Raw genomic sequence first — 61,781 nt, forward strand, 5'->3', positions numbered from 1 at the left:
AAACCCTGCGACTTTCCTGAGAGCATTATAAAAAAACAAAAAAAAAAAAAAACTTTAATCAGGGCGCACGTTCGTCATCTGACATCTCAGACATTATGTTACCACAATGTATTTATAATTTTCTATTTTCTATTTGCATGTATAACATACCATGCGTCGTATCTTCCAGAACTGTGCACGACTTGGACATCATAACAATAAAAAGGACAATGGCGACTGCAGTGAAGACACCCCAATGTAGAGTGTGTCACACCTCGTACAAGTATGGTGGGCCTGATCCACACCTCCTACCTTGTCTCCACTCGGTGTGTCAGACATGCCTAGACACTGACACCGCTGATACACTGACGTGTGACATCTGCCAGGAAACATTTGATATAGCACAAACGGATTTCCCTCCCGATGTCGTTGTCATCAACGATATCTTCCACCAAACTGCTGAAAACGATGGTTCCGCCGTGCTTTGTACCAACAGAGATGACGGCAACCAAGCCATGTCCTGGTGTGATGAATGTGAAGCCTTCTTGTGTGAGCACTGTCAGGCCAGCCATGAGGATATGAAGATAACAAGGTCACATGCAGTTGTGACATTGGAAAACCTGAAGTCATCTGACGGAGAACCTACTCCTAAGACTGTCTACTGCACAGAACATGCTGATCACCCTCTCCTGCTCTATGACGAAACATATGAAGAGCGAATATGTTTCAGATGTAAAGAGAATCATAGCGACTGCAATGTGAATGACATAGCCACAGCATTTCAACATCTGAAGAAGAGGGTACTGGAGGAAGGACAAAAAGACCTCTTTCAGAAGATAGAAACAATCAGAGCCATCAGGGACCAGGTACATGAAGTTGTCAAGATGTCAGAGGTGAAAGAAGAGGAAGGGGAGGAGTTCTTAAAGCATACATTTTCTGAGCTGAGAAATACTTTAAATCAGCGAGAAGAAGGGGTTTCGCTACAACTGGATGAAAGTTTCAGAGCTGTATATGATATAAATAATTCACGGCTATCCAAGTTGGAAAAGGAGGAAGCCAAATGTGACACAGCACTTGGGTATTGTCAGAAATTCGCTGCTATGTCTAGTGTTGACGCACTCTTCAGGGCCAGAAAGACAGTAGTATCCAGAACCAATGAGTGTATTACAACTGAGCTTCCCCAAGTGAGACATACAGAGGCTGCAGTCACTCTATCTAGACAGGACTTTACTGACCTGAAGCAATTAATTTCTTCCTTTGGAGGGTACTACGTACCCATGGACCCTCAGTCCGAATCTACCCCAGGTAGGATTTGATTATTTCTTGGATGATGAAACAATTAATTGATATTGTAACGAGCTAAAGAAAGGCTAAGTGTTAAGTATCCTGTCCATCGAGCTGTTCCATTACACTACATACAGTTTATTAGGAATGTTGGGTTAAATACGAATAATGCCAGTGTCCTTGAGTGAGTGAATGTGATTTTACGCTGCTTTTAGCAATACATGTATTCCAGTGATATCATGGCGGGGTACAACAGAAATGGTGCTTCACACAATGTACCGATGTAGGGAATCGAACCCGGGTCTTTGGCGTGACCTGCCGATGCTTTAACCACAAGGCTACCCCACTCAGTGTCCATGAGCATTGGCCATCATGATAGAGCTTGTTGCTAGTTGCCTCTGTTCCCTGGAGATGATATACTCGTAATCTAGGAAACCAAGTCTGCTGGGAGAAACTGCAGACATACATATCAGTATCACTATAGCTAGTTTTACATAAAGCTTACCATTTTCAGTCATATTCTATGTATTATTTGTGGAAAGAATGTTTGATACCGGACACCTTCCGCCATATTCTGTTATGCGCGAACTACTTCCTTGGCAACAAAGGCATTCTCCATTTTCCTGCCGCTTCAGTTAATTTCCTTAGCCCTTGGGTTCTTTATACTGACACATTTTATCCTTGGGCCTCCGTTATAACTGAATTAGGGTTAGTAGTAGTTGTTGGGTTTAGGGTTTTCAATAAACATATCAGTAAGTACTTAACATCAAGAGCGAAGTCGTCCAAACTGTCATTTTTATCAATAGTAGCGCGTGTAGGGCTGGGTCTGACAATATCATTATCTTTTCCATGGGGATTGTTTGCTCGCTTAATGAGAGGTAAGAAGGCAGTGATCTTGTCCGAGACGTCTAAATTTTTTTACAAAATTCTTCGACATAGGTGTACATGTCTTCGTGGAAGTGAAGTTTTTTTGGTTTATTGCAAATAGCGACGTTTCGATGTTTCGATTCTGGAGTGACAACAACCAAGTGAATGAGAGGTATAGGTATAGGACCTATAAGCAGCAGATTAACACTGAGAACAGGTAACAAATAATAAGTAGCACACATGTAATTGGGTGGAGCCAAATGTACAGTAAGAATAACAAATAGCACATGGTAATAAGACACACGGGTAATAAAGCCAAATGTACAGATAGCATAAGAATAAAAAGGATTAAACATTGATGACAAGCTGATTGGATGTTAATTAATTAGTCTATTAATAACGGTGAGTTGTGCGATCTTCCGATCGCTTCATACACGATTTCGCCGAAATTAATTAAAACAATATTAAAAGGAATTTTGAATAAAATTAATTAAATATGTTACAAACATAAGTCCAGATATACAAAGAACACTTTTTTGTAGCCGGATAGTGTAATTTTATGATTAATTTGCGAACTTCAGTATCGATTTGTTGACATGGTATTTCCGGTGTTACGTGCTCACAGTATGTCTTTCCCTGGGGAAAAAAACATCAAAACTCATTAATTCGTGTATAATGCGCACCCCCTTCTATACAGCTGGAAAAAAGTGCGCACTTTACTCTAAAATAAAAAAGGTAGCTGTATGCAATACTTGAAGTGCCTGACTGTGCACATCATATATTGATAGGGTTCACAGTAGTTCGTCCAGTCACCCCAAGATTTGTCAAATCCACACTCGTTGATGTACATGTCCTTATGCTGTTAGGGTCCACGGGTGGCCCAGTCGTCCAAGGCGCCGCGATTCGCTGTTCAGAATTGCGTCCCTTGGGCACGCTAGAAACCTATGATTGTGGGTTCGAATCCCGGTTCGCCCCGATTATGTTTCTAGGTTTGACAGCACAATACCCGTGCTCGTGGGTTTCTCCGAAGTGGTAAACGTCTGAGACCTGCATCACTTCGGGCTTTCCCCCAACATTAAGTTGACATGCCGCGATATAACAGGAATACTGTTAAAAGCGGCATTAAACCCAACGCACTCACTCACTCACTCACCCTAATGTCGTTGTTTACTTGTGCTATAGTGTGTGCACACAAAATTTCACTCATTAACATATTATTACCAATTATTCAGCAAATATAAACCAGTTCAATATGCCAAATCGAATTACTATATACACATTTATTGTGAGTACCTAGATGTCTGACCGTGACCCCTACTTCAAATATATTACATTTATTATTAGCACACCTGCAGTTTCTAATTAATCATTACTCTAGATGTATCAAGACAATCTTTATTCAACGACAATAGCTATGTGATATAGAAGTTCGGTTTACATGCTAATATTTGAGTGAATGAGCTGGTTGTAACGATGCTTTGACGCGTATTCCAGTCATAACATGGCGGGATAACTATAAAAATGCCGTGGAATGAAAACTTTCTAAATTGAAAAAAACAAACTCAAAACTTATGAATTCTCGAGTCAAAGCCGTTAGTTTCAGATATTATCAATTAAAGAAAACATCGTATCAGTCTTTTCGGATAATTTGAACTGTGTGTTTAAAAGGGCAAATCAGGAAATTAGGTAAGACATGATGATGCGGCAGAGATACAATGTATTTGTGTTGGAAAGTTTACTTTATTAATATTTTGCAGGTATACATCTGAAGTACGACAAGGACAGAGTCAATCCCGCCAAAGTCCACATCAACACAGGAGGAGACCTGGTCAACAGGAAGTCGGGCACAAGACCAGCAGGGGAGGGGAGACTGAAGAAGTACATTGATCGGCACATCTAGCACTGCCCCCCTCCCCCGGGCTGGCTGTCCCCAGTACTGGGAGATGGAATCAAGGGTCAGTCTGGACAAACCACTCACAGGGGAACTCCAGGGGAGTTGGGTGTGTGTGGGGAGGAGGAGAGGGACGTATCTCATTGTATAGGTAGTCAACCCAGGTCCTGCAGCATGGCCGTCACCCACTATCCTACACACGGCGGGATATGCAGGAGGACATGGAAGGAGGGGACGTATGTGTCGTGTCTGCCTGACACTGTCCCCAACACAGCAGGGACATCACACACACTACATTACGGTGTTGTCTATGATGACGCCAGGAAGAAGATTGTCTTCATTGATGTGAAGGAGAATAAAGTGATGTCGACGTTAGACAATGTAGACTCTAGTCAGCCACTGTGGCCGATGTTCGGGGTGTATAACCCAAATTATGTCACTGTCAGCATGACACTTGTAGTGGGCAGCGACATCAACATGACAGAGGAGAAGAAGGGAATGATTCTCAGAGCCTTATCGTGAGAGAGAGAGAGAAAGAGAGAGAGAGAATTTCAAAGAGAGAGAGATAGAGAGAGAGAGAGAGAGAGAGAGAGAGATTTGTTAGTTATGTTACACAGTTATTGCATTGTGTTTTAATTGTGAGATTTGATGAAGCTATTGCATTTCGGGGATAGTAGCCGATCAGGACCCAAACGTTGATTAAATTGGAACATAGTATAAAAGCTTGTCAATCTTAGGTTTTTCCCTTTGTCATGTTATGTTTAATCCTTCATTTAATCTGTGGTGGGGAACTGACAGATGAATGACAGTGAGGGTATGTTCCCAATGACTGTGCCGAACCAGGGACAGAGTGACTAAGCGAGGGGTGAGTGAGTTGGGTTTAACGCCGCTTTGAACAATATTTCAGTCATATCACAGCATATCAGCTTTATGTTTACCGCCAAAGGGACGTACCTCTGCACAGCGAATCGCGGTGCCATAAACGACTGGGCCACCCGTGCCCCGATTAGGCGAGGAAATGGATAGCTGTATGCAATATCTATCTATATCAGGACGGCCGGCATGTACTCCAGTCTAGGTCAGGCAAACAGACTGTGCTACATGTATCCCATGACACCCAATCATTAGATGTAACCACCCGATCCTCATAATAACCAACTCGCGCTTAAGACAGTTTACTGAGGACATGTTCTGCCCTTGAAATCCTACTGCGTAACAACTTCGTCATGATCAGTTGTTTGGATGTCTTAACTGTTTTAATCAGGTATTCAAGTCAGGTAACCAATTTCAGTTTTGAGGGTAACTTCACTGTATTTCCGTCACACAATTTCTGTGACTCCATTAAGGGTCTCATAAAGAACATTTGCTGACACCCTTTTTCAATATATACTGGCCTTCACAACAACACAACATAAATACTGTAAACACACACGTTTCACGTAAATAAATCACATTAAAGAAATAAAGTCAATTTCGACTATGATTTTAAGAACCCTTACCACTTCGGTCAAACCAACGAGCACGGGTATGGTGCTGACAAACCTAGAAAAATAATCGGGGTTTCTGGTGAAATGATAGTTGTATGCAATATTCTATCTATATGAAGACGGCCGACATATCTCCAGTCTACCACTGAAACCCACGAGCACGGGTATGGTGCTGACAAACCTTGAAACATAATGGGGGCCAACCGGGATTCGAACCCACAATCATAGGTTTCTGGCGTGCCCAAGAGACCCAACTCTGCACAGCGAATCGCGGCGCCTTAGACACCAGATAAGAATTGACTTTCTTTGATGAAAGTAATATTATATGCTAATATTTAAAATACATGCTTCCCTTGCATTATGACATTATTGCATATGTATATGTATATATATTAATATTTCCCGATAATAAAACACAGATGACCTCTGTCACATGACTGTAACGCAGCTTAACATTCCTGATCAAGCCACAGTAAGCTTATCGGCCTGACGCACTTTTATACATTGTTTATTGTGCACAACAGACTTCTATTGAGACCTTCAGCTCTAGTACTTGTGTGACATTGTTTGTAGTATTCCCTACGCTTGTTGACAACACAGCCCCGCAATACAAGCGTAGCTAACATTAGATAATGTGTGGTCTTACACTGTGAGCATGGATACCTATGCAATACACAGAATGCATACTATAAGTTTAGTTAGGGATCTGGAATGGGTGACATTGCGTGAGGCCGTGGAATAGGAACGTATTATTTGGTGTTGTGTGCATTGTGAGAGTGTACCTGACATTACATATAACAATATTGCTGCAGATGTGTAGCATCTTTAAAAGGATGATTTTGTACATATGAATATATTTATCTTGAAACCTTCTTATTCCGGATTTCAATTGTCCAGAAACCCCTCTTTCCTGTGGTTCTTGTGATAATGCAATATATAATTAAAGGGACATTACCCTAAAACGTTTATTCAGGAATGTGGAAATCTGGAAACATTATCGTCGGATTAACGTATCCTCACTGTATATAGGTATAATGCCAGGATTATATCAAGACATACACTAGATATATACGGTTTTCAAATATATGCTGCATCCATGTATATGTTTCACCTCTCATCGTTTCAAGTATACACAGACAGAATATATATTTACAACTCACACATAGCTGCCACTCTGGGACTGAACATCTGTGTACGTGTGTTGTCACACTGCTGTCGATCTACGGAGTTACCTCCCCTGACACGGTAGCGGCTACCCCTGTGGAGAGCGATCTGTGTCCCCGTGTGACAGACTACAGCCAAAGTGTGGCATATCTAAAAGCAAGGTATGTCGCGTGTTGTGACGGAACATCTATGGGTAAATATAAACATCCACATTAAAAGTATGATAACATAGAGGGACAGACAATTTGAGAAATAGAATGTTCCTAGTAACCACATGTACATGTAGGTTGTACTTTCGGTTTCGCCTTGAGGCATGTATTGCCAGCCATCTTTGGGTTGTACATGTAGTAGATCCAGAGCGATCTATTGAAACTGATCACCAACCTTCGCTTACCCCTCCCCTGTCCCATACAAGCCCTCTCCGCCTATTTACAAACCACAAACTACCTTCACAAACCGCCCCTGCCGCATGGCTTCCTTCAGCACACACATGAACACTCATATTTGTCTGTCAGTCTACCGTAACAAGGATATGCCATCCTGTTATCTATTCACGATTTAACAAAACATTTTCTGTCTGACAATTAAAAGTCCCATTGATCAGGTTTATATCAACCATTGCAATGTCACTGAAGCGGTGTGTGGTCTAAGGGACGCAACTCGTGTTTTACATTATGTTTCCCATGCAGTCGGATCTTTGAGTTTATTTTCCTGCTCGATCCACCAAACAACGCGAGGGAATATGTCATATCATGTCAAGTTTCTGGATTCTTTTATTTTCGGTTTTGCCTGGGAAGGTTGTTTGATAAGTCCATATGTAATTATATCTTCCATTTATTTTCGGTTCAGCCTTGATTGGTTTTGGATTGTCACATGTACAATACCTGATCACCACATCCCCGTGTTACTGGATTCTAAATACAAGGGACAACTTAATGTCATTTGGTAGCCATTGATCAAAAATGACAAAAAAGTAGAATACAAGCATGCTCTCCAAAGTGCGTCAGTGTATTATTCAACGGATTACAAGCAGCATGGATGAACTAAATCAATTTCATTGATTTCTTTCCCTTCAATGGAATGGTATATGTGTAGACATGTTTATAAACACGCACGTGGTATAAAAAAATATCTCATAGTCGTCATATATATTTCCAACGTATGTATATATAACAAGTTATTTCAGATGTATAAACATTAAAACACATTCAACAACGTATATGGGAAATATCGTTAAGCATATCTAAATAACTTTATGTATAAGTATAGGCTACAGAAAGCATACTGCGGTTACTTCAATATTCCATGGGTGTGTGACAAGACATATTGTGCAGAAAAAAACATAAAATCAATAAAGAGAATGTATTTAAAGTTTTAAGGACAACGGCGAGCTTGATGCTTTGCGTTTTTCTATGTACGACTGTGGCGTCATATCTTTTGCGTCACAATGACCGGTATGACGTCATGATAGTGACTTGCGGTGTAGAGCAAAACCTATGCAAGGTTTTCTTACTTTTCTTTAGGAGTGCCCAACCCAAGCTCTCTTTCGATGTTGCCGTGTTACTTGCTTTATAGTATGGTGTAAACAAACTGCTTAAGCATGTAGAGCGCCATATTTGGTTTAAATGCTGCTGTTGGTGATTCCGTACACATTTTTCGACAACCCACTGGAATCAGTGGACTTAACCAATGCCGCGTCACTCACTTTATGGAGATAAACGTTTAGTGTTCCGTTCCAAAGTCAATTTAGCAATCTGCAGGTAACCAACCTCTACACAAAACACAGTATATGTGTCCCCTAAAAATAGTTGTGCTTGTCAATACTCCTATATTCACACAAGATCTTTTGCGACTGAAAGGCTGTCAAGATAACATAACACTGGCGACTCACGACAGCAGTGGAAGTCCTACATGGAGTTCAATGTATATAAGTACACTCCCTCCATAATCTATGGGTCATGGGGCTGATTTATTGAGGAATTAACTTCCATATTTTTTGCGTATCTTCACAAACGCAAAAGACTACTCACATGAATTCCTCTAAATGAATATGTTAACAATAATAACTGCCTATCTATCGATTAACACACAAAACAAAAGGCAGTGACATCGTTCAGCCCAATAATGAAACAGAAGCTAACATTCTGTTATCAGCCAATCAGTAAAAATCAGTAAACAGTACTCTGTTGGTGGGCGCGGCCTCATTTTTTCGGTTTTTGGAAGCATACCCGAAAGTAAAGTGCTTCGTTAGCCAATTAAATGCCAAGGAATCACTTTCAATTAATTCATTGATGAATCATGTACATAACTTTAATTAAAGTATTGTTCAATGTATATGTTCATGTGCTCAGTGATTTGAAGAAATTTATTTCACTGTGACCACAAAAAGAAATATACGTCCTCGTCTCACCCTGTATTGTGTGCTTGGCTGTCATTCTGGGAACTTTGCTCCTGATATATTCACCGACAAAAGAAACGCGAATACCATACATGCTGGTTAATATATGAAGAATTACTCCTATCCATTCCCAAACCAACATACTGTTCGTTGTGTAAACCGACGCTCGTGAACGCATCACGTCAGAGATCCATGACTGGAGATGCGCCATTTGTTTCGTGAAGGATTAGCGTGTAAAGTCTGGATATCACGTGCAGAATATCGTGATAAGGAGGAAGACAATCCGTGGTAACACTTGACTGATTGTTAGGTTTATTATTACGTGGTACACATTGGACACACCTCTTCTTATTGTATATACCTCACTAAATGTTTCTATGGATTCGCGTTTCTTTTGGCGGTGATTATATATTTGTACAGATTGTTGATCAGAAAAAACCTTTGTGTTTCATTATCTGTATGGATCCAAGCTACTTATAAATTTTATCTTATTATTGTTTCAAATCACAAAGAAAAATCTATTATTACAAATTAGAATTATGTGAATGAGCAACTTCTCTTTCTTGATGTATAAAATACACAATCTTGTAATCTTTATATCATAAGTATTAAAGATGATATACTCGCCAAAGGTAAATATAATGATTTATATGTACCATGGTGTCATTTCTTTGCCCTATTGTATGAAGTCCCCCCGCCCGACACTAAAATGAACCTCACAAAATCGTTTACGGTCTTAAGTAATCGTGTATTATTATAGTTTTATAGTTTTTTAAAAATATTTGCTCAGGTAGCTAGACATAGAAGGAAGATATGTAGTTTACGATTGTGAAAAGGAACATCTATATATATATATATCTTATGTGCCATGTTGTTTTTAGTTTTACATGTTGGTTAATATATGAAGAATTACTCCTATTCACGAGTCATTAGATTAGTTGATGCACAAACCAACATACTGTTCACTGAGAAACCGACGCTCGTGAACGCATCACGTCAGAGATCCATGACTCGAGGTGCACCATTTGTTTCGTGCAGGATTAGCTTGTAAAGTAATCGAGTATCATTATATTTTTTTACTTTTAAAAAAAATATTTGTCTCGGGTAGCTAGACATGGAAGGAAGACATGTAGTTTAAGATTATGAAAAAACATCTTTATAAACACAAGAATGCAAAATAAATTTTGCTCTCTTTATTTTTTTACGTATTCTAATATATTGAATGAGCCAAAATGTTTTTAGTTTTACTATATACATGTATAATCAGATGGCATGGTAGTATTCAACAATGCAATTTGAAATTGATTAGAAATACAAAACAATATTTTGTTGTCATTAGATATTGCACGGTAAGAATATAATAAAATCACAATAAAATGTCCAAAGTGGTACCTTAACATGACATTGCATTGCATATCTTAAGCATATCTTAACTTATCTTAATCGTAAAACACTCGTCTAAAGTCCTCACATTAGTGTCAGTCCTACTTTTGTTTTGAAGCGCCGACATGTTCTAGGACACGACACACTTCCCTGACCTATGTGGTCTGTGGTTACAATCTATCCTTTTCTATGCCGTTATACATGAGTATGATGACGTCCTCGCGCGTATCGTCCTTGTACCGACAGATATTATACCTCCCGTGCAGCATGAACAGCCCATTGTTATCGGATCGATCGAATACACGGATCGTGCAGCATTAAAAAACTTGAAAGGCCATTTATTGACATGTACATGTAACACGAAATGTGTCAGGTGATTATACAGGGGTGTTTTTGATATTAGTTTGACTAACCATTATTATTTTTTTATTTGAAACGAATAGTCAAATTGAGCAATATATTTGTAACTAACGGGCGATTTGGACGCGGAGTAGCTGCGTGTGCAGTTACGTTGATTTGGGGAAAGTGCAAATTTGATATATCTTGTTATGCATGTCTTATCGGTGATGGCCTGATGCACATTATTTATGTAATATTAAATCTTATTATTTTGTGTTTTTTTCTCTAATTTGCATTTATGTTATTTTAGCAGGCTGCAGTTGCTATGTAAACGTCACCCTTTAAATGCATCAAATAGTATTATGTCAACAGACATGAGAAAAACAAAATTAAAACATAAAAATAGCATGTAACAAATGAAACATGAAAACTTCTGATGTCAGTACATGTGAAATGTATGTTGTGGTTAAGATAATGATGTTGTACAATTGTATGTATTTGTTGCACTGTCGTATATAATGTGTTGGCATCTGAAGGACATAGTATTTTTTATTTTGTAAGGCTTATACTAATTATATGTGGGGCGAGGTGGAACAGGGTTTAACGTCGTGTTCAAGATTATTTCACTTATATAGCGACGTGCATGCAAGTGTGCTTGTGGCTACTGTGGGTCCGGACTAATGTCCATTTTATAGTGCTAGCTCACTGAAATACCAAGCCTCAGGTTAACATGAATACCCCACTCAGGCACACTATACTCCGAGCCGACCAGTCCTTGTTTTAGCCCCTGAATTCCGGGCGACAGGCAGGGTAACAACAAGTCTCCTCTTTTTCATTTATTGGTATAACGCGGCCGGGGATCGAACTCCCGATTTTCCGCTCCTCGGGTAGATGTTCAACTACTAGACAACGGAGGCGATCTACTAATTATTAATAATTTTACTTCGAATATGCCATGCATTAATCTATGTAAATGTCATACCCTGAACCAAGACCTCAGATATACTATACAAGTACACGTATTGTCCGCTGATGTGGCAATGCTGTTCAACATCAAGATTAAGCTGTCGACAATATAAGCCATTATAAAATATTGTTTCCGACATGGATGAGATACATTGTATTTCTAAGTCATATTAAAAAAAAAATAACGTTTAATCAGGGCGCACGTTCGTCATCTGATATCTCAGACATTATGTTATCTCAGTGTTTATTTCTCTATTTTCTATTTGCATGTATAATATACCATACTTCGTATCTTCCAGAACTGTACACAGCTTGGACATCATAACACTAAACAGGACAATGGCGACTGTAGTGAAGCTACCCCAGTGTAGAGTGTGTCACACCTCGTACAAGTATGGTGGGCCTGATCCACACCTCCTACCATGTCTCCACTCGGTGTGTCAGACATGCCTAGACACCGCTGATACACTGACGTGTGACATCTGCCAGGAAACATTTGATAAAAAACAAACTGATTTTCCTCCCGATGTCGTTGTCCTCAAAGATATCTTCCATCAAACTGCTGAAAACGATGGTTCCTCCGTGCTTTGTACCAACAAAGATGACGGCAACCAAGCCATGTCCTGGTGTGATGAATGTGAAGCCTTCTTGTGTGAGCACTGTCAGGCAAGCCATGAGGATATGAAGATAACAAGGTCACATGCAGTTGTGCCATTGGAAAACTTGACGTCTTCTGGCGGAGAACCTACTCCTAAGACTGTGTACTGCACAGAACATGCTGATCATCCTCTCCAGCTCTATGACGAAACATGTGAGCAAAGAATATGTTTCAAATGTAAGGAGAATCACAGCGACTGCAAGGTGAATGACATAGCCACAGTATGTCAACATCTGAAGGAGACGGTACTGGAGGAAGGACAGAAAGGCCTCTCTCAGAAGATAGAAACAATCAGAGCCATCAGGGACCAGGTACATGAAGTTGTCAAGATGTCAGAGGTAAAAGAGGAGGAAGGGAAGGAGTTCTTAAAGCATACATTTTCTGAGCTGAGAAATACTTTAAATCAGCGAGAAGAAGGGGTTTCGCTACAACTGGATCAAAGTTTCAGAGCTGTATATGATATGAATAACTCACGGCTATCCAAGTTGGAAATGGAGGAAGCCAAATGTGTCACAGCACTTGGTTATTGTCAGAAATTCGCTGCTATGTCTAGTGTAGACGCACTCTTCAGGGCCAGAAAGACAGTAGTATCCAGAACCAATGAGTGTATTACAACTGAGCTTCCCCATGTGAGAGATACAGAGGCTGCAGTCACTCTATCTAGACAGGACTTTACAGACCTGAAGCAATCGATTTCTTCCTTTGGAGGGTACTACATACCCATGGACCCTCAGTCCGAAAGTAACCCAGGTAGGATTTGATTATTTCTTGGATGATTAAACAATAAATTGATATTGTAACGAGCTAAAGAAAAGCTAAGTGTTTAGTATTCTGTACATGGAGTTGTTCCATTATGCTACATACAGTTTATTAGGAATGTTGAGTTAAATACGAATAATGTCATTGTCCTTGAGTGAGTGAATGTGTTTTTACGCTGCTTTTAGCAATATTCCAGTTATATCATGGCGGGGTACAACAGAAAATGTGCTTCACACAATGTACCCATGTAGGGAATCGAACCCGGGTCTGTTGCGTGACCTGCCGATGCTTTAACCACAAGGCTACCCCACTCAGTGTCCATGAGCATTGGCCATCATAATAGAACTCGTTGCTAGTTGCCTCTGTTCCCTGGAGATGATATACTTGTCATCTAGGTAACCAAGTCTACTGGGAGAAACTGCAGACATACACATCAGCATCACTATAGCTAGTTTTACATAAAGCTTACCATTTTCAGACATATTCTGTGTATTATTTTTGGAAAGAATGTTTGATACCGGACACCTTCCGCCATATTCTGTTATGCGCGAACTACTTCCTTGGCAAACAAGGCATTCGCCATTTTCCTGCCGCTTCAGTTAATTTCCTTAGCCCTTGGGCTCTTTATACCGACATATTTAACCCTTGGGCCTCCGTTATAACTGAATTAGGGTTAGTAGTAGTTGTTTGGTTTAGGGTTTGCAATAAACATTTCAGTAAGTACTTACAATCAAAGAGTCGTCCAATTTGTATCAATAGTAGCGAGTGGAGGGTTGGGTCTGACAATATCATTATCTTTTCCATGGGGATTGTTGTCTCGCACAATAAGAGGTAAGAAGGCAGTGAACTTGTCCGCGACGTCTGAACATTTTTACAAAATTTCTCCGAATAGGTGTACATGTCTTTTGTTAACGTTGTCTCCCGTCGTGGAAGTGAACGTTTTTTTGTTTATTGCACGTTTCGACGTTTCGATGTTGATTCTGGAGCGACAACAACCAAGTGAATGAGAGGTATAAGCAGCAGATGAACATTGAGAACAGGTAACAAATAATAAGTAGCACACATGTAATTGGGTGGAGCCAAATGTACAGTAAGAATAACAAATAACACAAGGTAATAAAGCACACGGGTAATAAAGCCAAATGTACAGTAAGTGGTGTCCTCCCATTAGTTAGACAGCCAGTTGTTAGACACCTTAAAATAACAACTTTTCTGGTTGAGTGCACAACAAAGTGCAATGCTGTTACCTTGATTGAAAATGGAATGACCCATAACTAAACATCAAGATATAACAAAACAAAAAGACGTCTTAAGTCAGATGTACTGATATTATAAACGTTCATCTCAGATTTGAACTGAACTGGAGTCTTCTGACCGAGGCATAGATGGTCTTTCAATCTGATGATCCGGTGGTCGATCTCGCGATACACTCGCTTGAGGCTGGGTGGTGCTGCTCCAAAGTTGACCTGGACGAGTTTGCTTCTTTCCGCATGTTCAATACATCTGATGACCTCTGAAGGAAGGCAGAAGGGGTATCTCGTTGTCATCTTCTTGTGCTAGCTGGTCATTGTAGAGGGAGTGCATCTTGGTTGTTTCTTCACGGGCGCGTTTCGAAGTGTGCTGAGGAACTTGGGTTTATTGACATGTTCTGGTGGACGGTTGTGCTCAGTCTGGTTCCAGAGGAAGTCGTCAACTTGTTGTGCATCTATCAGTGCAGGTCTTGATAACACACCTCCAGTAGGTGCTGGTCTGTCTTTCTCGATTTCGGTTGTAGAGTTATTCATCCAGAAGAATCTGAGGTGTGCATCTCTGTGACATAATAAATTCCTTAACTAGGCCATTCTGATAATGCTACCATGATCTGCCAGTAATAATATTTATATCACAGTTGGTTAAACTGAGTAGACTCTGGCAAATTGATAGTAAAATATTAATTGTTTTATATTAAGAATGTTATTATAGCAGGCAGCTAAGTGCAAGTGTAACTTGAGTCGTAGTCTAGTTGAGAAGTTCTTCGTTTTTCAAAAGTTTTAAAGATCAAACACTACACATTGGATTAACATAATAACTTATAATCAGAGTACAACATGCAACTGGAGAAGCAATCTAGTAAATAACTGTAACAATAAAGTAGAAAAGAAGTAGAGAAAGATCAAACAATGAACCTTAAAACATGCCTAATTTGTTCACTGAGTAGGACTGTACCATTTTTAGGGGTACTACCCTAATTAATCCCCTACTTCAGTGTCTGACAACTGGCTGTCTAACAACTGTCTGTCTAACTAATGGGAGATAACCCAGTCAGTATAAGGATAAAAAGGATTAAACAGATATGACAAGCTGATTGGATGTTAATTAATTAGTCTATTGCTTGATTAGATCTTCAAAGGCAGACGAGATGTAATGCTCCTGATCTCTGTTGATCAAAGTTTTGTGACGTCACGCAGAAATGGACAAATCAGGAACCACATACCTTTCAGATTTCTCTCACGCTCCGATGTTCCACACCTCATAAATCAATAGGCAGAAAAAATAACGAGCCATTACAAGTTTAGTTTTATTCGATTTGAACAAAAATAAAGTACTAAGTCTAGTTTTACAAGACAGGAAGTGATGCATAGAACTCACATTTAACGTTATTTTCTATCTAAATGTCCCCGTTGTCGTTTCCATCACGCACGAGTCTTGTGTTATATGAACGTCACGTGACCTATATGGTAGGTAGGTGTCCGGTGTAATGCATGTTTACCTCATTTTTATGCTCGTTGCAATTGTTAAATATTCCATTTACTCATTTGTTACATGTGTTTGTTATTACAGAGGGATCTACTATGAATGCTATAAGAACGAAGATAAACAAGCTTGAAGCTGATAACATGTTACATCTGCAGGTAAGTTTGTTGACACCTGCTATATAACTTTGAAATGTTCAATATAAATGTAATTCACCTTACTCAATCCGTTCCAAAACCAGGAAACCTCAAGTTCAAAGTATATATCTATTTTGAGATCTGTAAATTATTATACAATATGGTGGAATTAAGAGGATTAGACCTCTCGTTTTTGGTGTGATTAGGTAACCTGTTACCCAAAAGGCTACCTTACCAAGCCTTCCTCATTACATGCGAGTGATCTACATTGTATACATTATTCTTATTAATTATGATTTAAGGTTATAAAGAATCGCGATCAACAGATCGAACAGCTGTCGTCAACAATGAATTCTTTAGGTGAGCATCATTTCAATATTGATTAGATGGCATACGCGAATATGAGCTAGTATGATACATATAGTTGTAAAAATGAAGGAGATGGGAGCAAATAACATATTTTGCCAAACAAGCTCGTGTTCTGTAATTCACTGTGCACTCTTCAGAGTTTGGCACCCAGTTGTGAAAGGGTATGCCCATAAGGGGATCGAATTTCAAAGTATGATTTGATTATACACATTATTGTTGCCTGTGCATAGTGGCAAACGTCCACAATCTACCCCACTTTCCTCTCCTTTACTTCACTCAACTTTAAGCTGACACACCAGGATGTAAGTGAAATGATGTTGAAGTCGGCGTGAACAGTTCATTATACCACAATACCATATAGCAATAGTATATATATGACATTTTGTTTTGTAGAGTACGTGTCCAGTGTAGCTGTCCACTTTCTGCCTGCCTCAGAAGCCCCTTTTCCTGTTCCTCTTCTCTGTAAGTATGTTTGCACCAGGGAGAGTGTTATGACAACGTTGACAAATTCAATTGATAGACTCTACAAACTCCATACTTGTCTGATGTGACGAGTAGAATGAGATTAGCTATATGCAATGTGTGAAGTGCCAGACTGTGCAGATCATATACTGATAGTGTTCACAGTAGTTCGTCCAGTCACCCCAAGATTTGTCAAATCCACACTCGTTGATGTACATGTCCTACTGCTATAAGGGGGCACGGCTGGGCCAGTCGCCTAAGGCGCCGCGATTCGTTGTGCAGAATTGCGTCCCTTCGGCACGCCAGAAACCTGTGATTGTGGGTTCAAATATCAGTTCGCCCCGATTATGTTTCTAGGTTTGTCAGCACCATACCCGTGCTCGTGAGTTTCACCGAAGTGGTAAACGTCTGAGACCTGCATCACTTCGGGCTTTCCTCCAACATTAAGTTGACACGCCGAGATATAACTTGAATACTGTTAAAAGCCATGTTAAACCAAACTCACTCACTCACCCTAATGTTGTTGTTTACTTGTGCTATAGTGTGTGCACACAAAATTTCACTCATTAACATATTATTACAGGCTTTGATGAATTTGCAGTTGCATTACACTCACATGTCCCTCGTATTTGATAACACCAACAGTAACATTGCTTATACTCTATGGGGTTTGAACTACAGTGTTTGTTGGACTCATTCAGCATTACGTTACATACCCAATACTGAAAACTCTAATTTCCAATTATTCAGCACATATAAACCAGTTCAACCTGCCCAATCGTCTTACTATATACACATTTATTTTGAGTACCTATATGTCTGACCGTGACCCCTACTACAAATATATTACATTTATTGTTAGCACACCTACAGTTTCTAATTAATCATTACTCTAGATGTATCAAGACAATCTTTATTCAACGACTATAGCAATGTGATATAGAAGTTCGGTTTACATACTAATATTTCAGTTAATGAGCTGGTTGTCACGAAGTTTTGACGCGTATTTCAGTCATAACATGGCGGGTTAACTATAAAAAAACGTGGAATGAAAACTTTCTAAATTGAAAAACTTATGTATTCTCGAGTCAAAGCCGATAGTTTCAGATATTACCAATTACAGAAAACATCGTATCAGTCTTTTCGGATAATTTGAACTGTGTGTTTAAAAGGGCAAATCAGGAAATTAGGTAAGACATGATGATGCGGCAGAGATACAATGTATTTGTGTTGGAAAGTTTACTTTATTCATATTTTGTAGGTATACATCTAAAATATGACAAAGACAGAGTCAATCTCGACTCCGTCCACATCAACACAGAAGGAGACCTGGTCAACAGGAAGTCGGGCACTAGACCTGCAGGGGAGGGGAGACTGAAGAAGTATGATGGCACATGTAGCACTGCCCCCCTCCCCCGGGCTGGCTGTCCCCAGTACTGGGAGATGAAATCCAGGGTCAGTCTGCACAAACCACTCACACCGGACCTCCTCATCCTGGAGGTCGGTGTGTGCAGGAAGGAGCAGCGGGACGTGTATCATTGTATCAGTGGAGAACCCAGCTCCTGGTGCATGACCATCGTCCAGTGTCATACACACGGCGGGATATGCAGGAGGACATATAAGGAGGGGAAGCGTGTGCTGCATCTGCCTGACACTCTCCCCAACACGGCAGGGGCATCACGCACACTACATTACGGTGTTGTCTATGATGACACCAGGAAAAAGATTGTCTTCATTGATGTGAAGGAGAAGAAAGTGATGTCGACGTTAGACAATGTAGACTCTCGTCAGTCACTGTGGCCGATGTTCGGGGTGTATAACCCAGCTGACCTCACTGTCAGCATGACACTTGTAGTGGGCAGCGACATCAACATGACAGAGGAGAAGAAAGCAATGATTGTCAAGGCTTTGTCTTAAACGTTAGAGAGAGAGAGAGGGAGAGAGAGAGAGAGAGCGAGAGAGAGAGAGAGAGAGAGAGAGAGAGAGAGAGAGAGAGAGAGAGAGCAGTGTGTGTTCATCTAAACTATGGTGAGGAATTTACATATGAATGATAGTAAGGCTGTATTCCCTATGACTCTACCGAAATGGTGAGGAAATGTATACCTGTCTGCAATATTCTGTCCATATCAAGATCAGTTTAGGTCAGGCTATGCTACATGTATCGGGGAGCGATGACACCCAATCATTCAATGTAATCACCTGATCCTCATAATTCGCCTCGAGTTTAAGATAGAGTATTGAGGAAACGTTCTGCCCTGGAAGTCCTCTGAGTAACTGCTTCGTCATGATCAGTTGTTGGAATATATCAACTGTTTTAATCAATTATTCATGTCAGGTAACCAATTTCAATTTTGAGGTTAACTTCACTGTATTTTCGTGACTCCATTAAGGGTTTCATCAGGAACATTTGATCTCAACGTTTGGCGACAGATTTGTTTTTTGTCTGTCAAGATCAATAATATGTATCAAAATACATGTTTTACTTGCAGTATTAACATGGTTTATTTGGATTTAAATTTTGTATCAAAGGGATCGCCAACATGTACATTTTGACATTAAATAATCGGCACAATCATCAAAATGAACAATCAGTTAAATCAATTTCCTATTCTTAATGAATACATTAGAATGAAACGAGGGCCAATGTTGGGCATGCCAGAAACCTATGATTGTGGGTTCGAATCCCGGTTCGCCCCGATTATGTTTCTAAGTTTGTCAGCACCATACCCGTGCTCTTGGGATTCACCGAAGTGGTAAACGTCTGAGACCTGCATCACTTCGGGCTTTCCTCCCACATTAAGCTGACACGCCGTGATATAACTGGAATACTGTTAAAAGCGGCGTTAAACCCAACTCACTCACGCACACTCACTCAAAATGTATTGTAGGTGTGTACCTTCACATGCCATTGTGTCATTTATTGTATCAAGGTTTAGCCTTGACCTTTATCCTAATGTTTTGATTTTGGATTGTCACATGTACACTTCCTGATCACCACATCCCCCGTGTCATTCTCTTCCCTACCGCATCACACACCACTCCGTTACTTGACATGTCTGTTTCTCCCACCATACACATGGACGTAAGCATCGGTCATGTCTGTATTTGATGGAAGGAATCTCAGATCACGTGTACCATCTTCAAAACATATATATCCAATGAAACAATATTCAAAATGACATTCTTCAGTGTTGAATTAAAAAAAATGTAATACATTTACTTCTGAAGCTTTCACGAAATGGCTAAATCATTGGAGGCAATTCCTGCTTTACCGTGATTAATTTAGTTTTGTGCTTAACCAACAAGTGTATTGATGACAAATTTCCTTTATTTTCATGATAACATGGACTTGATTAATTTCAAATATAGGGACAGCAGCAACATGGAAATGTCATCTATTCTTTTGATTTCGATTCTCTGAATTGCAAAACATAAGGCGTCGGATAATGTCATGTGTTAGATCACATTCGCCAGCTCACTGTTGTCAACGTTGCTGCGGAAAAGTGTGTGGTTCAGGGGACGCAACGCGTGTTTTACTATATATATTTCATGAACTCGAATCCTATGGATTGCTTTCTCGTTCGAGCCTGAAACTAGCACAGACGTAAATGTCCTAATCTGTCAAGCTGCATAGTTTTGTATGGGGTGTATAGGGTTTTTTACTTGGGATTCAGCTGATTTGACGACCACATTACCTTGGAACAAATATTGTTAGAATATCTCAGATCTTCTTAACCATTGTTGATAGGCATTTTGGGGTGATGACATGGGACATTTACATGTATGCCTGCTAATCTACCATCAGAATGATAGAAAGAATGGAATGAAATGATGTGATGTGTTACCTGTGAGCAACTGTGTGTATTATAAGGGAAGGTGAATTGGTACATGGCACCTTACCTTGATTCCTGTAAAGGTCTATTTTTAGTAAGACTTTCTACCTCAGTGCTCAATGGAAACGTATTTGTGTAAACATGTTATTGATACCTGGTGTATTTTATTTGTAATCCATGTACTTGACGTAATCAGGTGTTCATTAACACATTGTCATGTGCCGTCTGCTGTAGCAAAAATAAATTGGGTTCCACAACATATATCTCAGTCTGCTTTCCTATTGTGAAAATGTTGTAATTATTATACACTTTTATGGATTAATAATATACAGCTTACTGCGGACGTTGGTAAATTTAGAATGAATTGATCATTTAAACTGTGAATCAACCATGGTTGATTGTATGACTGGATAATTTGTCACATCAGTACAATCTGAATGGTGTGTCTATGTTATCTCTACTCTACTGTATTAATTTTATAACGTTTCATGTTTTAGTATTTAACTTGTATTAGGTATAGTATGTTAATTGCTACCTCATTCACAATGCTTTTAAGAAAGGGCGTATATCGTAGGCAGTTTGGCAGGGTATAGGTTTTAAGAGGGAGCATATATGTCTTATATATTCCCTGAGTTAAATAAGTTAAATATATATATAGATAAATATTCACAGCGCTGCCCAATACATATTATAACAGCAGCTGGGTATTATTACTATGGCCAACAGCACGGAGTCATGTGCAGGTCAGTGACTCCTAATTAGCGCTAGAGAATGGCCGGTTGGCCACTGAAGCTTGACATTGTGGATGAGGTGCGGGGGGGATACTGCAGGCTGACCAGAGAGGTATCGTATTCGATACGTGGCAGCTGGTCAGTGGTTTCACAAGTTAAAATTAGAATACTTTCTGTTACTCGAGGCTTGATCCTCGGACAGCGGCTAGGCAGGTTGGCCCTCTGATGCCTCTGATATGCTCCCGGCCATGTATGTCCCATTATCACGTGCACAATCGTGATGATAGAGGTGCTGTAATTATTATATCACAAATAAAGTGCTATTGACCCACGGATGGACTCCTGTGTTTGAAGAAGAACATATATCCATAACATAACAGCCCGGGATACAAGTCGAAATGAGACCAACCGGAGTCCGAGCAAGCATCGAGCAGGCGCCGAGCGGGTGTCATTCGTCGGACACTGGGAATGTTGGCGTGCCTGTTTCGGAGTGTATATTATGGGCTGAATTGGATGAGCAGCATAGAATGTCTTCAGGATGCCTGTCCCTCTACACACACTGAGACTGGCCTGGCTCCGTATGCAGTACGCGAGAGCCCGACACCGTCACAACGTGATCCTGGCAGCGCTGGTACAAAAACACGGTACAAGAACGGCGAACACGAACTATGATCGGTCGGGCACTGAGCGGGCTCCTTTTATAGCGAGCAACCATTTTTTTCCAAAATCCTTCGGGTATCTTCCGATCATCTTTGGTTTCATGACCACTGCACCTATGTGTCACAGATGTGGGCAAAAATCTGTGTCACGCCGGGGCATCGGTGAAACTCAACGATGCCCCCACATCGTCCGGAGACCGTTGTATATATGTGACTGAGGCACAGGCATTAGAGAGTTTTGGGGACAGCGGTAAGAGTGAAGTTTTTTAACCTATTGTGTAGCCTACTGCGATGTCATAGCATTTACGTCACAATGAGCACTTCGGTGTCATCATAAAGACGTTCTGCTTGGAAATAAACCTTCAAAGTTTTGCTTCGTTTTATTAAGGGGTGGTTACTGTATGTATGCAAGGGTTTGTTTATTTGCTGGTGTCCTGGTTGTCTTAATTCAGGTCGAATACTCTCTCAAAACACTGCACTCAACCATGCTGCTTTACTCATTAGCGTCTATAAGACTAATGCGTTTGCGTTCAGGTTTGTCATGGAAGAATGTAGCTTTTATAATATCTATTATGCAGTAGCACTATGAACGGTATTAAAGTGCAGGGCTTTTGATTGTCTGGCATCTACGTCAGCCGAACAGTGACAGGTCAAAACGTCATAGGCCGCTTGCAGGCAGGTGAATAGCGAGCCACCGTAGCCATGGTTTTCAATGTAGCGCCCAGCACAATCACAGGGATATGGGTTCTTTTTCAGCAGCATGGGTCAACACGTTAAAGGATAGCAGGTCTACTAGCAAGGACTGCATTGGAGTCGTCAACACAGGGTATGGCCTCAACAGCGATGGAGAGATGTCTGATTCCGCGACGAATCAAGATTTCTCCTCCATCGAGGGGATGGAAGAGCTCGGGTCTACAGACGTCGGGGAGAACGTAACGCTGGAAACTGCGTACAGGTTTGGCGGAGGTAGCGTTATGATGTGGGCGGGTATTTCTCATCATGGCAGGGCAGGTTTTGTCCATATCCAGGGCAATCTTACGGCTCAAATGATAAATCAACGAAATTCTCCTATTGCAGCCAAGTCCTCTCAATTGCAGCCAACGACAAACGTGTATTCCAGCAGGACAACGCTCGACCGCATACAGCACGGTTCACAAGAGCCTTTCTACACAATAACAATGTTGATGGTCTCCCCTGGCCTCCAGATCCCCGGACTTGAGCCCGATAAAGCACCAGCGGGATGAATCGGATAGACAGCTACGCTGACGTCAACCACAACCCCAGACGTTGCAGACGTTGGCTTTTGCGTTGCAGGCTGAGTGGGCTACCATTCCCCAGGATGTGATTCGCATACATTTCCATGGGTAGGAGATGTCAGACCGCTATCGATTCCAACGGGGGACAAACGCGTTATTGATGGTAGCTGACCTTCACCTTGGACGTTTCCTATCTACCGATAACTGAGATGACTACAATCACCAAGTGTTCTCTCCACCACATTTTGGTATTTTCTCACATCACTCAAATCTGGCGTTGCGTTTCTTTCTTTAAAGAGTATACATATATATCCAATATCATAAATCTTCCGTTTGTAACAAGAGTTAGATGAAGACACGAATTCACCACAAAGACATTGATTATTTAATGATAAGTAAATAATGAAGTGATTAATATGCGTTTACTTTAAATTGCTTTAAGCTTATAGTAGGTGAGTGAGTAAGCGAGAGTGGTTATACGCTAATCTGGCAATATTCCACCAAGATGAAACTGGGGCAAGTCAGAAATGGGTTTCCCACACTGTACCCAATGAAACTAATACGAGGCCGCATATGTCCCACACACATAGCTGTAAATACGTACATGTAACCACGATATATTACAAGTGTCAGGGCTCGTCTCTGCACCATTACTGGAATAAGTTGGAAATGTTATAAACAATTGATGATCCTCAAATTAACGGTATGCCTTCAAAATAACTTCCTCCATGGTCGGTTGGTTTCCATTTTTATCAAATATTCCGTAATCAAGTTGAAACTCTCTGCATGGATATGTTTATGCATGGTTTTCCTTTATAACCTTTTCCAGACATTGCATCATCCAATTGGACAGGTTTCCGGAAAACCGATTGTCGTATATACACAAATGAGCAAAAAGGATAGACCAATAACGCAAGTCAGTTTGAAATTTGCATGTCTTTTATTGTCAAGCAAGGTTAAACTATGTGGCAGAATGTGTTTGCACGAAGAGAGTATCCGTTGTGCCAATCGTTTACGTATATATATATGCCACACGTGATGAGAACAGTGTTTTACTTTCGCCATTTGTTCACATCTAGAGTTGGCAAGTCGCAACAGGATAGTAGGGGATTTCTGAAAATGAATACAAGGTGATGATAATAATGAAAGGTTCAGTCTCGCTTTTAATAATATTGAAACATTACTAAGTTACGGAATACCAAGAATAGCCTAACACATTCTACCTTAGAAAATCGAACCGGAGTCTTCAACTTGACGAGCGTACAATTTAACCATGGAACAACAAGCTTACGTTACCAGAAATACGTAAAGAATGTTTTGTCAGTAGATTGTCAGAGTGTTGTGAACTAATTATTACAAAGATTATCGCATATGTAGTACAGGAAGGAGGTGTTTGTATGACCTCTAAAACACATGATATTAATGAGTCATATAATTTTAATTTAAATGTTCAGATAGATCTGAATTTTACCTTTTCTTGGATTCCACATTGAATGCGTCCATCTGTATTTTGTTAATTCCGGAGTTTAAGCACAGAATCTTCGACAGCTTAACCCGTTTTATCTCCACTAGTTGTTCTGAAAAGAAGTAAGGAGGATGCAATACCATCTATAGTTTATCATTTCCCAAATGTCTACCTTTTCTTATGTCAGAGAAGTGCTGTGAGATGAAATGGGCTTTGCAACGTAACGTAAATACATCCCACTCAGCCTATTAGGCAGGGTAACAAGTACCTTGTTTGACATTGTTTCGTTTAACGCTGTCTTGGATCGGACCTCAGACCTTCTGCTCTCCGAACAGACGCCCTATCTTCAGGACCACGGAGGCGGTCACATGTCAGACAAGTGAGTTGATGTTAATGGGTGTGTGTGTGGGGGGGGGGGGGGGGGGGGGGGGGGGGGGAGTGCAGTGTCTGCACATCGGCCTAGTGTTCTGATCCTTTTCTCAATGAAGATACGTACAAAAAAGATGGGTGGCAACGATGAAGCCTACATATTATTATGGTATGAAGTTAAATATTAAAAACAAATAAGCCTAATTTTGAATATCTTTCCGATGCACTATGTGTGCATAGACGGAAACAAGTCGTGTCATTTACCTGGAGTGAAGCCCTTGTTAGTGTTGGCAGTTTCATACCAAAAGGAATCACCAAACTTTATGTCGTGAAACTGTTGACCAATCAGACAAGCCAGCAGAGGTCCCATTGACCCGCCCTTCACTGGAATCTCTGACACGGCGCCGCTGAACACGTCAACATCACGCGGGTGACTAGAAAATAATGGACACACATCATGTAACATCATCATGAGAAAAACGCTAAAATTACTTACATTTGTGAAAGTTGTTTGTGGAGATTTGTCTATAATCCATAGACACAAGGGCAGTGACATGTTTATACAATAAAACAATATCATGAACCGTTCATGTTTATAAATGCAGCAAAGAGATTTAAATGTTGTACACATGCTGAACATATAATATATTCGACTTAAGGATTTTTGCAAAATTCCTACCTGTAGGTTCTCGTTAAAGCTGATGTAGCATTTCCAAAAACGGCAGTTTCGAAAGTGTCCAACTGTTTGAGGTTGCAAGCATGACGGAAGTCGTTGTAGGAAGGAAGACCATGATCACGACCCCTCTGGATGTTTAGTGATACGACGTCATGGCTGTTCTTGCCTGATGTTTCAAACAGATGGTCTGTCATCATGTCTGTGACAAAGCGGTCCACATTCTGTCTCTTCTTCTCCAGGATAGCCTCCAGGACTGCATCCAGGTCCCGTATCACTTCCGTCGGACTGTTAAACAACTTGGATATGGGCATCCGCCGACCATCTATGGTCAGGAAGGTTGGGATTGTGGAGTGTCCGTATCTGAATGCAGCTGTCGCGAAGACATTAGCGATGGTCGGGTTTTTGGTGATGTCGTAGCTGTATGTGTCAGGTGTCAGTTTGAAGGTCTCCATTGCCTCAGATCCTAGGATGATTGGCAGCCATTCGGTATATGTGATGTGTTGTAACATGGCAGATACTATTTTCTTGGCCTCTTGAAACAGGATCTCATCAGGTGTGCCAGTCGGAAGAATAGAGGACAATTCTCTGACGAGTCGATTGTGTTCCCTCATGAATATAGTGTGGAGGACGGTCAGGCCAGGAAACACATTGACGCGATCGTCACCTAACATTAGAAATATAAACATATATCATCTATATGTCATCACATTTCATCCAATAAATAATATTGTTATCAGTCCAAATCGTTTGTAATATACTTCTAACCGCGACCTGAATAAGTAAAACTATGAAACATATTGGTGTTTTTTCCAGATGACAGTTCCCATGAAAGTAAATCATATATCAATCAACATTATCGCCATACAAAAATCATAATATCTAAACTTAGTTGTTGTTAAAAAAAACAGCAGTAAGTATTTACCTGCAGCAAAACACCAGTCAGTGGAATGTTCAAGACGGCAAATAGTTTCATTTGATTCGGGAAGAAGATCATCTCCCTTGGTCTTGAGGAAAGCTGTTTATATGAAGAGAGGTTACAGTCAATAAATCTGATTAAGAAAGAGTTCTGACAAGAAAGATCTTTCTCAAACTCGGAGAAGGCAATTTTTTTATATTTTATGGTCAGAGTCACTTTATCTGCAATTGTCACTGAAATGTTACTGTCACTGTGGTGAAATACCCGAGCAGGAATATGACGCTGACAACCTTTAACAAATTCTGGCATTGGAACCCACGATCCTATGTTTCTGGCACGGCAAGAGGATAATACAATTTTCCATCTATTCGGACACAATGCCTTATCAGTGTCTATCCATCTAATCGCGTTCATAAGTATAGGTTTCCGTGTAGGTTTCCAAAATTTAATTAATGTTTACTTAGTAAAGGGATGCTATTGATGAAGGTCCACTTACGGCCATGTCTGAGGTGGTTCAGATGTTCAGTATTTAATCCATACACATTGGAAGCATCCAGAAAAGCTGTCAGTAGGTTGATCTGTTCCCGAGGATCTGTAAAACATATATAAAAGCAACGTTATATAGGATATAATAATACGCTTCACGAATACCCGTTGTCGCGATGACATTGTACAATGTGTTTTTGTTGTTGTTTTTCTGCATGTTCTGACTTATTCACTCACAAAGATATCCTCAAGTGGGAATCGAACTCCACATACTGTTCCCATATGGGCAATCAAAGCTAGATCTTTCGTGTGACGGGCGAACGCTTTAACCATCGGGATACACGCCGCCCCAATATTTTTGATTAAGACACGCAGGTACTATTAAAGATGGGCTTTCCCAATTAAAGTGATTCTGTAATAATAATGTTGTGTTTGATCAAAGAGCACACAAGCAACATTCAAACAGCACACTTCCGCATCGTTAAGGGGTAATATCACTCACTGATTCCTGGGGCGGCTGCTGATCTGATGAACTCCATGCAGCTCTTGTTGAAGTGACGGTCATTATTAGGGATTCTAATAGGAAAGCAGGGGCCGCTGAAAGGAGTACATGTAAGTTTAATAACTAATGTCGCGATAGATTGTTTTGATGAGGCGTTTTATGTACTCATTTTGAGTGTGTGTGAGAGTTGGGTTTAACGATTTGATATTATCCACTGATGCAAACTGGATACATATATCGAACATTGAATTTTAGATTGTTCTTGTTACATTCATTATGACTTATAAATTGAATAGTTTGTGTGTGACAAGTGTGACTAATTAACGATATATGCGTCGTAACTTGTATATAAAGGAGTTGGTCATTCACAATATGTTGTCATCAGTTATAATACGTTTCTACGATCTACAGATTTTGTAAATATGTTCTTTTCTTGCCTAAGATTTCACAGTATAATTTGCACCATATAAATGAAACCCGTGAATATCCGGGGTAGAATAGGTCTTCAGCAATCCGTGCTTGCCGTAAAAAGGCGATTATACTTGTCGTAGGAGGGGACTAACGGGATCGCGTGGTCAGGCATGCTGACTTGGTTGATGCATGTCATCGTATCCCAATTACGTGGATCGATGCACATGGTGTCAATCAATAGACTGAGTGGTCCAGACTCGATAATTTACAGACCGCCGCCATATAGCTGGGATATTGCTGAGTGCGGCTTTAAACAACAACGACAAAAAAACACATATAAATGACACCATTTGTAAATTGTTCTACAGATTCTACACAGTTCCATTTCAATGTACTCACCCAGTTTCCACATCAGGGTGTTGAACACCTGGTTCCAGACCTTCACAGCACTTTGTGGCCAGGTCATCTGGCGGGACAAAGAGAAGGCAACACTTAAACAGCACTCGTCTCCATATATAAATTATGATGCAATGTAGTTGAATCAGCACGATGAACTCAATACATGTACTATTAATTTAAAGTTCATTTGCGATAAGTGAAAATACATAAGTATAGCATCTTACCTGAATGGACGGGAGTTCCGGTCAAGTCGTGGTCAATAAACTGACCCCATTGCATCACTAACAGTGTGTTGTCACTTGACTTTCGGCTGATGCTCCTGTGGACCCTTGTGCTGATCAGGCGAGGACTGGGGAGACGCTTGCCTTCTGAGTCAGTTAGTCGTGGTACAAAGGTTCCTGGGGGGCGAGAATTATAGTTTAGACTGATCAGTTATGGAGCTACTAAATCAACATCGGATATAACGACATCAAAGGGATATTCAGACGCTATATAGACATGTTCACATGTATACCAGTATTTATAGTTTACCACATCTTGTCTGTTTATCATTTATGTCATCGCAATCGGCGTTAGCTCAGTGTTGACAAAGTAGTCATAATACCTAACATAGATTGTCCACGTCAACAGGGGACACCAATACTGTAATGAAACATTGGGGTCTACAGTGTGACGAGCCAGCACAATAACCACTCGGCTTACCCACCGCTAACCGTCAGTCTGAGCATCGTTTGGAGGCTTTCCTGTTTGAGACTATTTCTGTGGGTTGATTTGGGTTGAGGAGTTACCCTACCATATTTGAAGACACTGTGTTTTAACCAGTTTACACATACCATCTTCATAGGCAGAATGAAGGATTCTCTTAAAGGGCTGTTCCGTTGAACCCCATTGAGGCTCCCGTTCGTTGTTACACATTCCATCAATTTGGCGGTAACGAGAGTTGTGTTCGCAGAGAGTGGAACGTCGTCTGCCAAAGATAAATAAAAAGATATTAGAATGAACAATATCATTAATAATATTAATTAGGAGAAACGCATACTGTGTTTTCCATGTAGAGCAAGGTTACCAGTAAATTTCACCGCGCTAATTGAATTTGGACCCGAACGCGCCACCATGACTGAATTAAACCCGAACCCTTTAGTGTTAGCAAACATATTGAGTGAAGCGGCATGGATTGAGTCTAGTGTTTTGAGTGGGTTGTCGAACTGGATTACGGAATCACTGACGACAGATACAAATCATGGCGCTCTATGTGCTCAAGTAGTTTGTTTTCTATATGCTCAAGTAGTTTGTTTACACAGTAATATTTCCATCGAATATTTGACAGGCATTGAAGCCATATGACTACGGTAATTTAACATGAAGTGGGCACCACCAAATGAAAACTAAGCAAATCTTGTAAAGCTTTTGCCCATTGTGACGCAAAAGATATGACGTCACAGTCGTATGGTGGTGGTGAGGGAAGCGCTAATTTCAAGCTCTCTCTTGTCTGCAAAACTTAAAATGCATTCTCTTTGCAGATGTCTGTCGTGTTTTATGCACGATATGTATTCCACACATCCTTTGAATGTTGTTGTGATCGCAACTTTGCAGTTTGTAACCTATGATGTATTTATTTAGATATGCCTACCAACAAAGACTGAAAAAAGTACTTTTCTGTGAATCACAGGGGGTTTATACTGATTTGACAACCTCTGATTGACCAATCAGAATCGATTATTTTCCAAATTCAGGGTAGAATAATATTTATGTGCATGTTTTTGCGTTAATCAATATGTCTACAGTTTGTCTTATCAGTCTTCCATTTTGCTATTTCTTGTTTTACTTAAAATCGTATACTACCACAATATCTTAGATATACGAAATATACAACAGTGTGGAATTTGTTGATCGAATATTCCACTGGAGTGAGTGGATGCCTAGACTGCCAGACGGAAGCTGGAAGAGATATATGTTTGGAAAATATCTGTGTGGATACTCTATGCTCCTAAAGGAAAGCAGGTGGTCGGTACCCACCTTCTAGTCGGTCCATTGTTTTTCTTCTTTGACTTTTTGTTGACGCTGATCTGACCTGTTTCACTCGAGTCAGCAAGCGTGCACGTTACAAGGTCTGTTGTGTCGTGATCTAGAAAAGGAAGGATAACAAATTACGCTAATAAAATAGAGCTCCACACAGGTATGGTTGATACATACTTTCCATTTCTTCCGAATAATAATAAAACAAATAAGAAACTAGTTCAACCGTGATATGGGCGGCGGGGCGGTCTAATGAGTTAATTGTCTGTTTCCCCCGACCATGATCTTTACACGGGAATAAATGTGTGATCCATACTGTGTGTGTTGGTGTTGCTGAAGTATTGGCGAAAATGGCGTAGAACGTTACGTGAGTTTCATGCTCTATACAGAAACGTGGCCAATATTACAGCATTACTCCAATATGAATATTGCTATCCGAATGGTTGCAACATGTTTTTCGATGAAATTGAATTGGAAATCTTCTGGATTTTTCATTGCGTTTAAATCTGTTTTCTGTATAAGTATTTTTATAAGTACGCTGTACACTGTTTACCTGCTGTCCCCCTGACAGTCTTGGCCTCAGTACCTCGTATCTGTGCCGGCAGCTCTGTCACAACATTACCCCCTCTCTTCTCATCCATCCTCCTTTCCTCCGGGGCTTCACCCGAAGAGGCTGCACTCACTGCAATAGAAACAACACAATAGGATTCATCATGATCAATGCTGGTGACAAAGGCGACGTCAATCCCACAAGGTTAATGTGTATGAAGTTGGAAATCTTAAAAATGTATTCCCCCCCCCCCCCCCCCCCCCCCCCCAAAAAAAAAAAAAAAAAGGTTACCAAAGTGAAGATACATCTGCCCCTCTGTTTTTTTTTATATAGATATATAGTGTCGCAATGGAACTAACATCCCCGTGTACAGGAAAAACATATGCGAATATAAGAGTCCATGGTAAATACTTACGTTCATTCAGCAAGCGCTCAAATAAAGATACCTGTAAAATGATAGAAACAAAGTGAATTATATAACACATAAACTACTTTCTGCTGCCAGCATTTTCCATCAATTTTGTGTATTGCCTGTACGAGCAATATGGTAGCGAGTAACTTTGGACTTATGAAGTGTTTTTTTTAATATTTTTAATAGCATTGAAAGTGACATTATATACAACGTGTAATGCTAGATCAATCATCAACTCGGGCAATTCCACCCAGGTATACATAAACTCTATATACGGGTTGGGCAGTCGGGTTGCCTTGTGGTTAAAGTGTTCGCTCGTCACGCCGAAAACCCGGGCTCGAATCCCGACATGGTTACAATGTGTGAAACCCATTTCTGGTGTCCCCCACCGTGATATTGCTTGAATATTGCTAAAAGCGGCGTAAAACCAAACTCACTCATTATATACGGATAGAGAAAACTATCAATGGTGCTGATCTCAGTATGGAATAATTGAGTATATTCAGAAAAAAACAAGAACGTCAAAATGCCCATGGCATTATTATATACCTACTAAATCATCAAACAGTGATGCGTTATTACTGTTTCAAGCTCCCTATATTCATACCTGTAGTTGACAATATGTCCTGGTTGCATTGTATGCATACCTGGAATATGTAAACATCGATATGTAAAATAACCATGTATACAAGAAACATGCGTGTTACCTTCCCATGATCGTATCCGCCATACGTTAAAGAACAGAAACAAGCAATAAGCAGCCAAGTCCCTTTCATGGTGTATGTTCAACTTCCACTCGTTGTTACCCAAATTCGGTGACGGAATGGTGTTCGAAGAAAATGCATCGGCCTTTATATCTACATCGACGATAATCCTTTAATCAGTGAATAATAAGATAAGCCATTTAGTCTTAAATATCCGAAATTAAATGGTTCAATCTAATTAAGTCATGGACTCTGTTTAAGTTAAACCGAGTTACTAAGGAACAAACTTAAGCGTGAGGATTTGTGCGAGTGGGTATACAATAGCGGCCCAATTAGGTACTTGCATCTATATGAGTGTTCAAAGGGTGTTCATTATGGTAATTTCAATCTGTTTTGTAGGTGATCATTTAATCCCCCGAAATCAGCATTAAACGCTTATTCTCTCAGCGTATGCGTCTCATTTATTTCTATGTAGCTGCATTTCCTAAAACAATGTCTTTGTTGATTGCATTTTTCAGATGCAAGCTGTTTATTTCTCCAAGTTAAAATGTGTGAGCTTAGCTTACAAATGTAGCAAGTAGATTATAACGACACTGAATGAATTTGAAATATGCTGAAAACCGTACTATGTTTTTCTTCTTTTATTTATTTTACAAAAGCCGTAGACAAACATTGCTTATTGAAACATTTAAAATACTATTTAATTTGCTATTCCAGTTGTGCTATTTGAGACAAAGGGCAGTGGGATAATATGCATATGCTATGAAATAGAGGAGGATTGTTTGTTTTAAATATATAAAGTATTTAAGTGTATTCGACAATTGTGTAAAATGTTTATATTGCGTTTTCCGTGAATGTATTTATTCCTGAAGCATGGACACCGATTATCTATGTCAATAATACATATCATGTGTCGAAAACATGTTTTGAGAAATATTGTGAGATTTTGTTACCAACCTACGTCGGAACAGAGAAGCTAAAATATTGCATTTTATTGCTGACGAATGGGTCGATGAACAAAGAGGTAGATTTAACCTCGGATCTGAATAGACACTACCACTGTTATCCTGAAAAGTGTTTTGAATATCAGTATGCATATTGACTCAAAGCCGTGTATGCCTTCCATGTTTTAACTTTAATCATCAGCTCAGCTTAGTATGCGCATAGCCTTACACGAGTTTGAATCTTTTCTACATTCGGAGTCATCGATAATGATAGTATCTGAAGAAGCTTATATGTGTGTAGTATTTTGTCAGGTAACAAGACAGGTCTGTGGTATTGATTCCTTACATAACGTCATAGATACTGTGAATGCCTTTTGAAAATAAATACACGTCTTCATAATTGGTCATGGTACGATCTATGATATATTCTGCGAATTATCTTTGAAAAAGGTATCAGAGCAAAAGTGCAGGATAAAACAGGTGGTCATGAATATGTTTTACGATCGTAACATAAATTTACTCAAACCCGAAGTAAGTGTGATCATATATGTTCAGTGGCATTTGATCATTATTATCATGATGTGTCGACCATATCGTGCACATTGATATTTCTACCAACTGTCAACTCAACTAACGACGGACCAGTATATCAGGAATCTATTTTAATTCGTACGCACAATTAATAATGAATTAACACAAACCTTAGCTGAACCAAAAATGAAACATATAGAAAAAATATCCTTTTTAGAAACCAATACCGCCAGTCCTATTACTAACTCACAATAACAAGCCAGAATGTTATTATATGGATCGGGTGGTTTGTGTCAACTTTAAATCTGCAACATATGTAAACTCTTCTGTAGAGAAGTTCGCTTTATATACTTGACTCGAATAATCACCCTGTTTACACCCGGTCCCTTAAACATACAGACATGGCGGGATAACACGTTATCAGGATATGACATCTCAAAGCTCAGGATACTATGTTTATTATACAAAATACAAACACACTTTGACAACCATTATGAATATGAGCACGTGCTAGGCGGGGTCCCAGCACGAGTGGAATCGCTCAATAAACCTCTTCAGCACGCACTGTTTAAACGATCTTTCGACAACGATGGGTTCGTCCCTGAACGGTTTGAAAAATGCATTATCAGAATAAATAGTATTTTTTGTTGACAAACACGGGTTGGTAAATCCTACCATCAAGAATGTTGTTTTTGTGCGGGTACATTCCGCTTCGTGTTATGTTGTTTGATATAAATCTCATGGCGGCTTTTAAACTGGCTAGATCGATGCCGTGTTAGCAAATAGCAGCGTTGGTTAAGTGCAGCTTGATGCGTTTTCTGTTACCCGGAGTTGTCATGAACATGGTTGCTGTGGATACTTACTTTATTCCTACGCATGTGTGTTTCTGTATGTATAATCTGTGTGTGTGTGTGGGTGCGTGCGTGCATACATTCATGCGCGCGCGTGTATGTGTGCATACGCGTGTGTATCTGTGATGGGGGTTATCTGTGCGTTAGGTACATGGTTGGGGATCAACTGGATTTTCTTCTTCTTGTCATGACCAAGACGAAAACAAATTTTGTTCCGAATATAATTTTAATATTTAATACATCACACCAACAGGATAAATATTTTAATAACAGCGACAAAACCCTTTCCATATTCAGTCCATTGTACGATTCCGATTGCACCATGATTATGTGATTATTAGTCACTATCAAATAGTGATGACACCAGGACATCTCACTTCATATTGAACGGGATTGTGCACCAAATGTGTTGCTGTCCCAGCTGTAAATATGTTTATCATAAATATCTGGTCGAACCTCGTTGTGGCGAAATTGGATGTGTGTGATTCCCGGTTGTCTCGAAGTCACATTCGGGTCCCCTGATACCTCGAATAGTTCAAAATATAAACTAAGGTCCACAAACCCACACTCACCAAACTTTCCACTACGTCCGACCTGAAACCCAGTGTTGTGTCCGGACCTAATAATATATCTTAACATTCGTTTTGTTTTCGAAAATTCACTTTTTTGGTTGGCTCGAACCACGGATAACACGAAGCTTTTTCCAGGTCCATACGAGTTCGACACTACGAGGTTCATCTGTATAGGCTTCGTGTTCAGTCTGTTGAATATTATGTTTATTATTACACTGATATGGATGATCTTTCACTCACAATCATGTAAATAATTCCGTAAATAGTTTACCTCTACGTCTGAACATGTGCGACTTTAAGTTTTAACCCGTCAACAAGGAATACAATCTGGAATATAAAGTCACTCGGAATCATTAATAACAACAACCAAAACTCAGATAGCCTATGCAGTAAGTGTCAATCTCGTCTTTACTTTTTGCGGAAAGGGAGATCTTTTAATATTGACTCTACACTAATGTTGTTGTCGGGTAGCCTAGTGGTTAAAGCGTTCGCTCGTCACGCAGAAGACCCGGGTTCGATACACGACATGGGTACAATGTGTGAAGCCCATTTCTGGTGTCCCCGCCGTGCTTGAATATTGCTAAAAGCGGGGTAAAACAACACTCACTCACTTCCTCTGTGGGTATGGTGGGTATGATGCCCCATCCCCCCCCCCCCCCCCCGTCAAAACAAGAACAGACTGAAGAAAATTATAAGATAAGGAGAAATGATTGCCGGATGTGTATTTGACAAGCTTGACGTTAATACGAAAAGAATGTTGTTAATTTTGCCTCAAGAATTTTAGACGATCCATCTCACTAAACAGTGATTAAGATGATTACATATACACGAGTATGAGCGTCAGACTTGATATATTCAGTTTTTAAATGAAAGAGGAACTTCAATCCCTACCATTCCTTACCGTGTACTTATGCTATCAGAAGAACTTGGATTCCTTGTCCTCATTCGGCAATTATCGCGAAACGCTATGACGTAATCAGTTGTATCGTAACGGCATAGGATTCCAGCGTGACGTCATAGCCTAACTGATTCAAATCTGTCAAAGTTCACATAAAGAGCCGGTCCTACTGAAAATTATAAACTTTCGTATTCTAAAATGCCGATAACAATTATGTTTTCAGATTTTCAGGTGTTCTAAAGTATTCGATGCCCGAAAATCTTATCATTAAAAAACGCCGTGTGTTCTACATCACATACCCTGACATCGAATACTCAGTAACATTCGTGAATATGAAAACCCATACATTTTAACACGTATAAGCCAACTACCTCCCGTATAGTCCATGGTGACATCACATATGTTGCAAACATTTGGGAAATACACGTATCTAAAAGTAGATGGAACATGTGTATTGCCTCGGAGGTAATTGCACTGTTGGAAGGATACGTATGGTACACTTACTGCGATGACAAATCTGAAAATAACGTTATTCATGATAAGCTGTGCGATTTGTTGAAAATCATAAACAAGGGCTTTCTGTGTGTGCATATCCTCAACTGACCCCTTTTATGCTGTCTGATCAATAATTAACCCCAGCAATGTGTACACATAGTATTCACAGTTGCTCACACCCGAATCAGGGAAACACTCCTCAGTGTGCAAAATTCAGCTTGAAAAGCTGGAAACGTCACGGGAAAAGGGCACATGCTATGCTTAATACACACATTTCAGACGGAACTTGTTTTTCTATATTTGTCTCTGGCACAGAGTAATTGACGGTGCTATACAATAAAACAGTGTTGTGTTGTGCGTATGAACAGGGCTTATGAGCCAATCAATTTGACTCACGGGAGGAACTGACACGGAGCGCCGTGCTACACGCTATTTGCAAATTAGCAAGAAGGAAATGTCCCCACATGCTGACACTGGCGTATTTACTCATAAATTCGGATCAGAACATACCATCGACAGCTCAACATGGCCACGAAATTACGTGCAATTGTGTCAGGCAATATGACCCGACATCGAAAGGCAAGCGACATCGAAGTCACAATCACTTCTCCAAAGGACAAAGTTCGCTGCATTTTAAAATCCCTGGAAACCTATCTCCGGGTGTTTGGGCTTTACTGCGAAGCATGTAACTTCAAGAAAACGGAATCACGAAAACGACTATTGAGGGTAGCAATATCAGTTTCCAACATCAACAGCTTTGTGTTCTTTGTGTGTGCCTGGAGTAATGAAATACGTTTGGTTCCAATGCTTCTAGAGGACTGGGAACATGGTTATAAGATGATGTTGATACTACTGATGATTCTCACCTACGTGTGTTCTTCATGGGCATTCACCTGCCTCATGCTGCTTAACCATAAACATTATCCGGCAATCTCACGGAGCCTTGAGCTCATTACCACTGTGCCAACATTTCCACTGGTGCTGCAACAGTTTGCACTGTTCGTGAACCTCTGTATAGCAATTTCAGTAGTATTCCCTATATATTCCCTCCTGTCCGTGTTTCAGGAGGACGGACATGAACCAACTTTGATGACCAGGATTAGACTTGCTCCTTCAGAACAGCGTACAACACTGCGGGAGGTTTTGAAATACGTGTATGCCTACTTTACTATTTTGGCTTTCATACATGCTGTACTTTATTCAGTGTTTCTAGGTGTTGTGTGTTATATATTGAAAAGAGAGTTTGAGGATATATGCGAGAGACTGCAGATTCTAGCTGCGGATGGAGACGACTCCTGGAAGGATGGCGAGGTGGAGAGACTACGCTTACAACACGACAAGGTGTGCCAGGCTACAAGACTAGCAGATCGTGTCATCTCGTATCTTGTGTTTGGAATATTCCTGGCGGCAACGCTTCTGGTGTGTTTCTGTATTTCCTGCTTAATTCATGGTTTTTATCCAAGTGAAGGGATTCCTATTCTCATTGCTTTCTCAGTCTCGACATTTGGCCAGGCTGTCATCACGACAGTGTACGGAGTTATGCTGAATCATCAGGTGAGAGTTCGAATGGTGGAATGTTCATAAATTATTTAATTAATATCGTAACGGGATCGGATGGTTGATGCATGTCATCGATCCCAATTGCGTGAATCGATGCTTATAATGTCAATCACTCGATTGTCTTTCAGACCGGCACCATATAGCTGGAATATTGCAGAGTGCTGCGTTAAGCAACAAACAAAGTCTATTATTCAGATAAAACCTGACTGTGACGACTTAAGACTTGATATAAATTAGAATTGTGTAAAACACAGGTCATCCCCTCAAACAGTGATGAAATCTGCAATCAAGTTTTAAACTTTGTTTCTTTCAATGGTAGTTGTAAACGTACACTGTTTCATCTTTCCTTGCTCTGCTGTTCCATTTGTGGGAGAAACCAGCTCTCCTTTTTGTTTTGCAGACCATTCAATTGTATTCAAACTTCCGTATATGTGATAAAGCAAGAAGTCACCTATCAATCATATAACTTATTTCTTACAAAGACTCGATTATTTACAGACCGCCGTCATATAGCTGTAATGTTGCTGAGTGCGGCGTTAAACAAGAAACCAACCAACCAACCCAATACTGTCCTGAAGACATTTGAGATGTGTTGCTGATACTCAAGATCCGAATTATATTTCTCGTTAGTATGTCCTTGGCGTTGGTATATCCACAGGGATATTAACTTTTATATCTATAAAGTATTACTATGTTCATCCGTAACATTAAGCAGGAAAATCGGGGTCTACCTATATGCAGTGTTTTTTGTCCATTGTTCATCTGGGTAGTAGAAAACGCTTTGGCTTTTCACGACGAAAGATTCAGTTCTTAAGAACTTAATATCCGACGGACAGTCGATCCCAGGACTAGCAGTCCCGTGCAACGACACCAAGTGTCCAACGTCTGAGAACATTCAGTCGCAGGTAACAAAGGCCTTTGACGTCCAGCCCTGAGGATTAACGTCAAAGGCTAGGACGTCATATCAGTTTTATTTTTCGTTTTCCGTTCCAGTACGTTCACCTTTTTGCGAACACATGGTACAATCACTATTTGATAGTGATTCATAAACACATGGTTGTGATGCAGCTGGAATCGTACATTAGATTCTCATTTAAAGTAGAGATTTCTTATGGATATCGAAAGGGCGTTGTCGAATTTAAATCTGGGGTACCCTTTTGAATTAAACGTGGATTCCAAGCGATCCATATTTGTGATCGATCACAATGCAAAGCCCATCTTCAATTTCTCAATGCAATATTGTCTAAAACAATATTATGCAAGGACGGCATGAAGCCTCACATTCGCACACAGAAGTAGAAACGGCCTTCATGCCCGCTCATGTAACAGCCAATTATCGACCAGAGCCAAAAAATAAACAAAGTTTTCTGAAATGACAATAGGACATATCGATTGTAACACTACTTCACAAGGGAAGTCTGCCTAGACACCCGATCGATACCTATCAAATATTTGAACCTCTTACAATCGAGAAATTTTATCACATTGTCAAATAGAAACATGCATTTGCCACATAACAACTAATGTGCTCTCGAATGTTTACATGTTTGCAAAACTTCTTACATGTATGTACACAACTATGTTTACATAATTATGTGCGACGTCCAATTGATCTAATGTGCCGTTTTTCGCTGTTTCGAGAAACACTGTGAGCCAGAATACAGTGGTCGCTTGTTCCACGACTACTCAGAATATGACTGTCCATGAACTGTCAACATCATCTGGTTCCTAGGCTCCATCAGTGCCTAAGACCACATGCCAACACCCCTTGGTATGGCTGACATATTGTTGACTACGTTCTTAACCATTCTCACTCACAATAACGTCATAACTTTCTGTAAATGGTACTACAGTTAAAACGTGTAATCAGTTTGTTTGTATAATACCTGAAGTTTTAAGATGCCATGTGTAATACCTTATCAAGTCGTAACACGTTCCTCAGATTTTGAACAAATTAACTGAAAGGGAACAGCATAACAAGGTGATGAGAAAGTATTTGTAAGAAATAAGTTATATGATTGAAAGGTGACTTCTCGCTTTATCACACATACGGAAGTTTGAATATAATTAAATGGTCTGCAAAACAAAAAAGATAGTTGGTTTTTCCCACAAATGGTACAGCAGATCAATGAACGATGAAACAGTGTACGTTTACAACTACCATTGAAAGAAACAAAGTTTAAAACATGATTGCAGATTTCAGTACTGTTTGAGAGAATGACCTGTGTTTTACCCAATTCTAATTTATTATCAAGTCTTAAGTCGTCACAGGTTTTAATTGAATAATAAACTTTGTTTGTTGCTTAACGCAGCACTCTGCAATATTCCAGCTATATGACGGCGGTCTGAAAGACAATCGAGTGATTGACATTATAAGCATCGATTCACGCAATTGGGATACGATGACATGCATCAGCCAAGTCAACGAGCCTGACCACCCGATCCCGTTAGTCGCCTCTTACGACAATCATTGTCGCCTTTTACGGCACGAATGGGTTGCTGAAGACCTATTCTACCCCAATCTTCACGGGCCCAATAGACTTTGACTTGAAATGACGATACCTAGCTTGGAAAAGAAATATGACCAGTAGAATATCAATTCAGAGGAAGTGCAGTCAATAAAAAGACATATGCCTAAAAATATGCGACACGTGAATTTGTCATAGGTCTGGAAATAAATCCGGTTTTTTTATAACAGTACCGTTGCTTCACTAGCGTAAATTTTAAATATGTTTTGGGGTTTCAGGCTCATCGCCCCCATGATATTCTACCGAGGATCGGTGTGGCCAAACTGACACAAGAGGACTATCGCAGCGTGAGTAGAAGCATTTTCTTACTTACCTTTCATGCATAAATGAAGAACATTTCATCTGTGATAACAGGAATTAAATACACTACCGATTTCATTATTTTGGGTATTTCTGATTACTTGAGTGAGTTTGGCTTAACGCCGTTTGGAAAAGAACTTGAATTATATCAAGGCGTGTCAGATAATTGTTGGAAGAACGCGCATAATGATGATGGTATCGGTATTCGTAATCATTTCTATGTTTTTTTTTAATAATTTGTACTTGGAATTTGTATTTGTTATTACACGTTTGAACTCCCTTCATGAGTACAGCATATCTATTTCAGATAACTTTGTATTGAACATATGTGAGAGGTCGAATCCCAGATTCGTGACTGGTTACACCACGGTGATGACCTCAGGTCAGATTATGACGGACTACTTTCCTGATTGTATTTCATTGATAACTTTCTGGTCGAATTCACCAACGTCTGTGTGGAACTTTCTGGTTGTGAAGTGTTAAAACATGCATTGTCATCATCGATTTGATAATCCGCCTGAAATTCCTGAAACTATCGGTGTGTCCCGCTACATATCAGTAGTAACCAGCAAGACGCATTTGTGACCAACTCGTGTTATTCCGGGACAAGCCGAATAGGGACTTGTGCCCCTCTCATGGCCATTTTTGTGACCGGGTTCCGTCTTAGCGCAAACGGGCATACCTAAAACAATTGTCAACTCGTTGCGTGATGCTTCACATACATTTCCCCATATATTATATATATTTTAAATGCAATTTAAAGCACATCGGAATGTGCGGATTTATAAGTTTTGATTGCACACATTTAACTGTGTCTTTGGTATATTTTTAGATGCAAGACATATGTAAAATCAAAAAATATTCCTGTTGGATTCTTTGATGAAGAACGTGAAGTCATACGCGCATTCTGATTGGTTTGTCGTATTTTCGCACATAACATTCATCGATTGGGGGACGAGTCTTCTTGAAAGGTACGGAAAGGGGCGAGTGGTGACGAATGCAGCAAGACGGATGACGTCACTCATGACCGTGGTGTTATGTATTAATGCGCCACTGCGGAATATAGAAATAGACAACATATGCATGCGATAGTTAGATAATGCGATTTTAGGGTGTGCAAGAAACAGATAATTATACTCGTGCTTGCGAGATAATTTGTATCTGACAGACACTCGTGTGGCACATGTGATTCATGTTTGACTTGGGGTCACCGGGAAGCCCAGCTCTAGATGCCGTTGGAGTTGATTGTGAGATACTTTGACTCTCATGACCTGGACTAGAATCCCAGATTGGAGGAAGTTATGGCTATTTTCTCGTAGTTGGTTAGGGGCGGTCGGGTAGCCTAGTGGTTAAAGTGTTCGCTCGTCACGCCGAAGACCCGGATTCGAATCCCGACATGGGTACACTGTGTGAAGCCCATTTCTGGTGTCTCCAGCCGTGATATTGCTGGAATATTGCTAAAAGCGGCGTAAAACCATACTCAGTCAGTCAGTCGTAGTTGGTTAACTAACTACTAATGAATTCTTCTCCCATTCAGCTGGCACAATGTGATGTAACCAATCTCATTAAAATCAGACCTCAGTTCTCGCTACCGCTAAACAAAGATCTGAAGATACCCCATTAGGGGTTACGTCAGAACGACCTTTCATCCGACCAATCAGAGTGTCGCTTACCAGATTCTGAAAGTGACAGTAGGAATGTAATTTTTTTATCATGCAGCCTCGAAAACTTTAACCCGGGGTATTCAGAACGATATTTACGGGTTTAACGACTCAATCCATACATTGTAGACCATCTAATAGCAATTCCAGAATGCTCTTTTGTTCAGGTTTCAAATTTGTAATCGAAGAATTTTTCAAAATATGTTTCAAAGCGTAGTCGCCAATTTGGAATTAGTGCCGTAAAGCACGAGAAAGCTTCCTTCTGATTGGTCATTCCATCGGTCGGTCAAAGTTCGTGCAAGGTCGGTCTGACGTGACTCGTAATGCGATGTCCTCAAATCTTTGTTAAGCGGTAGCGAGAACTAAGATCTGATTTTAATGAGATTGTGATGCAACTGAAATGTTGTTCAATGCGAGGATTACCAATCTTACGCACTCACTCTTTGACCATATTTCGTATAATGTTGCTTTAACTAATTAACGATGAAACTATTTCAGCTTTCACTGTTCCTTGGTCAAGTATCTGGCCGAAGTATTGGCATAACGGTCATGGGGTTATTTACAATCAACAGGCCAGCAATTATCACAGTAAGTTTCCCTGGCTATTTGTACCAGCTTCTCACATAGACATGATATTCAAATGTTATCCAACGAGTGGACCGACTCCGTGGTCTAGTGGTAGAGCGTCCGCCCCGAGAGCGGAAGGTCCCGGGTTCGATCCCCGGCCGCGTCATACAAAAAGACGTTAAAAGATGGTACTTGTTGTTACCCTCTCTGGCGCTCGGCATTAAGGGGCTAATACAAGGACTGGTCGGCTCGGACTCAGTATACTGTGTCTGAGTGGGGTATTCATGTTAAACTGCGTCTAGTGAGCTAGCACTATAAACCGGCATCAGTCCGGACTATTACAAGCAGCCACATAAACACACACGTACATGCAATAAGTGCAATAAAACACCGTTTCACCTCACCTATCCAACGAGTGTGTATTGGGATGGTAAATATCCTGTAATTGGGAAAGGGGCGGTGGGGTAACCTAGTGCTTAAAGCGTTCTCTCGTCACGTCGAAGACCTAGGTTCGTTTCCTCAAATGGGCACGATGAGTGAAGCCAACCGATGTGGATCTGAACCAAGAATTACATTAAACTTCATCTGTTGTGTCCCAGTAATTTCTCAATATCTCCGTTGATCATTCTGACTTCATCTCCGACAGAAAAGGCCAACGTCGTGTGTCATGTTTGTAAATACTGAAAGAAGTGCAGTCTGACCTTTGTTTTCTTGCAAATATATCTGTAAATGCCCCCGTTTGTATCCGTTGGTTTAATCCTGCCTAGAAACAGCCATTAAATGATAGAAAGCATATTTTATTTCCCCGTAGTGTGATGTTTATTGCTGTGATTGTGCGCCAGTACGTGAAGATGCAGAAACGTATGTGTACAGTATGAATACATTAAGTAAACAAGTTTTTCCCTCTCATACTGGTTGGCACTGGCGGCCTAGTCGTAAAAGGCGTCGTGCAGTGTTGCATCCCTTGGTCACACCATAAATCCATGATTGCATTTGTGGGTTCGAATCCCCCCGATTATGTTTCAATGTTTGTCAGCACCGTAGCCGTCCTCGTGGATTTCATTTAAGTGGTACACGCCGCAGACTGCATCACTTCGGGCTTTCCTCCCACATTAACCTGACACGCTTTGATATAACTGTAAAACTGTTAAAAGCAGCGTTAAACCTAACACACTCTCTCTATGAAACTAAGGGGGCGGTCGGGTAGCCTAGTGGTTAAAGCGTTAGCTCGTCACGCCGAAAACCCGGGTTCGATTCCCGACATGGGTACAATGTGTGAAGCCCATTTCTGGTGTCCCGCGCCGTGATATTGCTGGAATATTGCTAAAAGCGCCGTAAAACTGTACTGACTCACTCACTATGATATATATCCAACTAGAGGCAGGCCGGTTCCCACTGGAGTATCCCTAACCCATGGTATGGTACAGGCAGACCAAAGGTCATATTGGGATAGTATCTAGGGTTCGAGACTGGTCCAATTATGAACCGCTGTTTATCAGTACCAGTCATTTTAATGTAAGATAGCTTGTTGTACATTGCAAATATCAGATATACCATTTGTTAAGCAGCGTTGATGACGAAGACTCTTTTGATTCCCCGATGACATTTACTAAGTATACGTATAAATTTACCGAACATCGAAAGTGTCAAAGCAGAAGTGGAAGTGTTTATTAATGTAAGGTATATATTTGTGTCATCATGTCTGATGGTTTATTTAGGTATAAAAACTTAGGCTTCCGGTGTAATTCCCATTCGTCGTAATTCCTAGCCGCTTCCAGGCCGGATATAATATATTGATGGCTAACCTGCAAACAGATGACGGCGATGAATCCCTCTCACACTCTCGGGTGACAGAGCACCGTGGTGATGCTTGTGTGTGATTTATGCGCGTGTCATTTCTCCTACTTTCCGCATAGAGTTTTACCGACAGGGATTATTTTGGCAGACAGGCATTGATTTAGCATGGCATCAAAACCTTTATTAGTCACCGTCGTGTATTGGTAGACCTTGGTCACAGCGTTAAAACATAATATGAATTGATGAAGGTTCTGTTGTACATCACTTTACGTACAATATGATCGCTATTCCGTCCAGAGGTAGTCGATGTTATTTGTTTTGAAATACAGACATCGATCCAAACAAAATGGCTGGAAGGTTTATGGCTGGAACATTGAAGTGTTTTTCAACAGTACTGTTGAACGTTTTACAAAATACATGCTATATTTCGCGTTAACTTTGTACCCTGAGATTTTCTTACCTATAGCCTACATTAATAATCTACTTACACCTCGATGTTTATCAGTGGAGAAAACACGTTGAGTGTCCCGCTCCAAGACACTGGACTTACAAGCAGAACATCGCGAAGTTCCCGCAGGTCTCGGTGCTACAAAGGCAAACGGAACATACACGAACTCCTGTGAGTGAGTGAGTTTGGTTTAACGCCGCTTTTAAAAGTATTCCAGTTATATCGCGGCGTGTCAGCTTAATGTGGGAGGAAAGCCCGAAGTGATGCAGGTCTCAGACGTTTACCACTTCGGTGAAACCCAGGAGGACGAGTATGGTGCTGACAAACATAGAAACATAATCGGGGCAAACCGGGATTCGAACCCACAATCAAAGGTTTCTGGCGTACACAAGGGACGCAAGTCTACACAGCGAATCGCGGCGTCTTAGACGACTGGGCCACCCGTGTCCCCTAGCTACACGAACTCCTGTAGAACCAGGCTTACATAGTAGTTAACAGTCATGGTACTTATCACACAGTTCAGCTCATGTGAGGGTATCGTACCCGCCTTTCTTTCCTATATTTGTGAATATATTGGATGGGTAATATTTGTCGGCAGCATCACTGTTCTTGACTTTCACCAAATCTGCAACGTTTAAGACCCGCATCACTTCAGGTTATCCTCCAACAATCAAAATGATGTTAAAAGCAGCGTACAAAACAAACTCACTCACACTAATGATGATATCATTGTTTCTATTTCGTTTTTATTTCACAGATCATAGGAACCATCATCGCCTATGCTGTTGTCATACAGCAACTCAGCGTCAACAAAGTCAGGGTCGCGGACTCCATGCCAAATGTTACCGTTAGCTCCAACGTTATACTTGACAGTGTCAGACTCTAGTATTTTTTTCTAATATAGTGAGGTTCCTTCATGACGTAAATCAATACAACTTTAATGTTTATGTTGACACACAAACATCGATTACCGCAATGTTTCAACGTGGTCGATGATCTGGAATGATTCTAATTTTGTACTTAAATACGTAATGTCGCAAACAATAGGCGGAGGCACAGGGTCGTTTGAGGCGTCGCAATTCGCTCTGCACGGTTGAATCACTGGACACGCCAGAAACCTATGATCGTGCGCGGGAAACCAAGTTCGCCCCGATTATGTTTCTAGATCTGTCCCGTGTTCATGGGTTTCACAAAAGTGGTAATCGTCTGAGACCTATTCACTTCGGGCTTCCCTCCCATATAAAGCTGAGACGTCGTGATATACACCTAACTCACTCACTCACTCAGAAATAGACACGTTACATTCTCCACATGCTTGTGTGATGTCGCAACAGAGACAGCAAGATACGTGACAGAATGTGTAGGCTCGTGAGTGAGTGAATATGCTTTTACGCCGCTAATCCAGGAATGTCACTGTGGGAGAAACCAGAAACCCCATTTGGGGAATCGAACCGGGTCTTCGGCGTGATGAGCGAATGTTTTAACACTGGGCTACCCAACCGCCCCTAAATACTCGTGTACTGTTTCAGGCATCTATTTAATCGTGACACCCTTCTATGCTCGTGTCCTGTCCCAAATGTGTCCAAGACACTCTCTTGACACGACTCACACGAATCTCTTCTTACTCGAGGTGTGAGTTAACGAGGTTACTTATCAAAGCGTTGCTAAACCCACCTGGTCCAGAAATGTCAGCAATGGACACGGATTTGAACCTCTGACACAAGTGGAGATTGTAAGACATGTTACAAAGGTTATAAGACTTTTATCTCTTACTGGTGATATTTTATACACGCCCATTCGTCAATAACCGATCCGTGTAGATATTTGACTTCATGATCATTCTGACATGTGTGAAGTTTTGAATGACAGTGAATTTGTGGAGTCGGTAATGGCGATTAACACGATCAAAAAGACAATGCAAGAAGAAAACGATGATCGGAAAAGTTGTGATTTGGAAATGCAGAGAGAAGAGGTACAAAGCCTGAGACGGTCGGACACCGCGGGTGAAAACACAGTCACGCCAAACCAACATTGCCGACATACAGACAGTTCAAATTCTATCAACGGCAGAGAAGACGTCGAAGGTATGTTCTCGCTACTTATGAGGGAAATGACTATCATGTGATGATACCTTTACCAGAGGATGTCGAACTTCGAGACAAATTTAGAAACTAAGCTGTCGGAGAGAATAGCTTTGATCATTGACGAGAAGGTCAAACGTGAGATTAGTTCTGTTCGTGAGGAAATCGACCCTCATTTCGAAGAATTTGAGAGAAAGGTACAAGACTTTCAAAAGACACACTCAGATGTCCTACAAGTGGATAATACTACTGGTAAACCTTTTGTTATAAAGAGCCTGACTTTTCACACAGTCGATGATACGGATTCTCGTGTGACAAAGAACAAGGTAGTGGCGCTTCTGCGACGGTGGGAACCTTCGTGAAGTTACCGCCGACAAGGTTGGCATGAAAAGGCCTAGAGGTAAATACCTAGGTTTAGTCATAGCAAGTCTTGGTTCCTTGGAAGCTTAATCCGAAGTTATGAAGGCCCAATCTACGCTGAAATACTCTCGTAAATACAGGGATATTTATATTGAACATTGCACAAGGCCTGAAGAGGGAATCAATGATACCAACAGTGAACAGAGACATAGGGAACGATAACGTATACACAGTTAACCGTAAAGTATACATCACAAAACGCAACACATCGACGACACCTCCTTAGGCTGTCCCGGCTTGGTATATGGAATATTGGAGGGTGGTCTCTTAAAGATGTAAATAATAGTCAATTTAGGGAGAATGTTGCAAAATTTGATTAAGATATGACATTATTTTTGTTTGTATGTGAAACACTTTTACGAATACGTGAAAAGCTCGATTTGGAAGATTACGTACTAGTTTGGAAATAACAGACCAATTTACATTCAAACGCAAGGCGATGATCTGGGGAGTGGGGATATTTGTAGAGAAGTATATTACACAGAACGATAAGGTCCAGGTTTTGGACAGTGATCATGAAGGTCTTCTCTGGCTGGTGTAGACAGTGGACAAGCAGAGGACAGTCTATGTTTAGGAGTGGGCTACCTTCGTCCTATTGGCTCGTCAAGATCTTGTGACCAGGAAGCTTATTTGATTCACTGATTGAACAGATATATGAATACCAGAATGTGGGTAAATAGTTTGAACTGGAGACTAAAATGCACGAATCGCAGACTTTTATAGGTGGAGACAATGTTAAACAGACATATGTCGGATGAATCTACGAATGCAGCAGGATACATGTGTTGGGTGTATTCAAAACGTTTTACTTCAAGATGACTCAGCTAAATGGCACACTTCGAGTTGGAATGATAAGGGTAATGCAAATGGAAATAAGTTACGTACTTACAGAACATATAAGTGTGCACCTTCCGTTGATTTCTATGTTAAAAATACTATGTGTAGAGACCACCGCCGTATTTTAGCCAAGCTTAGATGTGGAATTGTACCTTTGGTTGTTGAGACCGGTAGATATTCCAAGCTTCCTATACCACTATCGGAGAGGTTATGTAGATATTGCAATTATGATTTGGAAGAAGATGAATGTCACTTTTTAGCTCAATGCAGTTTTATGACGATCTACGGTATGATTTATATAGTGCAGCTGAAGAAAACAACCAAAATGTGAAGATAGGTCTATTTGCTTATTATAATAATGAATTCAAACGTTTTGCAAAAATGTTTAAGAGACGACAATTGTCGCCATCATTTTTAAGCTACCTCTTCATCTACCCTTTCTGTTTTATTCGTTATTAAATCGAGTTTGTTATTGTTGCCTGTGAGTCTTCTGAATTCAAAGCTAAATTTTCCCACCTCTCACATTACATGTATATATTCTGTTTTTATCGTATACAACCTACGTCTGGCTGCACGCGCTCCATGCACATTTTATCTTATTTGTTTGTATTAATTTTATATTGTACATGTTTTGCGTGTGAACATTTTACAACAACTACTACTACTACTACTACTACTTCCTCCGTCGGACTGGGACGGTGGGGTAGCCAAGAGGTTAAAGCGTTCGCTCGTCACGCCGCAGACCCGGGTTCGATTACCGACATGGGCACAATGTCTGAAGCCCATTTCTGGTGTCCCCGCTGTGATATTGCTGGAATATTGCTAAAAGCAGCGTAAAATTATTACTCACTCGCTGACGCAGTCTGTCTGATAATATGTTGTAACACGATCGTCAGAATTGTACCTAATACCAAACTTTTGATGTATAGGAATCATGACCACGTGGCCTCCAGTACGGTAGTGATCACCGAAGCGTGTCCTCTGGGATCACAAAGAAAGACGTGGAGAGAACTCTCAAAACCTCTATTGTTGACACGTTGATACCTAGCTTTAAGTCACATTCTACTTTATCTGTTCTTTCGTATATTTGTTTTATAATTATGTCATAATTGAAAAAAAACCCATGTACTTCTATATTCAAACACATGGCATGCACATGCACTTAATGACGGTTAGACAAGAAATTCATGCAATGTGGCTACCTTCACACCATATATCACGTACCCTTTCTAGGTTTACAACTTGTAGTATATGCGTTTTTGTTTGTAACATAACAAACCCACAACAACAAAAATTAAATAATGTACTTTGAACTTGAAGGTGCACGTCTCCGAACGCAGAATTGTCTGTTTGGTGGCACAACAGAGTTGTTTCCCTTAGGTTGGCGCGCCATTTGAATCTACAAATCTATGCATGTTCATCACCGGTATCTCTATGTGTCCGCAGTTATAGTTGGAAGCAATGCTTTATGTATTGGACGTATTGTTTCTGAATAAAATAAACTTCAGTCTATACTTTTCATCCTATTCTGTCTCCATAGTTTTGATGAATAAATGAAATTTCGACAGAAATTTGACCGTGAATAACGACAGCCACATGTGTAGAAATTGGCTTTCGAAACAAATACGGAGCGACAATCTCAACTCAAGTATAAACGTCATATTTATCTACTCTGTCATTCTGTTATGAGTAGACCGCCTCCGTGGTCTTGTGGTAGAGCGTCCGCCCCGAGAGCGGAGGGTCCGGGGTCCGATCCCCGGCCGCGTCATACAAAAAGACGTTAAAAGATGGTACTTGTTGTTACCCTCTCTGGCGCTCGGCATTAAGGGGCTAAAACAAGGACTGGTCGGCTCGGAGTCAGTGTACTTTGTCCGAGTTGGGTATTCATGTTAAACTGCGGCATGGTATCTCAGTGAGCTGGCACTATAAATCGGCATCATTCCGGACTAGTACAAGCAGTCACACACACATACACGTGCATGCACGTTGCTATGTAAGTGCAATAATCTTGGACGCGACGTTAAACCCAATTTCACCTCACCTCATCTGTTATGAGTACATGTGATGGCAACTAGGATATCCCTCTTGCTTGACCACCAGATGACACCCATATACTTGTGATTTCTATGATTAACAACTGACTGTACAAGACGAGGAGTCTACCTACACGGGAGATCACCAATTGGAAGCGCATACGCCAAGGACCACCAAACGTCTTCTCGATCGCGATCAAGATCAGCCCCGCCCGGACAATTTCACGTTGCGTTTTATCAGTCGTCGCAGAATCTAAAAGGTAATAGATCAACATTCACTGTGGTTATTAGTTACAATTTCTCCCGATGTATCACGAAAGCTTCGTCAGTAACTCGTTATTTTATTTTATAAGAGTGTATTATATTTTTCGCATTAGCCAAGGCAATTGATCATAAATGTATATGTGTCGCAATTGTCGATATTGGAAGATAGTATTTATGATAAAATAACCAATAAGTGACCAATAAGTATGACCACAAAAATTATTACATTTTGTTTTCCGCATGTTGGAAGTCCTGTTTTATCGTGAGACATCTCCACATCTGGAAGTAGATATTCCCGCGAAGAAGCGATGCTGTATCGCACACGTGTGTGCAAGTGATACTTGCCAATACATCCCATGTTTTGAATAATGTATAAGAATGGAAATTCTCGGAGAACATCAATAAAAGTCCATTGCGAGTAGTTACAGCATATCACATCTTGATTCAATTTTCATAAATGCGCCCAAACATGTTTCGTATGAATATTCGTGCAATACAAATTTGTGAGGTAGCCCTCTTTATTACTGATAACAGAGCCGAAGATCGATGGTGAGTTCATTGCTAACGAAGCTATTTTGGGACAAGTGGGTTCAGGTTATGGGAACTATAATAGAGACCTAACAATCAAGGATGACCGATGATAAACTTGAACGACAGGGACGTGACGCACAAATGCAAGAATGGCTTGGGGACAAGGGCAATGTTCGCAGGTCAGCAAACTGGCACGCGAGGTAATCGCGTGTTATTTGTTTCGGAACAATACAGTGGATGCCAATCAATAACCACTCAACAATGTTTACGTAAGACCCAACAAGAAAAACATTGATTTAATCGAAGACTTTACAACAATTTTACCGGAACTGTATAAGTTACGACGCCAATAATTCATGTTTGTTCGTTTAACATTAATGGTGCGTATCACGTGTACAAGCACTCAAACCGTGAATTGAATATCAAATCAAGCAACGTTCAGCTCACACCCCTTCAGATTAATTCAACGCTTTTCGTTTCTGTCACGATGGCATTGCAGGTCGATAAAATACTTCAATCAAGTAAGAATGTCAGAACATGCTTTGCTACAATGATGCATTGGAACCGAGAAGCTTCGGCATTACTCAAAAGCTTGTGAATGTTTATTCAATACTGCTGACATCTGACATATACTTCCGTGTATTGAGTCGGGTCTGTCTTGGCATCATGTATTACATCATCATGAGTACTCTCACGGCGCCCTACGGGTATTGACTTGCACCTGACAATGTACAAAGGTGTCCTATACTGAACCGCGAATAATGTCATGACCAAATGCACGTTCATAAAGTTCACCTTTTTAAAGAAAATGACCGCCTACGTGGTCTAGTGGTAGAGCGTCCGCCCGGAGAGTGGAAGGTCCGGGGTTCGATCCCCAGCCGCGTCATACCAAAAGACGTCAAAAGATGGTACTTGTTGTTCCCCTGTCTGGCGCTCGGCATTAAAGGGAAACAAGAGCTGGTCGGCTCGGAGTCAGTATACTGTATCTGAGTGGGGTATTCATGTTAAACTGCGGCATGGTATCTCAGTGAGCTAGCACTATAAATCGGCATCAGTCCGGATCCGGACTAGTACAAGCAGACACACAAACCACACACATGTATATGCACGTCGCTATATAAGTGCAATAATCTCGGACTCGACGTTAAACCCCATTTCACCTCACCTTTTAAGATTACGAACAAAGATAACGGGACCAGTTCTCTCAGGGCTGCGCGAATATTAGTTCTTTGCAAACATAGAAAGGCTTAAGACCTTAAACTGATATTTTACGTTGATACGATTTTGGAGGAATGTTATACCAGTTTCATAAAATTCGTTCTTTTAGCTGTCCAAGAGGTTATCTAAATCTGATGTGACATCACCGTACGAGCCCAAAATGGGTCCTGGCTAGAACTTTTTTTCCTGCTTGGGAATTAATCTAGATGGTCTTCCAGATGAAGATCTAACGGAGCCAGATTAGTAGAATGAGGTTGCTGCTGAATCAGTTCCATAACATTGTAAAAAGTGACTGATATGTTTGTTGTTTAACGTTTAACTCAGCAATATTCACGGCGGTCTGTACAAAATCAAGACTGGACCAGACAATCCAGTGATTGATATCAAGAGCATCGATTGAGATCACGCAATTAGGATACGATGACATGCATCAAGTCAGCGAGCCTGACTACCCGATCCCGTTTGTCCCCTCTTGCGACAAGGATAATCGCCTGTTACGGCAAGCAGTGATTCCTGAAGACCTATTCTAACCCGGATTATGGGTCTAATCTCAGAATACAGTTTTGTGTATCTGATAAAATGATCAGTGTTAGTTGACTTGGTGATATGAATTTATATGATTCCCACAAACCTAATAATGGAACACGTCCAGAGGAGATCACATACATTTTTAAAGCGTGTCTCTCTTCCCTCTACGGCAAAGATTTCACCCGATCCTGTTAGTCGCCTCTCACGACAAGCATAGTCGCCTCTCACGGCAAGCATGTAAGACCTATTCTAGTCCGGGTTTGTGAACCGGGGCACTGCCCTGATGGAAGTGTTCACCTTTTATCAGCTGCAGTTTCCCCACTTAACAGAAAAAAAATTCGCTCTTATGCATTTTGTTTCTAAGTGAGGATCAGAACTTATCAATCAACAATGGTAGCGATTCACATGGGGGGATGTGATTAGATCCAGAAAGAATACAAATATTTTAGAATTTCAAAATATACCAAATTATAACATCATCGGTCATTGAATGTTAGGGAAAGTTGAGGGAGTGGGTATGCTTTATGACCAAGTCAGAAATAGTCCCGCTAGGAGACAGTGGCCTGTCTACATCGTCCCCGGGACATACAAATCAGTGGATGATGGCATGAGCAACGCTTTTCTCAGTCGTTGCCCAATATTATGACACACAAACTACTAGATCATACATTGTAACCAACGATCCCCATATAGCTGCCTGGACTTGACCCGGAACGTGAAGGCATGGAATCAAGGGGTATGATACTGAGATCTTCTTTGACAACGAGTTTTGCATTCCTCTTTTCGGATGCTTGTGTTTTTTGTTAAATTTTAAAAGGTGTTTAAATGAATTATTGTCCTTGTGTGAACTACATGTATACCCGGTGTATACTATGAAACACAATTTCAATAGTGTGTTTTATTTTTAATATAATAACTAGTGGATTTCTATCGAGATCTGTTCGTTAATTTCTTGTACCGAAGTCAAGGGTTCAGGATATTTTATGAACGTTTGAGTATTGTAATAAAGAACTTCTAAGGGACGCAACTCTTCAAAACTAAGACCAGACAGCTGTTCTGTGAGCAGTGCATACTCATTTCATGTATCACGTATAAACTAAAAGTGATATGCCAAGACCACGCATAACGGTTACATGCAGTGTTTAATGAGATACAAATACAATTGGCCTCCACTGTCGGGGTATTTGTTGGAGCGAAGCATTAAGACATTTTCAGAAAGTCCTATATTTGCACAAGTGTTTTCTCAGATTATAAGCCTATGATTAATTGATGGAATAGCCTTGTTTGATAACTTGATTGATAGGCATTTCTTAGAAGTTGACGGGTGACAAGGTAGACATAATTTTATGGATAACAACTTCTTTAATACTGTAAAAAGCGACGTTTCGGTATATATCCTAATACCGTTGTCAAGCAGGACAACCGCCTACTCTCTCTCTCCATTTGTATCTGTCCTTTGTGAAATAATGCTGAGAGTCCCTCTCCAAGGCTGGGGCAGATTATCCTTTAGTTTGTTCTCTATGCATTTTTCTTTTGTGTCACAGACTTGCTTATTGTACGTTGCCGGTGTCGAATCTCAAAATGAAACAATAAGTTAACCCAGAAATATGTATGTAAACGATTTTAGAGTGAAACCAACAAAAAAACAACAAAGGAATTGCAATCGACAGTTGTATAATTACAACATTAAGTAGGCTAACAAATCAATACAGATTTCTGCACAGCAATTGCAAAGGCAGCACTTACGAGATCGGGTGGTCAGTTCTACATTCCTGACAACTAATCATTGTCCAAATACAATGCAATGAACGTCTACTGAATCTCAACAGAAACAATCCAAGACAGTTACAGTTATTGTTTAAAAGTAAACTACAGTGTCATATAACACAACCCAAACGGAACATACACGGTGTTCAGTAGAGCCAGTGTTTAATTACAATTTTTCAAGTCTTCATACACAAGACATAGTATATCCTTTTGGAAATCCATACCCGCCTTCACTACCTTGCGAATAGATCAAATGATTGATGTTTGATGATGCTGTGGACATGAAAATGTGCCTATCTTATTATAATCCATTTGAGCGTCTGTTGTGTTAACCCACGTTCACCATGGTGATGCTTCAAGGTTTGTCAGCACCATACCAGTGCTCGTGAATATCATGGACGTGTAAACATCTCAGACCTGCATCCCTTCAAGCTACCCTTGCACATCAAGCTGACACGCCGTGATATAACTGGAATACTGTTCACATCAGTAACGCCAGTAACCGACATCAGCGTCACGGGAGACCAGCGGTTTTCATCACATCTACTTCTGTAAATGGGTACCGGGTAGAACTAACTGCCTCCGCGCTGTGAGCCCAAGCTGTAAAAGTTGCATAACTCCCAGGGAGAACGATTTACATAATTTATGAAGCATGTTATCCAATGCTGCAGTTATCTTTCAATACCGAGCAGAACTGATGTTTGTTAGTTCAGCGCCACATGGATTATACTTTTAGGGGAATTCTGTTCAAAATAGGCCGAAGGGCGGCCTAAAACCAGATTGCTACAAAGTTTGCCCTGGTTGATGGTGTGTCATCGCCCTCATGCTATCGACCATTGGTCTGTCCTCCGCCCCATCAGTTTAATTGTGCTGACAACTGCGTACAACAACACTTCAATACATTGCAGTTATTTGATTTTATTTAAAAGATATATCTGACCCACCTTGTTCTATTTCTGAATAATAATAGATAGTCGTATTGAAACACTGTGGTATAACTGTAATAATGTAATAAACTCACTCGCACCTTAAATGAGTACAAGCGGATCATTACTTGTATATAGAGTTGCAGAGCGTGCAGGAAATACACCACACACCTACAAACTTCAGAGAAGAACAATAGTGTAATAGAACTACACTGAAACACTGCAGTGTTTGACGATCGCTTTGCAATGACCTGCATTTAGTGATCACTCTAGTTCCCGGCCTCTCACGTAAGTCGAGCTGACTAAGCCGCTGAACCACACGCAATTGCGACCTCCCTGTCCCTGATCGCAGTTTGTTTACCAAGTGATATAACACTTGGTCTGTATTTGCTACTTTGAAGTTTACTTTAATACGGTATCGTGAACCTATATACTGATAAGCTTAATGTGTCCATATAAATACTACTGAGGCGTATTCAATAGTAATAATAAACTCGTACGCGTCGTTTTTCAATGCAAGTGTTTCCAGTACGAAATTATTATCAGGCATATTAAAATAGTTGCACCTGTTGGCGTTTCTTCTTTCCTTCCACGTTTTTGCTCTCGTGTTTTAAACGTTATAAAGCGAATGATCATGACCTTTTCTTTTGTTCTTTCTTACTTTTTTGTTTGTTTTATGTTTATTCTATTGTTATTTATTTATTTATTTATTTATTTATTTATTATTATTTTTTTTTTTATTTTTTTTTTTTTGGGGGGGGGGGGGGTTAAACGATAAATTGTTACACATTAATGTCGATGAATTTTGTTTATCCTCTAATTTTATCCCCAAAATATACAATTCGCTTGACATGTTGGATGTCCCTCAACTGAACCCGGGGCGGTCGGGAAGCCCAGTGGTTAAAGCGTTCGCTCGTCACGCCCAAGACCCGGGTTCGATTCCCGACATGGGTACAATGTTTGAAGCCCATTTCTGGGGTCCCCGCCTGATATTGCTGGAATATTGCTAAAAGCGGCCTTAAACCATACTCACTCACTCACTCAACTGAACCCATTTCCGAAAACAAGATTGTTCGGCTTCTCGTTTTACAGAAAACACGTGTGAAGCAGTGACCGAGCAAATATCCTGCCTTGAACAAAAGTCCTCTCCCTTCGAATGGTCGCCCCTAACAGTGAGTGTGAGAGTTGTGCTTAAACAAAGCGTTGGCATTATACAGAAATAGCTGGAGAATACCCTGAGATGGAACTCACATATATCGAACCAAGGCCTAAGGTGTGTCGAGTGAAAGCTCTATCCACTTGGCTAGGTTTTAAGCGAGTCAGTGATTAGGTTTAAAGCCGTCTGAACGGTATTGATCAGTAATATCGGCGTGTCAGCTTGATGTTATGCCGGTCGTAGACGTCTATCCCTTCGAGCATGAACCATAAACTCGTCTAACCGTAGAATCACGACTCATGAAAAACATGTCCTGAGTTTATCCGTGAAGGTAAGGCAGTACTACTGTCAAGTAGAAAAAAATGTAGCCTGTTAGCTATAATGGTTGAAACAAATATGCTTTACTTTCAGTACATTTGAAATATTGCGCATTCAAACTCAACACATGTGGAAATCAGATGGTGAGGTGTGTTTGTGTGCATTGTTTCCAACGCATGTTTGGTAGACACGGCTTGGAACCCATGAGAGCATATCATTGTCTAGTGTCATTGTTTCCAATGCATGTTTGGTAGACACGGCTTTGAAGCCATGAGAGCATATCATTGTCTAGTGCCATTGTTTCCAACACATGTTTGGTAGACACGGCTTGGAACCCATGAGAGCAAAGCATTGTCTAGTGTAATTGTTTCCAACGCATGTTTGGTAGACACGGCTTGGAACTCACGAGAGCATATCATTGTCTAGTGTCATTGTTTCCAACGCATGTTTGGTAGACACGACATGGAACTCACGAGAGCATATGATTGTCTAGTGTCATTGTTTCCAACGCATGTTTGGTAGACACGGCTTGGAACCCATGAGAGCATATCATTGTCTAGTGTCATTGTTTCCAACGCATGTTTGGTAGACACGGCTTGGAACTCACGAGAGCATATCATTGTCTAGTGTCATTGTTTCCAACGCATGTTTGGTAGACACGGCTTGGAACCCATGAGAGCATATCATTGTCTAGTGTCATTGTTTCCAACGCATGTTTGGTAGACGCGGCTTGGAACCCATGAGAGCATATCATTGTCTAGTGTCATTGTTTCCAACGCATGTTTGGTAGACACGGCTTGGAACCCAGGAGAGCATATCATTGTCTAGTGTCATTGTTTCCAACGCATGTTTGGTAGACACGGCTTGGAACCCACGAGAGCATATCATTGTCTAGTGTCATTGTTTCCCACGCATGTTTGGTAGACACGGCTTGGAACCTATGAGAGCATATCATTTTACTGTGTCTAAAACTACGTGTTCCGTTATTTATTTCAATCCGTAAATCTTAATTCACTTTCTCACCTCGAACATTCCACACTGTAGGTAATCACTACCTCTCAGATTTGATTATTTGATTATTAAGATTTTTCTTAAGTCTAACTCGTAAGTTTTTTTTCAGACATAAGTTCTTTTATGAATACCGCCCCAGGTGTCCTTAAGACGACTGAACAGATCTGGCCCAGCCCTTCTGACACCCAAGGAGTGGATGAGGTCACAGAAACGTTTCCCTATCAATGCTATTTTCTGAAAAAAGTGTTCTATAATCATACACCAGTGCATGCCTCTATCTACGAACAGGTATATATATAATAATATATTCTTAATACTAATACGCAAGATGCGTCCGTGTTGATCAAATTAGATGTCACATCATGCTGGTTGTAAGAGGCGGCTAACGGGATCGGGTGATCAGGCTCGCTGACTTGGTGGATGCATGTCATTGATCCCACAATGCGAGGATCGATGCTCATGATATCAATCACTGGTTCGTCAGGTCCAGACTCGATTATTTACAGACAGCCGTCATATATCTTGCTGAGTGCGGCGTTAAACAACAAGCAGACAAAGAAAGACTGAATCCTCTATGTTGAACGTTTATGATGAAGTAGTTGATTCTTAGCCAGGAATTCGCTTGCCATTCTGAGTGAGTGAGTGAGTGGGATTTTACGCTGCTTTTAGCAATATTCCAAATATTCCAGCAATATCACGGCGGGGGACACCAGAAATGGGCTTCACGCATTGTACCCATGTCGGGAATCGAACCCGGGTCTTCGGCGTGACGAGCGAACGCTTTAACCACTAGGCTACCCGACCGCCCCATTGCCATTCTGAACGTGCATGTTGTGAAAGTAAAACTTACGCAGATTCTTGCAATGTATCCATTGCGTCTTAAATAATCCGGAGAAAGAGTTTATCTCCTCACTTCTTTGTCTTGTACTCATCAATGACAACAATTTAAGGAAATAGTACAAAAGGCATTGGTCATAATGCAATATTTAATGCTGATTTGGAACACACGAACGAGAATGACTTAACATTGTCTTCTTGTCGTTGTTGAAGATGTATTGAGCACATACGTGTACATCACAGACAGAGTGACTTACTGTACATGGTGAAACCTTGTAAGTCCGGACCCTGTTAATCAGGACAGAAGGTCCCGGACACACATTTCACTGAATACGAAAGTCGGGATTCTCTGTAATACTATTTTAGCCAGGTTATATAGCCAGGTTAACTGTTATATCACCATACAATGCAAAGACAGTTGTTTTTCCTGAAAATATGATAATGCTTTAAAAATATACCAGTTTACAAGCTCAAGCGTTTACTCTATTATCGAAGAAGTCACTAAGGCATCAAAGCTTTCGAGGTGCGGGATAGTTACTAAAGATAAAGTATGTCATCGGTTATACAATCTTCTGTAATATAAAGTTAATTATTTATTTTTGTATTAATGGACACAACGTGCATTGTAATCAAGGGCAGCAACCTGTATATCGATCGGTGTGCGTTATACAGGTCAGGTCACCGCCTCATTAATATCTTATATGGGTTAATGAATGCATTAAAGCCTAATATCCATCACTTCGTAATAGTGCATCTACTTCATTCTTTCCATATACAATAGTGAGTGAGTGAGTTGGGTTTAACGCCGCTTTTAACAGATCCAGTTTTATCGCGACGTGTCAGCTTAATGTGGGAGGAAAGCCCGAAGTGATGCAGGTCTCAGACGTTTACCACTTCGGTGAAACCCACGAGCACGGGTATGGTGCTGACAAACCTAGAAACATGATCGGGGCGAACCTGGATTCGAACCCACAATCATAGGTTTCTGGCGTGCCCAAGGGACGCAGCTCCGCACAGCGAATCGCGTCGCCTTAGACGACTGGGCCACCCGTGCCCCCCTCCATATACAATAAGTAGGGCACAGGTGGCTCATCCGCCTAATTCCGCACATCGAGTTGCCAGAACACTGATCGTGGGTTCAATCCTAGAGAAGCCAGGATTAGGTTTCTTAGTGTCAGTACCATACCAATGTACGTGCGTTTTTACCAAAATGACCTTCATCACTCTGGGCTTTCCTTTCCTGTCACGCACGCACGCACGCACGCAATCACGCACGCAATCATGCACGCGTGCACGCCAAAAAGCCAAAGAGCCAATATCAACTCCACAATTGACACAAATTATGTCAGGACGTCTTTGGACGGGCATCAGAGCACGAGGTGCAGTCAACCGTTAACCTGCTTCAAAGAATACAGTGATAGTATGTGATAATTATGTGTTTTTTACGCGGCCTTTAGCAGTTTTTTCAATATTACGACAGGGGACACCAGAAAGAAGCTTCACATAATGTACCAATGTGGGGAATCGAACTCCTTCCTTGCGTGAGGAGCAAACGCATTAAAAGTACTAGGTTGCCCCAACGCCCTATGTTTGTAATAGCTATATTGTATAATTAAAGTATTCAAACACTATTAATGCATCTCAGTTATTGAATGATCTTAACAATATGGTATTGAACAAGCATCCATGGCTGCAGTCTTAATTTGAACTTGCGGCGAACAGCTGCAAGACTGCTGGTGCGGCGTTAAACAACAGTTACTCACACACATAATGTGCATCTTAACCGACAGACAAAAGTAAGGGAAAACATTTGAATAGCACTAAATGGTGTTCCGTATAACGCTGTGTTCCGTATAGCTTTTCATATGAACGTTGGCTGCAATGGTAGTGTCGCCTTTGTTATTACATTTTCACAATCTCCGATCATAATCAATGTTGTCGATACTCCTTGGACTTGTAGGAGATACACCTTCCTAGCCATCCTCTAGACCATGTTGTGTTCAGGTTTAAATAAAAGTAAAAACATCATTCAACATTCAACCCAATGATATAACATTCGTTCTAATGTCCACGGTGACACGCATTGTACAATAGTAACAATAGTAACAACATCACAACATCACAACATCACAACATCACAACACGCAGTCGTGGTACATGGAGTACGTTTCACCCCGTTTCACGTTTCACATCATAACCTAGGATGTATCACATACTGTCATGTGTATGTATAATGCCCTAAAACATATGTTGTACATGTATCTAAACATTAATCAATGGATTAATGATAATCTCATTCGATGCAAGAATGTAAATTCTGCTTTGTGCAAATGCCATTCACGTAAACCAGTGTTACATTGTTCAACGTGACACTTTGTATACTTGTTCTCTTAAAGTATATATACCATTCCTTCATGGTTTGAAAGTATTGATCGTATAAA

At 40.6% G+C, this 61,781-nt stretch overlaps 2 protein-coding genes and 1 pseudogene across 2 annotated transcripts; 2 read left to right on the forward strand and 1 right to left on the reverse strand.

Annotated features, from left to right (window-relative positions):
- The first annotated feature begins 209 nt into the window (after window positions 1–209).
- Window positions 210–4,579, forward strand: LOC139448863 (E3 ubiquitin-protein ligase TRIM33-like; annotated as a pseudogene).
- Window positions 4,580–12,097: 7,518 nt separating this feature from the next.
- Window positions 12,098–18,793, forward strand: LOC139448118 (uncharacterized). Its single transcript, XM_071229634.1, has 5 exons — window positions 12,098–13,166; window positions 15,996–16,066; window positions 16,348–16,405; window positions 16,808–16,876; window positions 18,138–18,793. Exons 1-5 carry the CDS (start codon window positions 12,098–12,100, stop codon window positions 18,791–18,793), a joined length of 1,923 nt encoding a protein of 640 aa, XP_071085735.1.
- A 5,614-nt stretch (window positions 18,794–24,407) lies between these two features.
- Window positions 24,408–31,653, reverse strand: LOC139448864 (myeloperoxidase-like). Its single transcript, XM_071230387.1, has 13 exons — window positions 31,638–31,653; window positions 31,149–31,277; window positions 30,596–30,704; window positions 29,413–29,546; window positions 28,804–28,977; window positions 28,580–28,646; window positions 27,770–27,864; window positions 27,278–27,373; window positions 26,788–26,880; window positions 25,869–26,529; window positions 25,454–25,623; window positions 24,827–24,932; window positions 24,408–24,468 (listed from the first exon to the last, which is right to left on the reverse strand). Exons 1-13 carry the CDS (start codon window positions 31,651–31,653, stop codon window positions 24,408–24,410), a joined length of 1,911 nt encoding a protein of 636 aa, XP_071086488.1.
- Window positions 31,654–61,781: the final 30,128 nt, after the last annotated feature.

The sequence above is a fragment of the Haliotis cracherodii genome, unplaced genomic scaffold, assembly GCF_022045235.1.
Source record: "Haliotis cracherodii isolate W230 unplaced genomic scaffold, xgHalCrac1.p SCAF_7, whole genome shotgun sequence".
NCBI classification, from domain to species: Eukaryota; Metazoa; Mollusca; class Gastropoda; order Lepetellida; family Haliotidae; genus Haliotis; species Haliotis cracherodii.

What these genes read in the sequence shown, in the direction of transcription:
- LOC139448118 (XM_071229634.1), top strand. Translation starts at nt 12,098, where the DNA reads ATGGCGACTGTAGTGAAGCTACCCCAGTGTAGAGTGTGTCACACCTCG. An exon ending in TCAGTCCGAAAGTAACCCAG is followed by an intron (nt 13,167 to 15,995) that starts GTAGGATTTGAT and finishes TTGTTATTACAG; the next exon opens with AGGGATCTACTATGAATGCT. An exon ending in ATAACATGTTACATCTGCAG is followed by an intron (nt 16,067 to 16,347) that starts GTAAGTTTGTTG and finishes TTATGATTTAAG; the next exon opens with GTTATAAAGAATCGCGATCA.
- LOC139448864 (XM_071230387.1), bottom strand. An exon ending in CACCCTGATGTGGAAACTGG is followed by an intron (nt 27,865 to 28,579) that starts GTGAGTACATTG and finishes TACTCCTTTCAG; the next exon opens with CGGCCCCTGCTTTCCTATTA. An exon ending in AATGTGGAATCCAAGAAAAG is followed by an intron (nt 24,469 to 24,826) that starts GTAAAATTCAGA and finishes ATTCATTTTCAG; the next exon opens with AAATCCCCTACTATCCTGTT.